The following is a 72089-nucleotide window of genomic DNA, read 5'->3' as shown; positions in this document are numbered from 1 at the left end:
TATAGCTTGAAGTAATATAATGTTAATGTCAATAAAAACAAAACAGAACAAAAGCAAAATACACAGACTATTTCACTCCTAATCCCACCAACCGGGTATCAGTGGCTGATATTTACAAAAGCCTCAGTGTGTGTGCCAACATTGTCACAAATGCTTCATACTCCCATGACTCTTGTGGCAACTCTAGGAGCTGGATGTACTGGCCCCATTGCACAGGGGAGGGCGGACGGGAGCACAGAGAATGTAAATCACTCACCCAGGCCATCAGCTCTGGTGAACAGCAGAGCCTGGATTCCAATCCAAGCTACCTAGGGGCTGAAGTCTTGCATGTCCCCACAGGGCAAGGCACCACGTGGGCACGGCTGACACTTGGTATATTTCCTTCTATTTTCTTTCACTTTCTGGAAATTGTACCATACTTTATTACTTTTTCAAAGGCTATTTGAAAAATGAGTACTTGTTAGATATGGCTGTCTTCCCCTTCCCTTTTTTTTTTTTTTGTAATTTGTAATTTTGATATATAGTCATCCCTCTATACCCATGGGTTCCCTAATGAAGGATTCAACCAACCACGGATTGAGAACATTTGGGGGAAAAAAAGTCCAGAAAGTTCCAAAAGCAAAACTTGAATTTTCCACGTGCCCAGCAACTACTTATATGGCATTTACATTGTATTAGGTATGATAGGTAACCTAGAAATGACAGCATATAGGAGGATGTGAGAATGGTGTTATATGCAAATACTGTGCCATTTTCTACAAGGAACTTGAACATTTGTGGATTTCGGTACCTACAGTGGTGGGGAGGGCAGGGGGTGATACTGGGACCAATCCCCTGTGAATACCAAGGGACAACTGCGACTTCAAACTTACAGAAGGGTTGAAAGACTAGTATAAAACACTCTAAATCAACCAGTTGTTTACCACATATTTTCTCATTTTCTCTCTTCACATAATTATTTACATGTATGCATGCATTTTTCTGAACAATCTGACATTAAATTGGAGACATCATGGTCTTTAACCCCTAAATGCCTCAGTATGCATTTCCTAAAAACAAAGACATGTCCATTCATAACCACAGTACAAAGAGCAAACTCAGGACATTTAACACTGTAGCAATGCTAGCATCTGATTTATGGTCTATATTTAAACTTATCAATCAGCTGTGTGTGTGTCTATGTGTGTAATTTTTTTCCCCAGTCCAGGATCTAAACCAGGATCCTGTATTGCAAGTAGCAGTCCTGTCACTTTAGCCTCCTTTAAACTGGAATACAGTCTCAATCTTTGTCTTTTTTCTTTTCTTTTAAATGAAGTATATTTGATTTACAATATTGTGTTACTTTTAGATGTACAACATAGCGAGTCAATATTTTTGCAGGTCTATGCCATTACAGGTTATTTCAAGATAATGGGCATGATTCCCTGTGCTGCACAGTATATTTTGGCTATTTTGAATAATGCTGCTAGGAATGTCTGTGTACAGATTTTATAAGGACACATTTTCCTTCCTCTGGGGCATACACATGAGAATGGAGTTGCTGGGTCACATGGTAACTCTACATCTAGTCATTTGAGGGACTGGGAGAGTCCCTCCGTGGCTGTTCCACTTTATCTCCCCACCAGCAGTGCAGGAGGATTCCTTTCAAAACACTTCTACAAACAGAAACATCCCCAGAGATGGGCATCACTACTCTCATCTTCCCAACAAAGACTGAGGGGCAGAAAGGGGAAGTGACTTCTCAGAAGACACCCTGCCACAAGAACTGGGCTCCAATCCTGGGACTGCCCTCCTTCCTTCAGGAAACCTGGCTTTCAGGCCAAAACAGTAGGTCTTTGAGAGGTGATGGGGTAATGGGCAGAGAAAAGGAATCTGCAGATACCAAGCCTCACAACGGAGATGGAAGTTTCTGGTTTTAGGAATGGAAATATCAAAGTCACTTTTGTTTTTGTTTTATTAGGTGATAGCCAGAGCCAGGTTCTGACTAATTAATGATGATCAAAGTGCTCTGGTAAGATGGAGTGCTCTGCAAACACCAGCCATGAATTATTCACAACTGGGTCTTCTTAGCTGGAGGGGAGGAGGCTGCCAAGGAGTAGAAAAAACCAAGGTCCTCACTTCCCCCTCAGCTTGCATGAGCCTGAGCCCTCCTACAGGACTCAGTTTCTCAGTCTAGAAAATGGGTCTAGATATGAGCTCTCATTCCTTTACATTCCTAGGCCAGGATTCGGCAACCTGAGTTCTGTTCCCATCGAGGCAGTACATACCAAGCTACCTCCACCAAACAATAATTAATAATACCACACAAAGTTCAGGGGTAGACAAACATTTTCTATTAAGACCAGGTTTTTATTAGGTCCTTGGGCTAATTAAACACTTGGGCTTTGCAGGTCTGTCACAGCACTCAACCCTGCCTTTGGAATGCAAAGGCACCACAGACAATATATAAATGAATGAAACCAGCTGTCCTATGAAATTTTCTTTGTGGACACTGAAATTTGACTTCTGTACAATTTTCATGTTATAAAATATTCTTCTTCTTTTTATTTCTCCCTACTATTTAAGAATATAAAAACCATTCCTAGCTCTTGGACTATATAATAACAGGTGTTGCCTCAAAATGTTAAACATAATTGCTGTTTAACTCAACAATTCTACTCCTAAGTATATACCGAAAATAAATGAAAATGTAAGGGACTTCTCTGGCAGTCCAGTGGCTAAGACTCCACGCTTCCACTGCAGGGGATGCAGGTTCGATCCCTGGTCAGGGAACTAAGATCCCATATGCTACGTGGCCAAAAAAACAAAGTAGAAGAAAAACACAAATGTCCATCAACTGATGAATGGATAAACAAAATGTGGAATATCCAGTGAAATATTGTTCAACCATAAAAAGGCCCAAAGTTTTATATACACATGTTACAATATGGATTAGCCCTGAAAACAGTCAGGCTTTCAAGAAAGCCAAGGCTCGGAGAAAGAACGGACAAGGACACAGGTAACCAGTGGTGAGGTGTGAGCAGAACCAGGTCTTTGAAATCCCTGTCCAGTGCTTGCTGCAGCAGATTTTCCCAGAGTTACATTCAGAAACCAGTATGCCACTCCTCAAAGCCCCAGGGGAGAAGAGATCTAGGGAGGGGACGCCTCTCTAGACCTGTCCCTCCCTCCTATGCCTCCGCATCACCCTGCCTGTTCCTCATGCCACCTTCCTCCTCTCTGCCCCTGGGCTCCTCCCAGTCCTTTTCTCTCCTTTCCTTCCCAGAACCACTAAGCAAGGCTGTCCCTCCCTACTTCTTACTCAGGGTGCTGGGAAGGGGGCCAGTGGGAAAACTACAGGGAAGCTTCTCCAGAAATCCAGCCCATGTGACGCATCTGGAAAAGGGCTCCATAAGGGTGAGGAACAAGTCCAGGTCACACAGCAGATACAGAACATTTGAGTTCCTTGATATTTTTGAAAATGGAGAGAGAGGGTTTGGGGCAAGGATAGGGTTTGCCATGAGCCAAGCTCCATCCCATTCCTGATTTTTTTCCACACAACACATACCCCCATAACTTCCCCCCACCCCTGCCCTGCTTCACACTTTCAAAGGCACTAACTACTACAAGACGGGCTTTTAAAAATATTAAAATACCAAGTGTAGAAAAAACCCAGCACCTGGATTCAAATCCTGGCTTCTTCACTCACCATATGTGTGGCCTCTGGCAGCTCATTTCGTATCTCTGACCTCATTTCTTTACCTATAATATGGGAATGATAACAGTACCGATTCAAAGAGTTGTGTGACAAGTAAATGAGGCTATAAAAAGCATTAAAAACAAGTGCATGGCCCTAGCAAGCACTTAATACATCATTGCATTTTCCCAGTGATTTCCTTCATACATTGTTTTCCCTACAAAAATGAAATCATTCTGTATTCACTATTTTATAATGGATCTATAGAATATCTTTCTTTTTCCTTTTTTTGGCCTCACCATGCATGGCTTTTGGGGATCTCAGTTTTCTGAACAGGGATCGAACCCAGGCCTTTAGCAGTGAAAGGAGAGTCCTAATCACTAGACCACCAGGGAATTACCTAGAACATCTTTCTTAAGATAGCATATGCATATGTGGTATTCCATTTCCTGAAGTGGGATCCTTAGTATGATCTTTGTTTTTCCATGACCAAACATGTTCTTCCTTGTCTTTGACCAATTACTGCTTCAGGGTAAATTCCTAGGGGATTGGCTGAGTCAAAGGGTGTGCAGGTGTTTTAGGCTTTTGGCCTGTAATTGTCAAACTGCTCCTAAGAAAAGTTCACAACTAGTTTCACTTCCACCAACTTGGAAAAGAAGGCTCCATGCTCTCCAAGGCCTTGTCTCCTCTTACCATTTAGAAACATTATTTCTAACTTGACCCAAGAGAAGTGCTATCTGCTGCCATATTTTGATCTGCAGCCCCAACTCTTCCTAATGGAACTCAATTCTGGCATCTGCTTAACCTTATGATTCTCTGGATGGCTCTGGGCTGGTCATCAACTTCTCTGAACCCAGAAGTCTCAGCTATAATTCACAAATAAGTCCTTAATTTCTCTCTCACACTCTTTTTTTTTTTTTCCTACACTAGGTCTTACTTGCAGCATGTAGGTCCTCAGTTGCGGCATTATGGACCTAGTTCCCTGACCAGGGGTCGAACCCAGGCCCCTGCTGAGTTTTAACCACTGGATCACCAGGGAAGTCCCCTAAGTTTCCTACATAGCATATGTAAAAACTCAACCCCAAGTCACATTCCAATTATTTGAAACATGGCTGTAGCAGAAACAAGGATGGCATCTCAGGACACCTCTGTAGTTAACTGTGGTGCACATGGGGAAACTGAGGCCTGGGATGCGGAAGTTTTCCCAATAAGGAAAAATCAGAAATATCTTATAGAAAATGGGTGAAAACATGACTAGGCAATTTAGAGAGGAAATCTAAATGTGTGCTACTAGACAAAGAGATGTTCGAACTCATTAGTTATCAGGAAAATGCAAGCCAAACAAAGAGAAACCAAGTCACAGAGTAGCAAACATTAGGAAGTTGGATAAAACCAAGTGTTGCTAGGGTATAGGGAAATGGGGCTTTATACACCACTGCAGAAGCAGACTAAGACCGTGAAACTCAGCAATTCCACTTCTGGACAAATATCCCAGGGACCTTCCCACCAGCCAAGGATGTTCACTGCAGTTGCCGTCTGTGGAAGCTAAATAGTGTAGAGTTAGTGGCTCAGTCATGTCCAACTCTTTGCAACCCCATGGGCTGTGGCCCATCAAGCTTCTCTGTCCATGGACTTCTCCAGGCAAGAATACTGGAATGGGTTGCCATTCCTTTCTCCAGATGATTTTCCCAACCCAGGGGTCAAATCTGGGTTTCTGCACTGCAGGCAGATTCTTTACTGTCTGAGCCACCAGGGAAGGAGATAAATGCCCCTCACTGGGAGCAGATATGCAAAATAAGATAAAGGCATCTTATAGAATAATTATGCAGCAATTCAAAACAATGAAATAGACTTTGACTCAACAAACAAAGGCCTGTGGGCCAAATGTGACACGTCACCTGCTTTTGTACAACTTCACTCAAGCTGAGAATGATTTACATTTTTAAATGGTGGAAGAAAAAATAATATGTTGTGACATATGAAAATGAGTAAACACATTATCTCCCTTGACTCCTGTGGGTCAAGAGTTTGGGAACGGCTTGACTGAGTGTTTCTGACTTGGGGTCTGTCACGAAGTTGAAGTTAAGATGTCGATGGGGCTATAATCATCTGAAGGTTTGCCTGGGGTGGGAGAATCACTCAAGATGGTTCACTTACATGCCTGGCAAGTTGGAACTGTTGGCAGGAGGCCTCAGTTCTTCTTAGACCACTCCACAGGGCTGCTTGAGTGTCCTCACAGCATGGCAGCCGGCTTCCCCTAGAGTTGGTAATCAAGGGCAGCAAAGAGGATACTTCGATGTCATCCATCCCCAAACCTTGGAATCTGCACACTGATATCCTTGCCAATAGCCTATTTGTTGAGTAGGGTATGCACTTGCATAAATTGCATACAATTGCAATACAACTGCACTGTATTCAGTGCAATTCAGCAAATATTCAGCTCTCTCCAGGGACTGCTCAAAGATATGAATACTGGGAGATCTCACTGGGGGCCATCTTGGAGGCTGGCTACCACAGTAAGAAACACAATGAGACCTACAGTAGATCCTTTTTAATTAAAAAATTAAATTCACAGTCACATAAGACAACACTACACACTTGACAAAGCTATGTACAAATTCAAAGGTATTTATCATAAACGGAATGGGGGAGGAGGGTAATGGGATTGGAGGGGAGGGATGACAAGAAACGAATGAAAGAGTGAATTAATAAAACCAGAGAAAAGCCTTTCACAAACCAAGAATGGGCTAGGAACTGAGATGATTAATTCAATTCTCTTTATTCAAGCCCCCATCCTACTCCATACTGCTCCCACAAAGGGAAGAGAGATGAAGAAAACAGTTTCCTTGATTTCTCAGATCACAAGAACCCAGCCTCCCTCATTAAGCTCCCCTTTCTCTGCCTGACACACATTATTCAATTCATGGTTGTCCTGCAGGGTCTCCAGAGTTCCAGTTCCTGGTTAAATAGAGAAGATTTTTGCCTGCAGGAAGGGGTGTGGGGACCAGCAGAACAAGCCTGGGAAGAAAAGCCCTAGCTATTACCCAAATAGTGGTGCTGGTACATTGCTCACCCTTCTTGCCAGGGTTCTTCCTTCTCTGGAGACAAAGGGCTTTCAGAGTGCAGAGGTCTGCAAATGCCCTGAGGTCCAGCATGTGGGTGGTGGGAGAATCGAAACTCTCATTTCTTTGAAAATATATCTTGTGGCTCTAGGCCTTGTGACTTATTTCTTTTAATCTTTGTAAGCTCACTACGCAAGAATTGTTAAGATACGCGAGAAGTTACATTGTTTTTAACTGTTTTACCTTCCTGTGATGTCACTCATTCATTCATTCATTCATCCAGCAAATACTTAGGGAGAACCTACTATGTGCCAGTACTAGCCATACAGCAGTGAACAAAGCAGGCAAAGGCCCTGTCCTCATAAGGGGGTGGGGGAGTAGTAGGAACAGATATGAGACAGTATACAAACAAAAAATACAGTACATAAACTAAAATCAGTTAAAGAGACAAAAAGTCACTGTGTTATTAGGGAATTCTTGTATTTGAACTGAGACCTGAAGGGTAATAAGGAGTTAGCCCAGTGAAGAGATGTTTTGGAGAAAAAACAGCAGGTGTGAAGGCCCTGAGGTAGGAATAAACTTGTGTTGGAAGTGATAAGGAAGGAAGGCAGGACTCATATCAGAGAGGTTATGGTAGTTCTTTGTCTAAAGAACTTGGGCTTTATTCTGAGAGGGTCAGATACAACTGACTCCACCATAATTAGCTACATGACCTTGGCCAAATTACTTCACTCCTCTGAGCTTAGTTTACCTATCTATAAAGTGGGTAATATTCAGTTAGCCAAAAAAGTTCCTTTGGTTTTAAAGTAAAAATAAAAGACATTTTCCATTTTCACCAATAACTTTATTGAATGTATTCACCATTTTGTTCTACTACCTTCTGCCATTTTTCAGGCAACTTCATAATCCCATCTTCCCAAAACTTTTTGTCTTTTTGAGCAAAGAACTGGTCCAGGTGCCTTCTACAGTCTTCCAAGGAATTGAAACTTTTTCCATTAAGAGAATTTTGTAAAGAACGAAATAAATGAAAATCCGAAGGTGCAATGTCTGGTGAATACGGCGGATGAATCAGAACTTCCCAGCCAAGCTCTAACAGTTTTTGCCTGGTCATCAAAGAAACATGTGGCCTCGAATTATCCTGATGGAAGATTATGCGCTCTGTGTTGACTAATTCTGGACGCTTTTCATCTAGTGCTGCTTTCAGTTGGTCTAACTGGGAGCAGTACTTGTTGGAATTAATCGTTTGGTTTTCTGGAAGGAGCTCATAATAAAGGACTCCCTTCCAATCCCACCATATACACAACATCACCTTCTTTGGATGAAGACTGGCCTTTGGTGTAGTTGGTGGTAGTTCATTTTGCTTGCCCCACGATCCCTTCTGTTCCACATTATTGTACAGTATCCACTTTTCATCGCCCGTCACAATTTGTTTTAAAAATGGAACGTTTTCATTACGTTTAAGTAGAGAATCACACGTGGAAATACGGTCAAGAAGGTTTTTTTCACTTAAGGTACGTGGGACCCAAACACCAAAGCGATTAACATAACCAAGCTGGTGCAGATGGTTTTCAACACTTGATTTAGACACTTTGAGTATGTCAGCTATCTCCCTTGTGGTATAACGTTGATTGTTCTCAATTAATGTCTCGATTTGACTGCTGTCAACTTCAACTGGTCTACCCAACCGTGGGGCATGGTCCAGCGAGAAATCTCCAGCACGAAACTTCGCAAACCACTTTTGACACGTTCGATCAGTCACAGCACCTTCTCCATACACTGTACAAATCTTCTTTTGTGTTTCAGTTGCGTTTTTTCCCTTCTTGAAATAATAAAGCATAATATGTGGGAAATGTTGCTTTTTTTCTTCCATCTTCAGTATTAAAATGGCTACACAAAAATTCACCAATTTTGGTAAGTTTTTTTTTTAATGCACGCTAATATGACAGCTATCGCAATACAATCTAACAAAATAGTTTCCAATGAAGTTAAAGACAACTAAGCACTACTAGATCAATCTTGCAGAAAAAACCAAATGAACTTTTTGGCCACCACATCTTAAGATTCCCATGATGGAGGGAATTAATTACTGGTATTTGCAGAAGGCAATGGCACCCCACTCCAGTACTCTTGCCTGGAGAATCCCACGGACGGGGGAGCCTGGTGGGCTGCCGTCTATGGGGTCTCACAGAGTCGAACACAACTGACGCGACTTAGCAGCAGCAGCAGCAGCAGACAAGGGGTAGAAAAAATAGCTTCAGTCGATCTGAGTTTCTCCAGTTTTCTCCATCTTCTGCTACTCTGCGACCCCACCTACCCTTCCTCCACTTACTGCCCTGAGCACCAAAGGCCCTTCTTTCATAGCTCTGCTTGAGGTCTCCCTCTATACTGGATTTCCCTCCCACCAGCCCCAATCTTTTTCCACCCTCTCCCCTGAGACCCTCCTCCTCTCGCTTGAATTTGAGCTACAAACACTTCCTATTTCTAGCCCCTCCCACTTTCTGGGACACCTCTATCGACATCTCCTCTCTTTCCCATCCCTCCTCCAAACCACGCTCCCCCCGACCCCATACACACTTTTCTCGGACCTCTCACCAAGCTGTTTAACCCTTTCTCCTATCTTCCAAAGAAACTACTCTTTAAACTGCCTCCCTCCACCCCTCCACCAGTCCCGAAACAGTCTTTGCAAACTGTTCATTCCTCCAAAGTTTACTCGTGAAACGTTATTCCTTTACCATCCTCATCTTCCAAATCGTTCCCTATTTCCCCCAATTCTTAAGTACTTCGCTCCTCAGGACCCGACTCCACCCCACTCTTCTCCGGTCTCTCACTCCACCCACAAAAGAAGCTGGATCACGCTCCAGACAGTCTCTTCCTTCCAGTCACCCTCCCAACTGCCTTTCCCAGCAGCCTCTCCCTCCACCACTTAAAACGTCCCCTCGAAGGAGCCTCACAGTCCTACCCTCCGCTAAGTCCCCTCTCTGATGTTCCCGCTATTTCCTGAGTTCCAGGTCTCCCCGACTCTCGCAAGCATCACGCGCTGGGCTCCCTCCCCACCCAGGGAAGAGCCCCTTCCCGCACATACCTCGAGGTTCCGGCCCGCGCCGCCCCCTTCTCCGTCCTCCGCCCGCGCTTGGCCACTCTCTCCCGGTTTCTCCTGCTCCGTCCCGTTCGCCCCCTTCCATTTCTCTGCCTTCCGACTCAAAGCCACTCATTTCCTACTCCACAAAGGGGGGGCCTCCCTACCCCAGGGGTCCCTCCGGGGCGCCCCTACTTCTGCGCACTTCCAGCCTTGCGCGAGCACTTCCGGGGCAAAGCACGCGAGGGCGTGCACGTGGGGCCGCGGCGCAGAGGATAGCGCCTAGTGTCAAATCCACCAGCTGTAGAGCTAGGGAAGGGGCGTGGGGAACTGGGATGTGCCGGGGATGGGGAGTGATGGTGTGTGGAGTTCGAGCGGATGCAACTTGCAGTGGGGATAGTGGTTGACAGATGCGGGACCAGTCGCGTCAGAAGCTCTGGGTTCTCGCTGCCCCATGAGTCCCACCGTCACTACCGTAGTTGAGTCTGTGATCTGCAAACTTGGCATGCAATAGAGATAGAGATGTTTGCCAAAATGCAGGTTCCAAGCCCCCAGCCCCAAAAGATTGAAATTCTGGAACCATGGAATAGGACCTAGAATCCTGCGTTTTTTTTTTAAATCATTTTTTGACATTTTGATGCAGAAGTCTGCGAAACTGACTTTGAGACTCAAAAGACTGTCAACATTTCTTGTTTCCTTAGACTGGTCATAGTATTTATTCTCTTCTTCACCAAACCCATCCCTACCCCTCAGAAGTCTCACACACAAAAGGAGACCTTAGTTCTGCCTAGAATACAACTGGTCAGCTCCATGTGGGTCCACTCAAACGCGCACTTCCAGTTAGAGAATGAGGTTATATTCAGTCTTCTGCTCCAAGATCGTTTTAGATTCTCGTCCTTCTTTTCCTAGACCACTTCCTTCAAGCAGTTGGCAGGACTGCTAGAAGTCTGGGTGATGCTCTATGTCTTGATATTTTAAATATTTTTTGCTGAATTTTGATAGAACCTGTGTGTGCCATGAAAGCAACATTAGTTGCATATTTAGAAATAAATGTCCGTTGGACTTCCCTGACTGTCCAGTGGTTAACGCTCTTTTCCCTTAATGCAGGGGGCCAAGGTTCCATCCCTGGTCAGGGAACTAGATTTCACATGCCACAACTAAGGGTTTGCATGGATCTAAATAACCCAAAACTAGCTCTCAGAGCCCGGAGAAGGCAATGGCACCCCACTCTAGTACTCTTGCCTGGAAAATCCCATGGACGGAGGAGCCTGGAAGGCTGTAGTCCATGGGGTCACTGAGGGTCGGATACGACTGAGCGACTTCACTTTCACTTTTCACTTTCATGCATTGGAGAAGGAAATGGCAACCCACTCCAGTGTTCTTGCCTGGAAAACCCCAGGGACCGGGGAGCCTGGTGGGCTGCCGTCTATGGGGTCGCACAGAGCCGGACACGACTGAAGTGACTTAGCAGCAGCAGCAGTTCTCAGGGCCTCTTTCCGCAAGGGATGCACCTGAGGGGAGGCGATCTGGAGTACCTGGCGATAGGGTAGATCAGCGTCAGCGATGTTAAGACACATCCAGGCATCCCTGCAACAAGCTCGCCTGGTGCAAGTTCTGCAGCCTCCAGGGCACCCTCTGCGATGTGACACCGCCCTCTGGTGGCCACAAGCATGCTTGCGGCGTCCGGGAAGGGAGACGGACGGGACCCTGCAGCACTAGCTCTCATTGGGACCCGCTTTGGGAGAGTTCCCCACAAGGGCCGCGTCCCCGCAATCCCGACTTGTTCACCGGGGGACCAAACATTTTAAAGAACACCAACTACGAGCCGGCACAGGGCAAAGCGCGTTACAGATATTAACTCAATCCTCACATAAATCCTAACAGGTAGCCTCATTTAAGAGTTTGCTACAGGTCACTCAGAGAGCAAGTCTTGACTGTTTTTGCTACTGCTAAGTCGCTTCAGTCGTGTCCAACTCTGCGTGACCCCATAGATGGCCTCCCACCAAGCTCCCCCGTCCCTGGGATTCTCCAGGCAAGAACACTGGAGTGGGTTGCCATTTCCTTCTCCAATGCATGAAAGTGAAAAGTGAAAGGGAGGTAGCTCAGTCGTGTCCGACTCTTAGCGACCCCATGGACTGCAGCCTACCAGGCTCCTCCATCCATGGGGTTTTCCAGGCAAGAGTACCGGAGTGGGGTGCCATTGACTGTTTTTAGTTGTATAAAATATATTTGTGTCTCCATTTCTGAAAGATTTTGCTATATACAGAGTTCTAGGTTGACAGATTCTTTAAGCACAATGAAAATTTCATTCCCCATTCATAGGGGTTCCACAGACGCTATTGAGAAGTCAGAAGTTGTTTTCTTTTCTTTTTTCCTCTAATGGCTTATTTACCTTTTACATACTACTTTTTCACCATGATGTATCTGTCATGGACTTACTTTTAGTTATCCTCTTTGAATTTCATTTGGTTTCCGGAATCTGTACCTTAGTACGTCTTTCATATACCTTTTTCTGTATTTTTCTTCTGGGAATCTGATTAAATCTATGTTGATCTTTCTACCCAACAGCTTAAGGTGTTTGTCTTCTGTACTTCTCTATGCACTAGTTTTTGATTATCACCTATATTACTTTTAGTTATCCTCTTTGAATTTCACTGGGTTTCCTGAATCTGTACCTTGGTATGTTTTACACATACCTTTTTCCATATTTTCCTTCTGGGAATCTGATTAAACCTATTTTGATCTTTCTACCCAACAGCTTAAGGTGGTTGTCTTCTGTGCGTCTCTGTGCACTAGTTTCTGAACAATTTATTCTCACCTATATTTCAGTTCATTAATTCTTCTTTTATATTTAATTTTCTGTCAAACATATAGCTGTTGGAGTTTTTTTCTTTTTTTAATTAGCTTTTTTAAAAAAAATTCCATTTGGTTATTTTCCCAAACCTGCTATGTCAATTTTTTAAGGTTTGCCTTCATAGATGTTTTCAACATCTCTTTAAAAATACTAAGAAAAAATCAAGAAGTGCAATCTTATACCCTGTTAATCCCAATACCTGATGTGTTTGTGTCTGTATTTGTTGTCTATTATTTCTGCATGTTCTCTTTCACCATTTATTTCCTTGAGTGTCTGATTATCTTTGAGAATGTGCTGGATGTTATTTAAAAAAGAAGGGTGTGTGTGAATACTTTAATGTCTGAGACGATAACGTCTTTCTCTAAAGGATCATTTTCATTTGCTTTTATCAGGCAACTGAGCGCACCACTAGGTCAGTTATAGTGTTTGAAGGCTGAGGATCTCTACACCTCCAAGACAAGCTGTATTTGGGAGTCTTGAGGGTGTCTTCATTTGGGGTCCCAGTTCAAATGTGGGACTCCCACATGGTGTTCATTCCCTTTTGAGAGAGTGCGGAGGGGGCAAGAGCTTGGGCACAGGAGCTGCTCCTCCTGTGGCCTCCCAGCTTTCAACATATTTACACTTGTATCTCTTATACTGTGGGACTCCCAGCTTTCAACATATTTACACTTGTATCTCTTATACCTCAAGTCCACCAACCTTACAGCTGGGTTTCAAAGGTGTCTCTTTCCACCAGCAAATGCCTTCAGGCAAAAGTAGCTTTGAGCATTGGGATTATGATTTAGTCTCTTGCTTCTCCTAGAGTTTGATCCTTAATTCTTTACTCTCCTCTTAGCTCTTTGGAAAGCTTTTTTTTTCCAACGTTTTATTCAGCTGAAGTTATTTTCCATGGAAGAGTCGGCCCTAATTAAGTAGACTACCATTACCATTAGTAACCCTTCAGTCAACGCTAGGTTACTCTCCCTCCGGCCTACCTGCACAGGACCCTTCCTGTCCCGAGGAAGGGAGCTGACTGGAAGAGAGAAGAGGAGATGGTGTTTCTGGTTTTATGGCTCTGTTTCAAAGTAGAAAATCACAGTTCTTCAGGAAAAGCCACATTTTTTCCAGAAAGTGGAGATAATACCTTAAATTTCTCCACTTACTTAGACTACCTCCTGTCATAGGGTAAGGGAGTTAAGAGAAGGCGAGGTTCGGGAAAAGAAGTAGACCCGCACTTTACAGGAACAGATCATCTGTAATGAGGCAAGAAGGGGCAACAGTATTAGTGAGCTGCTGCACTAACCCAAGAAAAGTGTAAGTATATATATACATACATATGGAAATCTACTGTCTTAAGGGGGCCAGCTCTTCTCCAAGGTAGTTCAGATTAGTTATCTCTTAAAGGGCTGGGGCAATGAATTCTGGAGATCGGCCAGAGGCTGGGCCTGGCTGGGAGTTGGGCGTAATCAACCTTAAGGTCCATTTTTTTTCTTCGGGTGAGAGAGTTCTTTGTTTTGCATAGAATGGTGGGGAGGCTCCAGAGGGGAGTTTTAACTCCAGGCTATTTTGAGCGGTGTAACTTTCCTTCAGTATGATTCAACGTCTCTCAAATTATCCAGATCAGGTGACAGAGATGGCAGTTGCCGGCCAATGGGCAGAGCGCGGGAAAACAGGACAAGGTCCCGGACTTGGGTGTTCTAGGATAGCCATGGGACACGGGTGGTTGGTGGAGGCCACAGGTGGAGGGTAGCCTGGCTCTGGGCAAATATCATGCGCGCGCCCAAGCTCTTGCCCCCTCCACACTTTCTCAAAAGGGAATGAACACCAGATGCGGTGCAAACGTCCCCGCGCAGTTTGAAACTGGTGTCAGGCCGGGGTCAGACCCACGTTTCTCTCGTAAAGAGCGCCCCCGTCGGCGGCGGAATACGTCAAACCGGAAGCAGAAGTGCTCCACCGCCAAGGCTTTCGGGAAATGTAGTCTCCAGCCGCGCGACGAGTCCCGGGCCGCTCCGTCCACACGCGTGTGCCCGAATTCCGTGAACTACACTCCCAACCCAGAGCTGGTAAAATGTTCCGGGGTGGAAATGGGCTTCCTTTCTTTCTTCTGGCCTCGCGGCATGCGCGATTTTAGTTCCCCAACCAACACCAATGGAACCCGTGCCCCCTGCAGTGGCTTCCTCACAGGGAGATGCGCGCTGGTTTGGGGGCTGCGTGCAGCTTCATCCCAGCCCACTGTATTCATTCATAGAGGAGTGGTCTACTTCAGTCCTCACCTCCAACCCCTCTCCAGGTGGGTCACACGCGAGTTTGGTGAGGTAGCCCCTGGGACACAGTCCAATGGCTCCTGCCCACCGTCTAACTTCTTTCCTTGGGTGAGCTCATGCACAAGATAAACACATGTCCCGGTGTGCCAGCGCAATCCCAGCTTCCCATCTAGTTAGCTCCCCCTTGAGAATGAGCTCAATGGTCCTGGTTTAGTGGATCAATAACGAGTGAACACGCACTATATACAGTCACCCTACCCAAGATCCACTGAAATCCTGGTGGTGTAAACGCTGACGGCAAAGAAGTAGGAGACAGCGGGCTTGTCTGACCCCGACACTCAGTTTTGAACTCCGCCTACGAACAACACAAAGGCGGACCCTCAGAGGGCTTCACACTCAGTGGGTAGAGTTTACTCCAGCAGCACACCCCTCGCTTCAGAAATCTCCAGACTGTTGCAGGCACCTATCGGTGTTAGATTACTCCCCACCGCCTTACCACCAAATACACACATGAGTGCATGGCGAGCTCTCCTAAGAACTCGGGGTAGTAGCCGCGTAGTGGGCCTGTGGTTTAGCTGGGTATAAAGACATAAGCTCCAGCGATTTCAGATGCCCCTAATATCTCTTGGTGCCTGATATACCTAGCGCCATGCATGGGGAGTGATAGAGGCCTTACCCTATGGCCAGAGGTACCATCTCCTCTGGATACGACTCTCTTCCGTGGTTACAGGTCAGTGGGGCCCTAAGAGTGAGAGGCTGTTAATTTCCCACCTCCTAATGAATCCTGTGGGGAGCATATGCCCAGTTCTTGTGGTGCCCTTTAGAATGTAGGGGAACATGACATTTTTCATCTTTCAAACTTTAGCAGCAATTCTAAGCTAACAGAAAAATCCACGCCAAAACCCTGTGACAACTCTTAACTTTTGAAAATGAATATTAAAATTTGAGAACTGGTAACTGCTAGTTTCTTAATGCACTTTTGTTTTAGTAAAACAAAAACCCCATTAATCATTACAGCTAATACTTATCTGGTCATACCAGAATAAAATACCATCTATGTTGGCTTTCATCTATGTTATCAGGTCCAAATTTCTTGGCTCCTTTATCCATTAAAATGTTTACCAAAAAAAAAAAAAGTTTTTCCAAAATTATAGGGCTTTCACTAAAATTTGCTAGCAAAAATTACCTCTTTCCTTCCGCCAGCACCTGCCAATAATCATTTATGCTGCTTATCTATAGGAAGCCCTCTGCTCCCCTGTCCTCCCCTTCTTTTTAATTATTCCCTCAAATGGCATTTCTAGAGAGTAGAACTCCTCTACTTGATTTTGACAGTAACGAGACATCCCTTTCTTGGGCCTGGATCAACTTCCCATCCTTGGAAACATGATTGCCCATTATTCCTTTTCCTAAATCCTTCAGGCATGCTGAATAGGTCAGCATAGGTTCATGATACCAAGGGGGAACCAAGCTTGATTCCCCACCCAGCTTGGCTGTGTGTGAGGAGGGACCAGATTAAGAGCAGGGAGACAAACTAACTGTAAAAGAGTTTAAAATTCAGAGACACATATACAACAAATATGCATCACCTTCTTTTAACAAATATTTTTGAGTTTTATTAAAAAAAACTGTAAAAGTTTGTCTGTCTTTATCCTTTACCATCCCTTTCCCCTCTAGCTCCAGAGGAAACCACCACTCTAAAGCTGGTATTTTAATACTTCCCTACATTTACTTCACAAGTTGATTTTTAAGAAGGTGATATGGACCTTTAATAAGTTTTATCACATTGTGTATAATCCCTCTGTAACTTTATTTTCAATTGTTTTTGATGTTAGCCTTGTTAGTACACATACATGCAGTCCAACCATTCAGTAAACATTTGCATTATCCTATACTGTGGAAAGGGCACTGAGCAAGATATGTAAGTTGCTGTTCTCAACCATCAAGCTGTTCACCTATTTTTGTACTTTAAGAATGTTATGTTTCAATAAAATTTACGAACACATACCCCCCCCCCCCAAAAAAAATAGAAGGGCATATAATAAGGAAGTAAAATGTTTACTATGTCAGGTGGTGGTAGTTATTGTAGAGGAAATGAAGCTGGGAAGGGAGATAGAAGTGTGCCATGAAGGGGGACTGCTTTTTTACTATTATTATTTTTGGCCACACCGCACAGCTTGTGATATCTTAGTTTCCCTGAGCAGGGATTCAACCTGTACCTTCAGCAATAAAAACAGAGAGTCCTAACCACTGGACTGCCAGGGAATTCTCATGAATTGCTATTTTGGTGCAATAGTCAAGAAAGGGTTCACTGAACAAATATCTGCTGGAGGTGAGGAACCAAACCAAGTGATATCTAGGGGAAGAGGATTCCAGAAAGAGTGAAAGCAACAAGATATGGCCATCCTCATAGATCCTGCAAGTTAGCAAACAGAACTTAATGAACCTTGGATGTGGGATGTGAAAGAAAGGAATCAAAAATGGTTACCCAGTTTAGGGCTTGAGCAACTGGGGTTACCTTTTCTCAGATGGGAGGTTTGAGGGAGGAACTTGATAAAAGATGAGACTGGGATGGGGAGATCATGAGTTAGTTCATCTTTGGACATATTAAATTTTGGATGTCTGTTAGAAATCCAAGTGGAAATGTCAAATAGGCAGTTGGTTATGAGTATGGAATCCTGGAATGGAGATAAAATTTTCAAGTGGGTATCTAAAGCCTTCAGTCTGGATGAGAGCCCCAGTGAGGGGGACTGTAGAAAAAGAAAAGAGGTCCAAAGACGGAGCCCTGTAAGTCCTATATCAAGAGCAAGGGAAGATACGGAACTTCCCTTATACTGCCAACAAAGTACGAGTTCTCATTTTCCCCCTGCCAGACTTCAAACTTTTTGCCAGCCTAATGAATATGAAATATCATCTCACTGATTTCTTTTGCAGTATTCTGATTTCAAGATAGAACATCTTTTCATTTTGAAAAGCCAATCTTCTCTGAGTATCAACACATCTCCACTGTACTGTTAACAAGACTACATTAAGTACCTATTGTGTCCCTGGCACTGATAAGCAAGGGAACAAAAAAAGTTAGCCAAATGATGTGGACTCTGCCTTCCTCGAACTCACCATCTACTTCGGGGTGGGGAGAAAAACCAAATCAATCAAAAGTGCAAATCATGGTAAAGTGAAGGACATCAACATAATCTATTAGAAATTAAAAGGAGACCAATTTAGCTGGCAGTCATTAAAACCTTCCCTGATGTGACATCTGCATTTTTAACAAAAAGGAATTAACTAGTTCAGTATCTATCAAGGCCCACTGTAGCTATATCTGAGCACCAGCATCAGTATACCTAATAACAGAAGAATTGTTTTCTTACCCACGCTTGCACAGAGAAATGCAAGAGGCTTTGTAGGACATAATGCCTGTCCTGGGGCCTTTCCCCACAAATACCCAGGCAGCAGGAGTGGAAGATTGGTTTTTTTCCTGTTTCTCTTTGGTAATTTTGGGACAATTATTCCTGCACTATTATATCTAGTTCACTCTTATATGAACCTCACACCATCTGGTTATACTTACCTATACATGCAGACACAGTAACCCCATTCTAGATATTTATCTCACTATGGGTATTTTAAGAAAAAAAATTCCATGGAAATAAAAAGGCAAGGGTGCTTCAAAAAGTATAAATATTCCATGTCATTATTATAAAACCAATGCCCCAAACTATCCAAATATTACTGCAATAGTAGTGGATTTCTTAAGGGGATCATGACACTATGTAGCAACATGAAAACATTTATAAGAAGGTTTTTTATTTAAGTATGATACAAGATTTTATCTACAGTACAGGCAAATACAAATAACTGATATATTAAGGGGTGAAGGTTGTGGGTGAATTGGGGGGACTTAATTTACTGAAATAGTCAAGAAAAACCTTCCAAGGTCCTTCATTTTGTTTCCACTTGGGTCTCCAGTTTAAACTATCACCATATCCCTTCTTCCATTCACCCTCAAAAGCCTGTTATATGCAGCTCCTTGAACATAACATGGCTCTGAAGACATGATGAAGATTAGAGGTTAAGAGCTGTGCCTTTGCAGCCAGGCAGTTCTGGGTTCCAAGTCTGGTATCTCTCTGGGTTTTTCTCCCCATTAGAAAATAAAGATATAATACATACACTATTTCTTCAATGTAAGAAACAGAAATATAACAAAAGGGGAATCATTCCACTGGTCGTGGGAAGCCCACTGAATCCCAGGAAGAGCTTCAGAAATTGAATCCAGTCCAGGGACTTAAGGAATGAGAAATGAGAATACCATCATGTTGCCTCATCCTCTGCAACAACAGCAGACCTGCCCTCTCTGGTAAGGAATCAGGTTCCAAGCAACTTTAGACCTTCACCTTACCAGCCTAGCAACCTCAAATCAAAGTATCCTTGCTAAAGTCTGTTTTGAAAAAATTCTGTTCAAAGACTCTAATTGGCTCAACAGTCCCTGAAATTATCTTTGAGCTCCTGGATGTCCTGACTTGTGTTCTTGTGGTCAGTACAGTAGGGGTTGTTACAAAAGGAAGAGGGGGGCAAAAGCTGGGCAAAGACAAGATACCACAAGACCTATTAGGGGAGCTGTAAGGATTAAATGAAATGATGACTGTAAAGTATTTAGCAGTGTCTTTCAAGAAGTAAGCATTCAGTAAATGCTATTATTAACTCACCTGGCTGTGATGAGTTTAGCAGTTAATCCCTCTTCCTTTGATGCACCACTCTTTAATCTTAGCCAAGTTCTGAAAATGGAAAAAGACAAACTGACTCCCATTCAACTAAGAAGGCTATTTATTGAAATAATACAATGACGTTCCAAGGATGTAATTCATATTGCCTAGAAAGCTCAGTGTTTGTAAATGCATGGTGTGTGGTTGCTGGGACAATCCTCCATTCATGCATACATCCTGGGCTCCCCCTGCCAATGACTATGTGCTGAGATTCAGGGACTGGTTGGATCTAGGCCAGACTCCACACACAAACCAGTGGTCTCCTTTAGGTATCCTGGAACCAAGTCTTTATAAACTTCTGTAACAGTTATGTTGCACTCAACTGGTTACAATTCATGCCATTCTTGCAAACAGTCCACTATGGGGATCCCCAATCAAAAGCAAAAAGAGTTTCTGATAGGCTTCCAGATAAGAAGCCAATCAGTGGAGGAGGTTCTGAGTAGAATTACTGACAACACAGGCACGGTCTTGGCATTGTGTGTGCATGAAGGACTAAGTGGTGAACATCACAGAAAAGGTATTTTTGAACAGTTAAAAAGTCTTGGGAGGACAGATCTGCTACAGAATAACCCATCCTGCTTCACCTGTGATAAATGCACTGGGCTAGACATCCCACATTTCTGACCCCACACACATTTTTCCTGCAGAGGATTATGAAGAATGTTTCGGAGCTGCATCACATTGTCCAGGATGAGACAAAAAGGATAGCTCCTGCTACCTGGCATGCAGAGAAGCCAGTAAGAAAGGATTACTATCAACACCAACCCTTATCACTCCTCCCCATGATTCATCATTAGGATGGAAAAATCTGCTTATCCTGGGGGCAGGGGCAGAGGCTTTCATGAAAGGTGTCAATTTTCACAGTTGCTCCCAAGTTTATCTGCACTACAGGTGCCAGTGAATGAACAAAGATTCTGGAAATTCCTTTAGAACAGCCCATGGGAGACTTTAAAGGATATTAATGACTAGAGTGGGCTCCTGAAGCTTACCTTATGCTTTACTGACGGAAAAGCACCATAGAGCCAAAAATGTTAATTTTTTAATGGTGAAAATTTCCTTGGCACATAAAATGACCCGCTATATGCTGATTCCCTTAACTGATTTAAAGGCAAATTTTATGGCAAGAGATAACTGGATTCATACTTTAGAGTAAAATTAAATTGGAGGATTTTTTTTTTTCCCTCTGTAGTTCTGTGTTGTCTTCCCATTGATCAAATCAATATAGGAAGCTTGGTGCAGTGCTTTCCCATGGGAGGATCATGAAAAGCACAGCAGGAAGACTTAATAAATTCTATGAAACTGACCATATGTTTCCTGAAATATGATACTTGGGAAAAGGAAAGAAGTCATTAGTACTTCTGCTATTTACAACTTTGGTTGTAAGCTTCCAACAAGCTGCTTTAAATGACAAATTTGCATATGTCTTGCTGCCTCTTATATTCAACTCCTGAGTGCTTGTTAAATATTTGTGCATCTATTTTAAAACTTATTTTAAAGCCCTGAATTCCAAAATATCTTTTCAGTGGCAAGACCATGGGGCCAAAGATCCAGAAGACCTGCATTTTCCACCCAGCTTTCCTGTTATAAACTGTATCAGGCTTGCAAACCACTTCACATCTTTGGCTTTCAGTTTCATCTGTACAAGGAAGAGGCTGGACCAGCTGATTTAATTCTTTGAATGGTGAATTCCTGGAGGTGACACTGGTTTCCATGGTAAATTTAATGTAAGAGCTGCAGTTGAATTCATTTGTCAAGCAATTTAAAAATGAGTTTTGGTCATCACTGTGGGAGTTTTATTTATTAAAAAAGGCTGTAAACACTGAGAGTTACAAATCAAATTGTTGAAAGTTGGCGATTCCCTGCATACATATATTCAAAACTTTACAAAGTCCAATATATAGGCATGTCATTTCTAACAGGTTATATAAGACGTCTGTAGTTGTTTTCACATGTATGTAATCAGATCTGAGAATGTGGCTTTTATTTAAAAAAAAAAAAACACTGTTAGTACAGAGATTTCTCAACATACAATGCGCACAAGCATACACACCTGCAGGCATGTGTGCATGCACACACACACAATTCATTATATCCTCAAGCTTCCTCTCCTGTAAGAATCTTCTGATACTGAATATTTTAACTAAAGCTTTCTTCATATTTCTTAATGTCACGGGTCCTAGAGTTTATTTCGTGTATGAATTCTCATATGTTTAGTAAGAGCTGAGCTTCGACTGAAGTTTTTCCCACATTCCTTACAAGCATAGGGTTTTTCTCCAGTATGGATCCTCTGATGATCATGCAGATTGGTTTTCTTTCGGAAAGCTCGCCCACATTCATTACATTCATAGGGTTTTTCTCCGGTATGAGTTCTCTCATGCTGAATGAGGGATGAACTCTGACTGAAGGCTTTCCCACAATCGATACATTCATAGGGTTTCTCTCCAGTGTGGGTTCTCTCATGTTGAGTCAGTGATGAGCGTCGACTGAAAGCTTCTCCACATTCATTACATTCATAGGGTTTTTCCCCAGTATGAATTCTGTGATGCTCTATGAAACTCGTACTCCTTTTGAAAGCTTTTCCACATACATTACATTGATAGGGTTTCTCACCAGGATGAGAAATAGGTTGTTGACTGAAGGCCTGCTCACAATCATAGGGGTTCTTGTCTCCAGTGTGGATCCTCTGATGGTCAGAGAAGTCTGCAATGTGACTGAAGTCTTCCCCACAGGCATTGCAATGATAGGACTTCACTTCAGTGACATTGCTTTCATCTTGAGTAAGAGATGAGCTGTGCTTGAAATCTATGCTGTAGTTATTGCTTTGGTAAGGTTTGCCTCTCTTATGAATCCTCATGTGTTTGTAAAGGGATGGGCTCTGACCAAAAGCTCTCCCACATATGCTACATTCGAAAGGTTTCTCTCCTGTATGTGTCCTCTCGTGTTGGACAAGAGAAGAACATCGACTAAAAGCTTTCCCACATTCCTTACACTGGAAGGGTTTCTCTCCACTATGTGTAACCTCATGCTGAGTGAGGGATGTGCCGTGCCTAAACGACCTCCCACACAAATTACATCGATAAGGTTTTTCTCCTGTGTGAATTCTCTGGTGCTGAACAAGAGAGGAGCTGCGCTGGAAGGCTTTCCCACAAAGACTACACTGATAGGGTTTCTCTCCAGTATGAGCATTCTCATGCTGACCTAGGGAGGAGCTATGCCTGAAGGCCTTCCCACACACATTACATTCAAAGGGTTTCTCTCCAGTGTGAATTCTCTGATGCTCAGTAAGTTGTGTCTTCCAGAGGAAGGTTTTCCCACAGTCAGTACATTCATGGTGCTTCTTTCCAGGATAAATTCCCTGATCTGTACCATTGGGGAAAGCTCCATCTCCTTTATGAGTTTTCTCATGTTTAGTCAGAGATGATCTGTGAATAAATGCTTTTCTACATTTATTGCACTTATAAGGTTTCTTTTTTGTAAGGATATTATTCTGATTAAGCAAGTCTGAATTATGTTCCAAATTGCTCCCAAGGGTATCACATTCACTAGACCCTGGAGGAATGTTCAGTTGTGTAATCAGGTCTGTGTTCAATCTACAGTTTTCACCAAATGTATTTTGCTCACAAGTTTCCTCTGGTGTGATTATTTTCTTCTGGGTGGATGAATCTGGCCCCAGATGTCTCTTCCAGTTTTCCTTATGTCTTTCTAACTGGCCACTAAGGTCCCAAGTATCTTCTCCCGTGGTATGTGAGAGCTCATCTGTGCTAAGGAATACTTTAGATATACTCTGCTGCAGATGTGAAGATTTGGCTTCAGGCCTGGTCTTCCAGTCTGAAAGAAACCCAAAGTGCAAACATCCCCTATTCCCTTCTGTTAAAACAAACTGCTACAGTAGGAATGAAAAGACAGCAATTATATATCATTTTGTTTTGAAATTAGTCCAATAACTTCAAAAGAAGACTCTGAATGGAGAAAGGAAGAGTGGAGAGAGATGACAGAGCTATCATTGCAGAGCTATCATGAAGGATAAGTCCATAATGAGAAAACCCACATAAGGGAGTAAGGGAACCAGTTAGCATGAGAGAGTTAGGCACAGATACAAACAGAACAGGATCATAGTCTTTCATGCAGAATCCTATCTGATATTCATGCTTCTTTGTCCATTTTACAAACTGCCATGGAATCTATCTTCCTAATACATTCATTTCATAATTTCTTTAAAGTCATTTCTGAGGCTTCAGATCTTCAAACCTTGCTGAGAAAATCTGTAGCCAGTGAATTAACTGAAATGATTCTTTGACATAACTGGAGATAGAGGGCTATAGTTCCCAAGCAGATAAAAAAGTAATATTTCAAGAGGCAAATCATCCTTGCCCTTACAACTAGAGCTGTGGTTTTAGTCTATTTGAGTTCTGATTGTCCATTAATCACCTCTCTTAACCAAAAACAATTTATTTTAATCTGCCTAAAAAATTGACCTTTAAACCTTTGTTTAACCTCTGAATACTAACAGCAGAAAATTAATTACTGTCTAGTTTTTAAGAATGGTAATCTTTTAAAAACTAAGGGGAGGGAGTTTTCTGGAATGCTGGAGATGTTCCATATCAATAGAAGTTTGGGTTAGACAGGAGAATGCAGTTGTCAAAGTCAAATAGATGGTGCTTATAAGAGGTGTAAATTTCACTGTAATGTTTTTTTAATAAAAAAAAGAACTATGAACAAATATTGAACTTCAGTCAACTATATACATGCTGAAGTATACAGGGGTGAAATGTACTCATGTCTGCAACTCACTAGGAAATGCATCAAAAGACAGACAGATTAATAGATGGATAAAGAGATATGTGATAAAGCAAATATAATAGGTTACTATATAACATAACAACAGGTCAACAATTATAGCATCATGGTGGTAGTATACGGTGTTCACTGTATAATCTTTTCAGCTTCTCAAATGTTTGAAAATTTTCATATAAACATTAAAAGGGGGAAAAAACCCCAGTAACTAAAGAACCCTAAATTCCCAAATTCCTTACCCTGGAACAAAACTCAATTCTAAATTCCTGAAGACAGAGAATACTTTGTATTCCTTTTAGAATATTTCTCAGTGGGACATTCAAGAAATGTTTGGCGAAATTAATGAATGAGAAAGTTCTTTCCCCAGCAAAATTCCATAACAATCAATAATTTTCTGACTGCCTTCTATATGCTCTGCAACACAGAGGGAAGATATTTAGAAACATAATAAATAGACACTCCAGGAGGTTAAAAATCCAAGAATAAAAACAAGACAATCTTTTGATGACTTAAAAAAAAACCCAACAGATGGCATGTAGTAAATTTGATTTTGTGTGGTAGAGATGATATAAATGGTATTTGTGACAAGGGAAGAAACAAGTATATTAGCATATATTAGGATTTATGAATTAGAGAGACCTTGACTTTATAGATGGCTTTGGACAGAGAGAAACTATTATCTAATGAGGGAAATTGTATACTTCTTACAGAGAACATCAGAAAGTATGTAGGGGTGAAATGTACTCAGGTCTGTAACTTCAAAAAGAAATTCAGCCTAGCTGGAGCTCTCTTTGGCAGGAACAGAAAGATATTACTGGAAGGTATGATGGGGACCTTTAAATCAAGGGAGTTTCTCCTTCCTATAATGAGGTAAAAGGTTCTTTCAGAGAATGGTAGTTTATGAGATAAAGCATTAAAATCCAACATGGTCCATGACGTGATGAATAAACAAAATGTGATATATCCATACAATGCAATATTACTCAGCAATACAAAGGAATGAAGTTCTGATACATGCTACAACATGAATGAACCTTAAGCTAAGTGAAAGAAGCCAATCACAAAGGGCTACATATTATGATTCCATTTATAGAAAATATCCAGAATACGCAAATCCATAGAGACAAAAAGTAGCTTAATGGTTGCCAGGAGCTGGGGGGAACAGGAGTAGAAAGTGACTGCTAATGGGTATAAGATTTCTTTTTAGAGATATTGAATATGTTCTGCTTAACTAGATAGTGGTGATGGCTGCACAACTCTGTATTTATCCCAAAACCACCATTGAAATGTACACTTTTAAAGGGAGAATTTTATGGTATTTTAATTATACCTCAATTAAACTATGATTTTAAAAACCCAATATGGATTACAAAAAGATAAGATAGAGTGAGCAATTTCAACCAGGAATTATAGTAATCCAAATCTGAGGTGTGGTTTAAGATGTCACCAGTCCAATTTAAAAGGCAGGAAAATCTAAGATGCTTCTCAAAGGAGGAAAATAACTTGGATTGAAAGAAAAAGACTAGACTGACTGTGGTTTCTGGCCTGAGGGACTGGCAATCTGATAATTCCTAATGGGCAAGAGGAGAAATGGGTAATAGGTAAGGTAGCAAAATGGGCTGACTGGGGATGCAAGATGATTAACTTAGACTTTACATCTTTAATAAGAACTCTGTGGGACTTGCATTGGAGGCATCCTGTGGGAAGGGAAGAGAAAAAAGAAAAGTAACCAGGGTTACTAAGTAAGGACAATTCTGAATCTATAGCACAGAATAAAGACCTGTGATTACCAGAAGGCAGGCACCCTTTTATAGGGAAGAAACTCCAGTACTTTGGCCACCTCGTGAGAAGACTTGACTCACTGGAAAGGACTCTGATGCTGGGAGGGATTGGGGGCAGGAGGAGAAGGGGACGACCGAGGATGAGATGGCTGGATGGCATCACGGACTCGATGGGTGTGAATCTGAGTGAACTCCAGGAGATGGTGATGAACAGGGAGGCCTGGCGTGCTGCGATTCATGGGGTCGCAAAGAGTCGGACATGACTGAGCGACTGAACTGAACTGAATATAGAATGGGCTTCCCAGGTAGCTCAGCTGGTAAAGAATCAACTTGCAATGCAGGAGACACCGGTTTGATTCTTGGGTCTGGAGAGTTCCCCTGGAGAAGGGATAAGTTTACACACTCCAGTATTCTTGGACTTCCCTGGTGGCTCAGACAGTAAAGAATCTGCCATGCAATGCGGGAGACCTGGGTTCGATCCCTGGGTTGGGACGATGCCCTGGAGGAGGGCATGGCAACCCATTCCAGTATTCTTGCCTGGAGAATCCCCATGAACAGAGGAGCCTGGCAGGCTATAGTCCATGGGTTAGGAAAGAGTCAGACATGACTGAGCAACTAAGCACAATATAGAAAGAACGGAGAGGAAGCCAGAAGGCAGGCTCCTAATCCTAAAGACAGATTCACTAGGAGGGAAAGGCAAGAAAAGCCAAAGACCTAAAGCCAAGAAGCACTGAACAAGTGAGGAAGTCAGGAGAGGATACTCTAGGAACTTTGGAGGGTGGAAATGAATCAGATGGGCAGGAGTGCAAGACAAGAGGAAGATAGCATCGCTCCCCAGACAGGTGGAACAGGAGTGCAGTCAGGCAAAGAACTCTGGAGGGAGGGAGAATCAAGGTTATGGTTATTCCCTACAAGTCTGGGGCATCGACAGTGAAAGCAGCAAGACGAAACAAAGAGGAGACATGGGAGTTCAATTAATGTCTGAATGAGTAAGAAGAGAGATCTCCAAACAGTGCAGGGAGACTGAGGATACTAGAGGAGAAAATGATCCAGAAGTAGGGTTATAAGACAGGGAGAGATGGCATTCTAAGACAAAGGGCTACTTTCAAAAAGGAAAAAGGGGTACCTTTTCCTCTGAGACCTATCAACAGCAACACACCATACTGGAGAAGGGAGACACACAAAGGTATCATCCAGGAGACGGTGCAGCTCTTCTATGGATGGAGGAGCTCCCAAGGCAGCAAAGTGAAGGTGCTTCCCTCTCCCTCAGCTGTGCCACATTCTGCACTGATTCTTGGATTCTCCCTCATTTACCTGGACAGACAGGTCTTTGGATTTCTCCCTCTGCTATCCACGGTTCTTCTCCTTGCTCCAATTTGAAGATCACCTCTGGCTTGGAAACTTGATATCCTGCTCAAAGGTAAACACGTAAGATTTGGTTGTTTATGCAAGTTGACAAAAGAACCCTCTACAAGTCAGAACTAGGACTTCTCCTCAGCAACTCTGAAGCGAAAAAAATGGTGCAACTTGAGGAGTCATGCAATCAAATGGCCTATTTCTGGTTCCTATTTACCTAAAAAGCAGGCTCAGAAACCCATAAAGCTGGGTCTCAACAAGATGAACAAACTCTAACCCTGAACACTCTGCTCACAGCCACCCAAACTGTGAGCCCCACAACCTGAGCTTCTGAGAAAGGGAAGATCTGCCAATACATAGAAAAGAAGATGTGGTCCTTACCAAGAAAAACCAAGTGGCTATAGTTCTCCAGCATCACATCCCTGTATAAGCGCCTCTGAGCAGCATCCACGTGGTGCCATTCTTCCTGGGTGAAGTTCACAGCTACATCCTTAAATGTCAGTGATTCCTGTAGGAACACATTCTTGCTCAAGTAGGGATCAATCCCACAAATGTTCCCAGGGCAATACTGGGAACCTACTATAGGGTCCATGAGAAAAGGTGATCACGTTTGATATCCTGAGGGGGCAAAGTGGGTTAAATACAGTAGTTGTTACATAATTTTATAGAGAATCTAATATGGCATGCAGGAAAGTCATGAGGGGCAATATATTCCACAATCCTGTACACCTACTTAGCTTTCTTCTTGTTCCCTTCAAAGCCAAATCTGTCTATATTATCACCAATTCCTCACTGCCCATACAGTGTCTTTGTTACAAAACCCAAATACAGCAGGGAGTAAAAAGTGACTGCATCTCTTCACCCCCATTGTCAATCCCACTAAACTCCCTACAAGTAACTACTATGAACAGTTTGGTGTATATACTAAGCTGTCCCTTTCCATGTTTCCTTCACCCCCTCCTCTCCCCCACACAGTCTTACTATCATTTATATTGTTCTACATCCTGCATTTTACATTTAGCTATGCATCTTGGAAGTCTTCCCTTAGTGCTTTGTATACTTTCACCTCATTACTTTCAGTTGCTTCACAGCACTCCAGAGTACATTTGGAGTACCATCACACACCCATCACCTAAAACTCACAGCACTCCACCGTGCTAAGAATAAGATTCAAGCTTGCCCATCCCTCACTGGGCTCTGGCCCTGCTGACCTTGCTAACCCCTGAACACATTAAGCTTCTTCCCACCCTGAGTGCTGGATTGCCACATGGCTGACAATCAGTCACTAGTCCTTTAGGTCTCACATCCAGAATTGCCACCTGAGAAAAGGTGTCTCAGCATCTCCTTCTAATTTACCACATATCACATCACCATGCTTAATCTTCCTCCGAGCACAGACAAGTATCTCTCACTGTCCAAATTCCTGCCACCTGAACTTTAACTCAGGAACCAAACAGATGCAGATTTAAAAGGATGCTTGTACTTCTAGTAATTATCTGGAATTTCTTATTAGCTTTTCTGTCTCCCTGACTGCATACTCTGTGAGAATAGGGACTTTACTATCTTATCCACAGTTATATCCCCTCAAGTGCCTAAAGTGATACCCAGCACATAGTGGATGCTGAAAAAAATACTTGGTGAATGAACAAATGGACCAATTCCTTTTGGATATTTGTATTAACTCCAATATTTTGCTATTACAAGCATCACTGCAATACACCCTTTGGGCAAATACGCTAGAATTTCTGTAGGCTGGCTAGCTAGAATTAGAATTGCCAGATCAGAGAAATTTTGCAAGCTATACTCGCCTTCAGTCACTCCTTCCTTACCCCTCACTGAAACCAGGCTGGCTAAGGACTCCCATGCCTCTGAATAGTCAAGTTCTGTTGTTCATGTGTTGATTTCTGTCTTGCCTCACCAAGCCTTGTTAAGACACCTGTCATCATGCTCAACATGAAATACGTCCTATCATATCTCTGCTCAACAGTGCAGCTGTGTCTCCACAAGAACAGTGAAGGGCTGAAAATGTGGTAGATTTTTCTGATAGAGGTCAGGAATCTGACTGTGCCAGGTAAGATGATGCTAGATTAAAAAAAGAAAAGAAAGACACTAGATATGTATTAGGTGCCTGGCTTTACCATATGCACTGTGGTAGAATAAAAATGCAAATGAAAATCACTGCAGTCCTTGAATAGGTTTCAGTTTACTTTAAAATGTGTTATTTATTAAAGCGTGGTATGAGACAATACACAGTAAAGTGAGGTGCTACCAATGTTCTGGGCACAGGAGAGAAACTTTAAGGAAGCTTATGTACTGGGCCTTAAGGGGTAAGTACTAGTAGGAGGGGAGAAGACAGAATGGGAATCCAGTCCTGGGATTGACCAATGAGAGAAGGGAGGCTGGTCTTGGGCTGCAGATGACCAGCGGGGAAAAGGTTTGGACCAAAGCAGACATTTTAAGTTAGGTTGTGAGAACTGACACCTTTCCATTCCTACTCTGTCCTCTAAACATATAGCCCTTGTGGTTTAGGAACAGAGTTGCCAACCTACCTGTATTCCTTTGCTTAACTGGTTCCCTATGTTTAACACATGGACTCTTGCCTTTATTCTGCTTCCCCAAATAGGCTGAATGAATGGTAAAGTATTTGCTGACCAGTAAACACATGTCTAGCTCATGCAACTCATCACTTCTTGCCGTGGTTGGACAGCTAACCTGTTCTACTACTCATGATCTGACCAATTCTTTCCTATGTACTATCAGAGTCACTTCTCTAAAACACACATTTGATCATACATACAAACCCTTCATTTCTTCCCACTTTTCCCAATACTTACTGCCCTCACTCAGCACACACCACCATCATCTCTTACCTGGATCACTGCTACAATCTCCTACCTTGTCCCTCCTTTTCCACTCACACCCCACCCCTCCCAAGTCTGTTTTCCATATAACAACTATACTCATCTTCTTAAAACCTTTCAGAGCAGGTCATTCCTTTGCTTAAAAGCCTCTGATGGCATCCCAATCCACCCCAAGTAAAAGTCAAAGTCTCTACAGTAGCTACACAGTCCTTCACAATGCCTTCATCCTAAACCTCACCTCCAACCTACTGCTCTTACCTTCACTCACCCCACCTTCCTAACAACAACTGGAACACAACGCACATGCTTCCACCTTCAGGGCTTTGCTTTGCCTGTTCCTTGACTTGGAAGTCTCTTCCTGCAGATATGCACATGGCTCCCCACTCACTTTCTTCAGCTTTTTGTTCAAATGTCACTTCACCAGAGCAACCTTCCTTGACCACATCATATAAAATAGCACCCCCCAACCCTCAACTGTCATTCTCTGTTCTTTTCCCTTTTCATAGTCCTTATACCTGATATGTGACATTTTCATTTGTTTACAGGCTGCATCCCACAGCAGAATATAAATTCCAGGCGAGTAGGAATATTACCTATTTTCTCTATAGCTAATAAATATTTAATAAGCTTTCCTTGAGATTAAAAATTAGACTCCTTATTGTGAACTCCTGAGCCCTTCCTAATCTGCTACTGCTAAGTCACTTCAGTGGTGTCCGACTCTGTGTGACCCCATAGACGGCAGCCCACCAGGCTCCGCAGTCCCTGGGATTCTCCAGGCAAGAACACTGGAGTGGGTTGCCATTTCCTTCTCCAGTGCATGGAAGTGAAAAGTGAAAGTGAAGTCGCTCAGTCGTGTCCGACCCTCAGCGACCCCATGGACTGCAGCCCACCAGGCTCCTCCGCCCATGGGTCCTCACCTAATCCCACAGCCTCAGCTCTGGCTTCTCTTCCCCTTGTACACCATGGTTCAGTGTGGAGAACATTTATACCTACCTCCTTGACACAAAACGATCTCTTTCTCTTCGACAAGTTCTGCTTCAAAAGGCTGGTCTTCCCTCCTCTGCCGAACACTCTCATCAAGACTCAATCAAGTTCTCCCCTCAGGGCTCTATTCCTACCTACAGGTCTGGGCTAAGTCCACCCCCAACACAGCTCCCTCCCTGGGTTTCTCTTCAGCACAGCTCCTAAGACTACGTAAATTATGGTGACTGTTACCTATTGTTCAGTCAGTGGTCTTCTAGGGGGTCAAGTTCCTTGTCTTAGGAACCTTCAAATCTTCAGAGGCCAGAACCATTTTGGGACATAAGGACAGTCAAGAGTTTGCAAGATTAAATAGGTAAAAAGAGCCTTGGTGTGAGTTAGCCACTATGAATTAGATCACCTTTAGGGCATTCCAATGCAAGTCACACCTCAGACTGTAATGATCCAGTGATGTCTTACAAACACTGCTTATCCTTCTTCCAGATATAACTGAACTCATAATCAATACCTTTTAAAAATTGACAAGGAGTATTAAATATTTCCCTCCCTCATGCTGACATAGAGGACCTTGGCCAAAAGATGGAGCCCAAAGCAAAGAACTGGAAACAGTACATGCTAAGTTGAGAAGGCCCAATGTCATGGGCCCCTAAAAGGCTCCACAGCTAATAAATGTGTAGTTTCCTTAGGCAAATCACACACATCTCCTGGAGATCCAATTTTCTCATCTATGACACAGACTCCCTGAAGAAATAAGAGTTTTACCAGTGAAAGGGTGAAAGAGTATATCCAGAAAGGACATTTGCAACTGTAAAGCGACATGTTCCTCCAACTATACCCTATACCAACCCTGTGGGAGAACTCCCCTAAAGCTAATACTCAGGAAACTTTGTAGTTTTAAGACTTTGCAAAGCTGAAAACCAGAGTCTGGCAGCTAATGAGTAAAAATAATGTTAGTTATTTGTTATATATTTTAAAATATTATATACTATACGTAATCTTTATCATATTTAATATAAAATGTATTTAGTTATGTATATTATATACAATTGGCTACCTAAGGCCCTAACACTCTAGATCTATGCTGTCTAATACAGTATCCACTAGCCACATGTGAATACTGAATACTTGTAATGTGGCTAGCCCAAATTAGGACATGCAGTTAAGTGTGAAACAATGGATTTCAAAGACTTAGTACAAAAAAAAAGTAAAACATGTCATTAACAATTTTAAAACGTTGATTCATGTAGAAATGGTAAAATTTTGGCTATATTAAATAGTATACATTACTAAAATTAACCTCACCCGTTTTTCTTTTTTTTTTTTTTTTAATATTGTGACTACTAGAAAATTTTAAATTATCCATGTAGCTTGTATTATGTTTGTTTTGGATAACACTGTTCCCAAATTGTTCTAGATCTCCACCTCAGGTCATTCTCTCTAGGTGACTGAATCATCTTTCTAATTTTGCATCCTGCCATACATCCCATGCTTTCCACAAGTGGACTCTTTGCCCTGACTATATTATTATTCTTTCACGTTTCCTTGCCTTTGCACATCCTGTTCTGACCGTTGTTTATTTTCTTCCCTCAGCTCTAGACAAAAAATTCTGACTCATCCTTCTAGAACTAGTTCAACAGTCTCTTCCTTTCTGAAGCTTTTCCAGATCCTGCATCCTCCCCCTGCCACCTCTGGTATTTGGTCTCTATCTCTATTTCAGAACTGTAGCTATATTTTCATGTTTTTCTCCCTCAACAACTTCTCAGACTACTTTTCACTTCAGTATTTTCAAAACTATGTATGTTGGAATTTTCCAGAATCACATGGGCAAATTAGAAAAATTGGCCAAGTGTGAAGGGCCCTACCAGGCAACATTTAAAAGCCTCTCATGTGATACATCACAAAAAAGCAACAATTAACATTTATTGAGCATTCACCACAGCTCACACACCCTCTCACTAAATTTTCTCACTGCCAGCCACAGGAAGCAGGCACCTTCCCTTGACTGGTTCTGAAGGGCGACTCTGGCTAAGAATACCACCTGGCATAGAGCAGGCATTCCAAAAATGTCTGCTGAGTAAATGAATAGGGTCTGGGTAATTCTTACCAAAGGAAAATGAGGAGTTATTTTGAGGATTAAAAAATACAAAAATTAGCAAATTCTGATCTTGAATTATAAAAAGCAGGGGTAAATGGCAAAATGATGGCATTAATAGCTAAATCTAAAAGCTGGCTCCTCTGAAATACTGGCCAAACAGAAAAATCTCTGACAAATCTAGTGAAAGAAGAAATAAAAATAAATAAAATTTAAAATAAGGGGATACAAATGTCTATTGCTCAGGCATATACAAACTAAGGAAGATTTTTAGCAAGAAGACCCACCAGCAGGATTTTCTGATGTCCAGGTGGACAAAGAAAGATATCTTGGTTTTGGTGATATATATAGGACAGGAGCCTGCCAGCAGAATTTTTTTTGAATAATCCTGAGGCAGACTAATTTTGAGTGGCCTGTTCTGAAATGATGGATCAAAGGGGCAATGCAGGTTGCCTTGAATGCGACTACTAGGTATAGTGAAAATGAGTATGGAACACAGTTTCTGCAGTACCAGTGTTTAACAGTTTGGCCAAATGCCATCCGGCTGTGAAGTGATTTCTATCACCCAACTTTACTTTTGCAGATAATTAACAGGTTTCATATGTGATACAATGTTTTGGTTTTTTTTTGAAAAGCAGAATACTTACATACAAACATATACACTAGATGGAGCTTTAAAAACACAAATAGAGTCTACCATGGGGTAAGATATAGTAGTTTGCAGCAGACCAGAACAACAACAAAAGCATTCACAAAAAGCATCTAGTTAAATACAACCTATTGGTGTAGAAACAGAGAAGGCTAGAATGTTAAAATTCAGGAGAGAAGTAAATCACAGAAAGGATATGGGAAAATATAGTTGTTTTTCCTGGGGGCACTCGCTGATTTTGGCTACAGGAAGGAACCTAAATATTGAGCTTTTCTCAGGCAGAGGGCTGTAGCTTGCAGGGGTCACAGATGGGGGTTAAGGGAGATCAGAAACCAGGGAATGGCAGAACTTTGGCAGTCAAGGCTAGAGTGAAAATTTTTTAAACATAAGTGGCTTCAAACACAGCCAGTTTCTTGAAATTTTTGGAATACTGACACAGGGCAGGAACTTGAAAAATCTAAGTTGAAAAACACAGTATTGGGGGGAAAAAAATGAACAGAATTCACGAACTGCCAGTAGTACAGACTCTTGGAGAACACAGCATGCTATCAATAAAAGCACAAGGTCATCCCAGAGGTAGATTGTATCTTATCAAAACTGCAAATAATCCATGACTCATATTTAAAAATCTACCTAGAAGGAAAACTCAGGAACAGATGTCTTCACTCACTGTAGTTAATTCTAAATTTTTAAAAAAGAAAGAATACCAAACCTTTATAAACTTTACAAGAGAAAGGAAGGTAGAACATTTCCTGTTCATTTTATGAGGCCAGTACAACCTCAACACCAAACCCTTTAAGACACTTCAGTAAACTAAAGTTATAGATCACTATCTTATGAATTTAGATGCAAAATCCTAAAATCAAAAAAAAAAAATTCCAGCCATATCAATGGACAATATACCTTGACTAGACTAAATGATGTTTATTAGAGGAATCAAAGGATGGATTTAATATTTAAAATTCAACTGACTTAGCCTTCTACTCCTCTTTATCTCAGATTCTCCTTTCTCCCTTGCATTTTGTACATTTCTCTTTTGCCTTCCCTTCTTAGAGTTGAAGAGTCAGAACAGCCCTGCCTTGGGAGAAGAGAAAGGTGGTGTGGCAATGTACCCACCTGCATCAAGAGTGCTGAGGGCAGGTGGAAGAAATGGTTAGCATGGCTGAGATACCAGCAACACTGAGCAGATAAGTAAATGTACTGAGGATGTTTGGAGCCTGGATTCTTACTGCTGGAAAAAATTATCTAATAAAACTGAAAGGAGAGAAGCTAGGAAAACCACCTGGAATACTGGACTGGAATGTAACTCAAAATTTTAAATACACAGAAATAATTATATTTAAAAAAAATAAGGGGATAAACCAATAAAACATCCAACAGTGTGTTATGAAATGTGAAAGATCTTAGTGAAGTGGGTAATTTTAAAATCCTAGGCCACCAATGTTGACAGAAAAAAGGAGAGACAGTAATTGAGGAAGAAATAGAGAAAATCATCCTTGCTATAAAAAGCCTGGATCCAAATATTTTATAGGTAAATTATTTCAAAAGACAGAACTGAAAAGCAATCAAAACGTTTCTACAAATTACTGTGAGCACGCCACCAAAACCTGCCAAAGATCTACCTCTTGCTCTGAGGGTTGCTTTACTTAAGAACACAGATGTAATTAAAAAAAAATTGTTTTAATCATCTATTGTAACCAATAGGATTTTATCCCAGTATTAATAGTAGAAATGTTAGGAGCAATTTAAATGTTCTATGAGAAATGGTTAATTTTGGCATATCATACTAAGCAACATAAAACAGCCTTAAAAATGATTTTAAAAATGAAAGATTCCCTCAAAAATTATACTTAATGTTTAAAGGAAGTGTTTAAGGGAAAAACATGCATAGGGAGAAAAGAAGGAAATTCATGAGAATAAATAAAGAAGCACTAAAAGAATTTTCTACTAAAAAGTCTGTATTAAATATATGTTCACATACTTTGATAAAATGTATTTTAATAAAGGTACTAGAAGTCACAGAAGAATCAGGAAAAAAAATTGTATGTTTGAAATATGTCTTAGAGGAATAGGTTTTGACATACTAACACTGTCATAAAAACAAATTTCTTAAAACTGTTCAGTGAAAGTCACACTGTTTCATGCAGTTACTTTATCAAAAAATGAGCATCACCACAACTGGAAAAATTACATTTTTGCTATGTGAGAAGAAGAAAATGCAGAAAGTATAAAATGACTTCTTAGGGTTAAGTGATTATTAATGTTCGTTCCCGTAACACCCACTTAAAGCATGTGTACTCTGGAGCAAAGGATGAAAGAAGTCAGGTGGCCCTGCTTCACAAAAGCAGGAAGCCCCGTACAGAGATAGATGGGTAAGCACATCACTCCATGACCTAAGAGAGCACTGTAACAAATACGCATAGTGCACAGGAGAGCCACTTGATCTTACCCAGGGGAAGCAGGGTCTGGATTGAAGCTTAAAGACCGGCACAGTCAGCTCAGGAAGAGGTTAAGAAAGGGGGGCCTCCACACAGAGGGAGTGGCTTGGTTTCCCTGGAGCATCGTGTCTGAGTTGCAGGGACCTGAGACAGCTTTTGCTGGGTCTGTTCATCCTGATGACTGAGCCACAGAGCTCTTGGGATCTAAAGTCAATAGACACCAGGCCCTGGTCCCTTTGCATTGCCTCGCCTTCAAGATACAACACCAAGAAACCTGGTCTCCACAAGCAGCTTTTGCTTATAAAACCTTCCTCATTTCTTACTTTTCTGGTGGCTTCAACTTTAAGAATGGTAAACAGCTTTTCAAAATCCTAACTAAAAACACAGTACACATATAATGGAAAAAAAAAAAAGAATGCATAGTGTTTATACAGCTATGGTTACTAACAAGCTATACATAGATCCCCAAGATTTGGGGGTATCTCACCTGACCCATCTCTGCTCCCACTGCCCTCCCACCATAGGGCGACTTCAATTGTTTGTTAGCCAAGACCTGGGAGAAGGTCTTACCCGCAGGAGCCCCAACTTTCAGACTCTTGCTCCTGCATATCATTCACAGCAATCTTTAACTGTACAGTTCACTGCTTAAAAACATGGGCTCAAACTACAAGTCTCCTCGCAGCTCCCTGAACACACCAGACACACATCCCACTGTTTCTCCTAACCAGAGCACTCTGCCCCAGACCTGAATGTTAACTCCCACGCTTCCTTCCATTCATTCATTCATACAGTCATTGAGCAAATAGTTAATGAACCCCTATGATATGTTAGGACACTTCTAGGCAATTGGGAAACATTAGTAAACAAAAAGCAGAGACCATTACAAATTTTGTTCACTAATGTATCCCAACCACCTAGAAAAGTGTCTTGGGCTTCCCTCATGGCTCAGCTAGTCAAGAATCCACCTGCAATGCGGGAGACCTGGGTTTGATCCCTGGGTTGGGAAGATCTCCTAGAGAAGGGAAAGGCTACTCACTACAGTATTCTGGCCTGGAGAATTCTATGGTCTGTATAGTCCATGGGGTTGCAAAGAGTAGGACAAGACTGAGCGACTTTCACTTCACTTCTTCAGAAAAGTGTCTTAACACAACATAGGGATTCAGTGACTATCCGCTGAATGAATGAATGGATTACCAAGGCCAAAAAGAAAAAAGCCCAAACTCCCTTGTATTCTCATCTTCCCACACCCACTGTCACACAGGACAACGGTTTCAGGTGTAGGCCCCTCATCTTCTTGCCTCCCAACCCGTGTGCCCAGATGCTCAGTTACGTCAGACTCTTCGCGACCCCATGAACTGTAGCCTGCCAGGCTCACCTGTCCACAGGATTCTACAGGCAAGAACACACTGGAGTGGGCTGCCATTTCCTTCTGCAGGGATCTTCTCAACGCAGGGATAAAACCCACATCTCCTGTATTGGCAGGTGGATTTTTTTACTACTGAGCCACCTGGGAAGCTCCTCAACCCCTGACCACAGTCAGTCAGCTCTACTCCCACTCCCTTCATTTTCACTTGCTTTGACCCTGCTCCTACTCAAACGTACAATCTTCACTGACTCTTCCCACAGGCACCCTTCCTCCCCCTTCTGCACTTACAGCAGGCTCTGGATCTCTGCAGCAACACTTGACACCACCTTTCTAGTGCTATACTTCTAAATAAGGCTGTCTTTCCCTACTAAATTAACTTCCTGAATAAGTAGTCACATGACTCACTATTCAACTTTTGTACCCCTAACAGAAGCAGAAGATACTAAGAAGAGGTGACAAACATACACAGAAGAGCTGTACAAAAAAGATCTTCATGACCAAGATAATCACGATGGTGTGATCACTCACCTAGAGCCAGACATCCTGGAATGTAAAGTCAAGTAGGCCTTAGGAAGCATTACTACGAACAAAGCTAGTGGAGGTGATAGAATTCCAGTTGAGCTATTTCAAATCCTGAAAGATGATGCTGTGAAAGTGCTACACTCAATATGCCAGCATATTTGGAAAACTCAGCAGTGGCCACAGGACTGGAAAAGGTCCGTTTTCATTCCAATCCCAAAGAAAGGCAATGCCAAAGAATGCTCAAACTGCTGCACAATTGCACTCATCTCACACGCTAGTAAAGTAATGCTCAAAATTCTCCAAGCCAGGCTTCAGCAATACATGAACCGTGAACTTCCAGATGTTCAAGCTGGTTTTAGAAAAGGCAGAGGAACCAGAGATCAAATTGCCAACATCTGCTGGATCATCAAAAAAGCAAGAGAGTTCCAGAAAAACATTTATTTCTGCTTTATTGACTATGCCAAAGCCTTTGACTGTGTGGACCATAACAAACTCTGGAAAATTCTTCAAGAGATGGGAATACCAGACCACCTGACCTGCCTCTTGAGAAACCTATATGCAGGTCAGGAAGCAACAGTTAGAACTGGACATGGAATGACAGACTGGTTCCAAATAGGAAAAGGAGTACGTCAAGGCTGTATGTTGTCACCCTGCTTATTTAACTTCTATGCAGAGTACATCATGAGAAATGCTGGGCTGGAAGAATCACAAGCTGGTATCAAGATTGCCGGGAGAAATATCAATAACCTCAGATATACAGATGATACCACCCTTATGGCAGAAAGTGAAGAGGAACTAAAAAGCCTCTTGATGAGAGTGAAAGTGGAGAGTGAAAAAGTTGGCTTAAAGCTCAACATTCAGAAAACGAAGATCATGGCATCTGGTCCCAACACTTCATGGCAAATAGATGGGGAAACAGTGGAAACAGTGTCAGGCTTTATTTCTGGGAGCTCCAAAATCACTGCAGATGGTGATTGCAGCCATGAAATTAAAAGACGCTTACTCCTTGGAAGGAGGGTTATGACCAACCTAGACAGCATATTCAAAAGCAGAGATATTACTTTGCCAACAAAGGTCCGTCTAGTCAAGGCTATGGTTTTTCCAGTAGTCATGTATGGACGTGAGAGTTGGACTGTGAGGAAAGCTGAGGGCCGAAGAATTGATGCTTTTGAACTGTGGTGTTGGAGAAGACTCTTGAGAGTCCCTTGGACTGCAAGGAGATCCAACCAGTCCATTCTGAGGGAGATCAGTCCTGGGTGTTCTTTGGAAGAAATGATGCTAAAACTGAAACTCCAGTACTTTGGCCACCTCATGCAAAGAGTTGACTCACTGGAAAAGACTCTGATGCTGGGAGGGATTGGGGGCAGGAGGGGAAGGGGACGACAGAGGATGAGATGGCTGGATGGCATCACCGACTCGATGGACCTGAGTTTGAGTGAACTCCAGGAGTTGGTGATGGACAGGTGGGCCTGGCTTGCTGCGATTCATGGGGTTGCAAAGAGTTGGACACGACTGAGCGACTGAACTGAACTGAAGGGCCATGCTCACAGAAAGAGAACCACTGACAGAGGGAAATTTCTGCCTAAAAAGCCCCATTTGTAGGGCGAGTGTTCTGTCATGCCCTGTCCTCCATCCAGTCATCAAACTGCAGCCTGAGGAAGGTAACCCAAGTGAACACTGTCAGGCCATTCTAGGAGAATACAGCTGAACCAGAGTGCTTTAGGGAACACAGGCTTAAAAGTGAAGTTTAAAGAGGTCCCTAAGTTCACTGCTCAGAACACAGATCCATTTTCACCATCAAAACGTAATCCTACCCCCAACATAGAAATGATCATCACCTCCATGACGTGTTAAGTATGTTAAGTCATCTGAATTCTCACAAGCTGCTGAGGAAACACTTTATATGGAAAGGTGGTGATGACAGTGATTTCCATGACAGTGATTTCCTCTGGCTCTCCTCAAACCAAGTAACAGTTTTGTTCTAGTTTTGTTACTTGTCTTACTCCTGAAGGCTCACTCATTAAAATGAAAACATATAACAAGAAGTAAAATAATATAAAGGCATGATATACTGTGTTTCAGTTCAGTTCAGTAGCTCAGTCCTGTCCGACTCTTTGCGACCCCATGAATTATGGAGGCTGAAAAGTCCATAGCCTGCTATCTAATTTACTGTAAACTGCTTTTAAAGAACATCAGTAATTTTTATCTGATTCGACTGTCTCCTGCCCTAGCAACTAGAATTTGTGACTTTTTTCCCCCTTAACTGTAAGGAGAGTGTGGATTAAAACACCAACTGAACCTTGTTATATTTTCACGGATAGACTCTACGTAATTCAATGGGTAAGCTCAGAGTTAGGATGCTTCTAGAAAGTGCCTCCTCTCTCACAAGAATAAATAGGTTCACAAATCAGCATCATATTAATTAAGTTGAAGACTGGATATCTTGGGACGTGCATTACTATACCTGTTAAAGCAAAAAAGAACATGAAAAGCTACGGGACAATCTTCCTTTGTTGTTTCCCTCCTTGCCTGGGAAGAGACCATCTCCAGCCTCTTCCTAAGCAAGTCCAGACCAGGCTTCTCTGGCCCCTGGGTCAGAAGCTGGGGCTCCTCTCTCCTTCACTCACAGTCACTTTCTCCTCTACAGTTTTCCATCCTGTCACCCCACCCTCCAGATTCCTAATCGAAAGAGTTCAAGGAATTGGCTTGGCACTCGGGAGTCAACACTGGCACTCCCCAACACGTCCACTCTCAACTCCTCCCACAAGACCACCCCTCGCTGGTCCCCTCCTTCCCACAATGCAGGCCCCCTTCGAAGAAGCCCGCTCCGCCCTGCTCTGGACACTCTGGTTTCGCAAGGCTAGGAGGCTCCGAGGGGGCGAAAGAGCCGGGAAGCGGATTCGCTCCAGTAGGGAACAATGACCGCTCCAAATACACCCCGGGGTAGCGACGGGCTGCTCACCTGGTGCCTGGCCGTCGGAGGCCTCGGGGCCATCCCTGTGTCGCCGGGCAGGGCTCCCAGGGACAGGGTCTGGGGAGAGAGAAGAGGGCCCACTCAGCCGGCTGTGACCACCGAGCCCACCGCGGCCCGCCCGCCTCCGCCGCCCCCCACCCCAGCCACTTCTCCAGAGCAGAGAGGTGGGGAAGCGCGCGGGCCCCGCCTGGGCCTGCCTCCCAAATCTGAAAGACTCTTCGCGGCCAGACACCCTCCTCCGGCCACGCCCAGTCTCACCCGCGGGACCGTGGGCGCGGTGGCGCGCACGCACGCCAAGCCCGTGGGAGGAGCCACGCCAAGCCCGTGGGAGGAGCCGCCCCGACCCGCGCACTCGGAATCACCGCGTGCTGGGGCTCCCGACTTCGCGGCCTCGGGCCCACACGGGGCTCCGGCCGGCTCCTCCCGCCCCCGCTGCAGGCCTAGTTCTCGGCAATTCTGAAGCGCTCGGGGCGGCCCAAAGTGGCCTTAGCCGTACCGCGGCTGGACAATGGCCCCAGCGGCCCGGTAGAGCGGCAGGTGCGCCTGCGCACGCGGAGCCGGGCTCCCTCCACCCCCGGCCGTGGCGGGCGCGCGACTACACTTCCCAGAGGCGCCCGCGCCTGGGTCCCACCGAAGCTGCCGGGGAGGACGCGCGTTTTCCCCGAGGCGCCCTGGTGGGGACTGCTGTCAGGGCCCAACGGGCCAGAGAGTGGAGCCTGAGTACTCCTGCATCCGAGTAACAATCACCGAGCGTCTTCTCTGTGCCAGGGGCGTGTTGCTTGTGGCAGGATACTGCGATAAATCGGGCAGGAAAGATCCTGCTTTTGGAAAGCGAGCGTACTACACTCCTGTGGACTAGGCAGTAAAACGTAAATATATCAACAAGACAATTTCACTTACTGACTTCAGCCATAGCAATGAGACAGTGAAGGGCACGGGGCAACATCGTCTCTTCTATGCCGTTTTCACTCGTGGGTCAGTGCTGAAGGCTTGGACACGGACACCCCAGACCACATATACTACGACTAAAATACCTGATGAAATAGTTGGTACTAGAGAAAGAACAGAAAGCCTTCAGATGAATCCCCTGGTAGCCTCCTGAACCGTATTAAAAAAACAAACTGTACTGTGGTTCTTGTGGTTTAGTCGCTAGTCCTGTCCGACTGTTGCCATCCCATAGACTGCAGCCCACAGGCTCCTCTGTCCATGGGATTTTCCAGGCAAGAAGAATACTGGAGTGGATGGTCATTTCCTTCTCCAGGGGATCTTCCAGACCCAGGGATCCAACCGGGGTCTCCTACGTTGAAGGTGGATCCATTACTTGACTGAGCCACCAGGGAATTACAATGTTCAATCAGTTCAGTCGCTCAGTCCTCTCCATCTCTTCAGGACTCCATGGACTGCAGCACGCCAGGCTTCCCTGTCCATCAACAACTCCTGGAGCCTACTCGAATTCATGTCCATTGAGTTGGTGATGCCATCCAGCCATCTCATCCTCTGTGGTCCCCTTCGCCTCCTGCCTTCAATCTTTCCCAGCATCAGGGTCTTTTCAAATGAGTGAGTTCTTCACATCAGGTGGCCAAAGTATTGGCGTTTCAGCTTCAGCATCAGTCCTTCCAATGAATATTCAGGACTGATTTCCTTTAGGATGGACTGGTTGGATCTCCTTTCAGTCCAAGGGACTCTCAAGAGTCTTCCCCAGCACCACAGTTTGAAAGCATCAGTTCTTTGGTGCTCGGCCTTCTTTATGGTTCAACTCTCACATCTGTACATGACTACTGGAAAAACCATAGTTTCAACTGTATGGACCTTTGTTGGCAGTGATGTCTCTGCTCTTTTAATACGCTAAGTTTGTCATAGCTTTTCTTCCAAGGAGCAAGCATCTTTTAATTTCATGGCTGCAGTCAGCATCTGCAGATTTTGGAGCCCAAAAAAATAGTCTCACTATTTCCACTGTTTCCCTATCTATTTGCCATGAAGTGATGGGACCAGATGCCATGATCTTAGTTTTCTGAATGTGGAGTTTCAAGGCAACTTTTTTACTCTCCACTTTCACTTTCATCAAGAGACTCTTTAGTTCTTTTTCCCTTTCTGCCATAAGGGTGGTGTCATCTGCATATCTGAAGTTATTGACATTTCTCCCGGCAATCTTGATTCCAGCTTGTTCTTCATCTGGCCCAGCGTTTCTCATGATGTACTCTGCATAGAAGTTAAATAAGCGGGGTGACAACATACAGCCTTGACGTACTCCTTTTCCTATTTGGAACCAGTCTGTCATTCCATGTCCAGTTCTAACTGTTGCTTCCTGACCTGCATACAGATTTCTCAGGAGGTAGGTCAGGTGGTCTGGTATTCCTATCTCTTGAAGAATTTTCCAGAGTTTGTTATGGTCCACACAGTCAAAGGCTTTGGCATAGTCAATAAAGCAGAAGCAGATGTTTTTCTGGAACTCTCTTGCTTTTTCGATGATCCAGCAGATGTTGGCAATTTGATCTCTGGTTCCTCTGCCTTTTTAAAATCCAGGTTGAACATCTAGAAGTTCATGGTTCATGTACTATTGAAGCCTGGCTTGGAGAATTTTGAGCATTACTTTACTAGCACATAAGATGCGTGCAATCATGTGGTAGTCTGAGCATTCTTTGGCATTGCCTTTCTTTGGGATTGGAATGAAAATGGACCTTTTCCAGCCCTGTGGCCACTGCTGAGTTTTCCAAATATGCTGGCATATTGAGTGTAGCACTTTCACAGCATCATCTTTCAGGATTTGAAATAACTGGAATTCTATCACCTCCACTAGCTTTGTTCGTAGTGATGCTTCCTAAGGCCCACTTGACTTCTCATTCCAAGATGTCTGGCTCCAGGTGAGTGATCATACTATTGTGGTTATCTGGGTCGTGAAGATCTTTTTTGTACAGCTCTTCTGTGTATGTTTGCCACCTCTTCTTAATATCTTCTGGTTCTGTTAGGTCCATAGCATGTCTGTCCTTTATTGTGCTCATCTTTGCCTGAAATATTCCCTTGGTATCTCTGATTTTCTTGAAAAGATCTCTAGACTTTCCCATTCTATCGTTTTCCTCTCTTTCTTTGCACTGATCGCTGAGGAAGGCTTTCTTATTTCTCCTTGCTATTCTTTGGAACTCTTTCAAAGGAGTTCAAACTCTTTGAAAGGAGTTCTTTGGAACTCTTTCAAAGGAAAGGTATATCTTTCCTTTTCTCCTTTGTCTTTCACTTCTCTTCTATTCACACCTATTTGTAAGGCTTCCTCAGACAACCATTTTGCCTTTTTGCATTTCTTTTCCTTGGGGATGGTCTTGATTCCTGACTCCTGTACAATGTCATGAACCTCTGTCCATAGTTCTTCAGGTACTTTGTCTATCAGATCTAATCCCTTGAATCTATTTGTCACTTCCAGTGTATAATCGTAAGGGATTTGATTTAGGTCATACCTGAATGGTCTAGTGGTTTTCCCTACTTTCTTCAATTTAAGCCTGAATTTGGCAATAAGGAGTTCATGATCTGAGCCACAGTCAGCTCCTGGTCTTGTTTTTGTTGACGGTATAGAACTTCTCTGTCTTTGGCTGCAAAGAATATAATCAATCTGATTTCAGTGTTGACCATCTGGTGATGTCCATGTGTAGAGTCTTCTCTTGTGTTGTTGAAAGAGGGTGTTTGCTCTGACCAGTGCATTCTCTTGGCAAAACTCTATTAGCCTTTGCCCTGCTTCATTCTGTACTCCAAGGCCAAATTTGCCTGTTACTCCAGGTATTTCTTGATTTCCTACTTTTGTGTTCCAGTCCCCTATAATGAAAAGGACATGTTTTTTGGGTGTTAGTTCTAAAAAGTCTTGTAGGTCTTCATAGAACTGTTCAACTTCAGCTTCTTCAGCATTACTGGTTGGGGCACAGACTTGGATTACTGTGATATTGAATGGTTTGCCTTGGAAATGAACAGAGATAATTCTGTCGTTTTTGAGATTGCATCCAAGTACTGCATTTTGGACTCTTTTGTGGAACTTGATGGCTACTCCATTTCTTCTATGGGATTCTTGCCCACAGTAGTAGATATAATGGTTATCTGAGCTGAATTCACCCATTCCAGTCCATTTTAGTTCGCTGATTCTTAGAATGTTGATGTTCACTCTTGCCATCTCCTGTTTGACCACTTCCAATTTGCCTTGATTCATGGACCTAACATTCCAGGTTCCTACGCAGTATTGCTCTTTACAGCATCAGACTTTATTTCCATCACCAGTCAGATCCACAACTGGGTGTCGTTTTGTTTTGGCTCTGTCTCTTCATTCTTTCTGGAGTTATTTCTCCACTGATCTCCATCCAGTAGCATATTGGGTACCTACCGACCTGGGGAGTTTATCTTTCAGTGTCCTATCTTTTTGCCTTTTCATGCTGTTCACGGGGTTCTCAAGGCAAGAGTACTGAAGTGGCTTGCCATTCCCTTCTCCAGGGGACCACCTTTTGTCAGACCTCTCCACCACGACCCGGCTGTCTTGGGTGGCCCTACATGCGTGGCTCATAGTTTCACTGCTGTTGTCCATGTGATCAGATTACAATGTTATTTGATTACTTATGATAGTTCAGTTGGTAAAGAATCTGCCTGCAATGCAGGAGACCCCAGTTTGACTCCTGGGTCAGGAAGATCCGCTGGGGAAGGGATAGGCTACCCACTCCAGTATTCTTGGTCTTCCCTTGTATGGTTCAGCTGGTAAAGAATCCACCTGCAATGTGGGAAACCTGGATTCAATCCCTGGGTTAGGAAGATCCACTGGAGAAGGGAAAGGCTACCCATTCCAGTACTCTGGCCTAAAGAATTCCACAGACTGTATAGTCCATGGGGTCATAAAGAGTTGGACACGACTGAGCGACTTTCACTTCATTTCTTGATTCCTTAGTATCAATAGCTTCGTATACCATTGCTTACTATCCCCATTTTGTACTTGGGGAAATATATAAATGATGGAAAATTTCGACACAAAGAATTAGGTTTACATAATTATGTTTTGTTGGGAAGATCCTCTGAAGAAGGAAATGGCAACCCACTCCAGTATTCTTGCCTGGAGAACGCCATGAACAGAGGAGCCTGGCAGACTACAGTCCATGGGGTTGCAAGAGTTGGACATGTCTTAGCAACTAAACCATCAATTATGTTTTATATATCACAAATAATCTAAAAACTTACTAGACTTAGACTTGACTTTTTGACATTAGACAATCACACATTCATGTGGTAGAAAATAATTGCAAGTAAATGTTCCTTACGTGCTTTATCAAGAGGATGGATATTAAAAAAAAAAAAAAAACGCTTTCCACCACTGCTGCAGGAATATAATGCTCTGGAACAAAGCAAGCATCATTCAGAAATATGAGTGGTCTAAGGAGGCTGCTGTGAGGCAGGGACTCAGTAGACTGAGACTTAAGGAGGCAAGTGCAGGGACATGAGAGAGAAAAGAATTTCAGGCTGAAGGAACTGAGGGTGCCCAAGTCCCACGGTGGAAACAAACTTGATGGGTTTTCGAAACTGATACCTAATGGAGCTGTAGCAGAGTGAAGGGGAGGGAGAGTGACACAGAGGTAAGACAGTTAGGCTGGGGTTTGATGAAGCAAAGTTTTAGAGGCTATGATAAGGAGTGTGGATTTTACTTTATATGTGATGGGAACCACTGAATTAGCAGCAGTGGAGTCACTTACTGCTATGAGGGGATAAGAGAAATATTTCCTGTTGTTCCAGAATTGGTAACCAGGACTCAGAGCTGAGATTAAATTCTTCTGCATTGAAAAGAGAGACAAGGGACTTTTCTGTTGGTCCAGTCGTTAAGAATCTACCTGCCAATCCCAGGTCCTTCCCAGACCTGGTTCGATCCCTGGTCCGGGAAAATTCCACATGCCACGGAGCAACTAAGCCCATCCGCCACGACTACTGGGTACCCTGGAGCCCGTGCTCTGCAACAAGAGAAGCCATCGTAAGGAACGTGAGCACCTCAACTAGAGAGTAGCCTCCCCTGCGGCAACTAGACAAAGCTCTTGCACAACAACGAAGACTCAGCACAGCCAAAAATTAATTAAAATAAATAAAAATAAATAAAAAAGAGAGGGACACATGGCGTTTTTCACAGAACTAAAAAAAATTATTCTAAAATGTGTATGGGAACATTAAAAACCCCGAATAGCCAAAACAATTTTGAGAAAAGAAGAACAAAGTCGGAGGTATCACACTTCCTGATGTCAAGCTATCTGATGAAGCTGCAGTGATCTAAACGGTACTGGCACAAAAGCAGACACATACATCAAGGGAACAGAATAGAGAGCCCAGAAATGAAGCTACACTTATATGGGCAATTAATCTATGACAAAGAAGATGAGAATATACAATGAGGGGGAAAAAAGATAGTCTCTTTGATAAGCAGTGTTGGGAAAACTGGACAACTACATACAAAAGAATCAAACTGATACTCTCTCACACTGTGCCCCAAAATACATTCAAATGGATTAAAGGCTCACATGTAAAACCTGAAATCATAAAACTTCCAGAAGAAAACATAGGCAGTACTCTCTTTGACAGAGGTCTTAGTAATATATTTTTTGATATGTCTATCCAGGCAAGGGAAACAAAAGCAAAAATAAGCTAATGGGGCTACATCAAACAAAAAGCTTTTCCCAGCAAAGGAAATATCAATAAAATAAAAAGACCACCCACTAATGAAACAGGACACCTACTAACAAAACAGGAAAAAAAAAATCTACTGAATAGAAGATACTTGTAAATGATATATCCAATAAGGGATTAATATCCAAAATACTCAGAGAACTCGTACAACTCAACATAAAAAAACCAAACAACCAAATTTTAAAAATGGGCAGAAGATCTGGACAGACGTTTTTCCGAAGAAGACATACAGACATATGAAAAGATGCTCAACATCACTCATTATCAAGGAAGTGAAAACAAAACCACAGTAAGATATCACCGCACACCTGTCAGAATGATTATTATAAAGAAGACAACAAATAAAAAATGTTAGTGAGGATACTGAGAAAAGGGAACCCTCATGCACTGTTGGTGGGAATGTAAAGTGCTACAGCCACTATGAAAAACAGTTGGAGATTTTTCAAAATATTAAAAATAGAACTACCATGAGCCAATAATTTCACTCCTGGGTATTTATCCAAGGAAAACAAAAACCACATAATTACAAAAGATATATGTACCCCTATGTTCACTGCAGCATTATTTAAATAGCCAAGTGCCCGTCAACCCATGATGGGCAACCCAAGTGCCCATCAACACACGAATGGATAAAGAAGATATGGTATATACACAATAGAATATTAGCCACAAAAAAGAATGAAATCTTACCATTTTTGACAACGTGGATGGACCAAGAGGGCACTATGCAAGGTGAAATGTGTCACAGAAAGACACATACTGCTTGATTTCACTTGTATGTGGAATCTGAAAAACAAAACAAATGAAACATTAAAACAGAAACAGAGTTACAGATACAGAGAACAAACAGGTGGAGAAATAGATGAGGAAGATTAAGAGGTGCAAACTTCCAGTCCTGAAATGAGCCACTGGTATAAAATTACAGTGTGGCAAATATAGTCAGTGACAAAGTAGTGATGTACTGTAACTAGGTGATCATTTGATGTGTAGAGAAAAAACAATCACTATGCTGTGTAACAGAACTAACAGTGTTGCAGGTCAATTATACTTTAAAACCAAATAAACACACACACAAAGTCATAGAAAAAAAAGATCATATTTGTACTTACCAGAGGCAGAGGGTAAGGGGGAGAGGAAACTGGATAAAGGCAGTCAGGAGATATAAATGTCCAGTTATAAATAAGTACTAGAGATGTAATGTACAGCATGAGCCATATCATTAACACTGCTCTGTGTTATACATGATGGCTTTCCATGGTGGCTCAAGGGAAAAGAATCCGCCTGACAATGTAGGACACTCAGGAGAAACAGGTTTGATCTCTGGGTTGGGAAGATCGCTTATAAGAGTAAAAAGCAACCCGCTCCAGTAATGGCTGGGAAATCCCTTGGACAGAGGAGCCTGGCAGGCTACATACAGTCCATGGAGTTGCAAAGACACGATTTAAGAGATTGAGCACACCCACGTGAGGAGACGAAAGGGAGAATTCTTTAGAAGAGCAAACCCGCCACCTAGTGGGAAATATGAGGTTCTACACCTTCAGCCAGAAGAATGTAAGAAAGAAAACACTGAGAGCCCCCAGAAGGGGAGGGTTTATAAACTACCCCAAGGCCTCCCCAAAGCAAGGGAAAGGGGAATTAGAGATCAGGATGACGGAGTGCAAGGAGAGCAGGCTGAATTTTCTTTTTTTTTTTTTATCAAAAGATATTTAGAAGTTTGTTTTGAATTTTTATCAAAAATACAAAGGTAATAACAAGTTTCATTATGATTTTCCAAATGCTTGAAATATTTATTACCATTCTTTTGTTCTTTAAGAACACTTGAAATTGGCAGTAATTTAAAATCTGTATAGAAAAAAGTTACACGAATGTCAGGGATTTTGTATCTGGCCATCATGTTGTCACTGTGCTTTCCAGATGCACCTTTAGGAGTTGATAAAAGAAACCATTGATTTAACAAGCAGTAGTGAACACGATTTCAGTCCTTAAACCCAGATAACATCCGTGGGACTGGCTGTTTTGTACATGAAAAAGCTCAGTTTACACCACAAGTCCCCCAGGACACTGAGAGAGATTACTCACTAAAGCAGCCACCCCAGCAAGGCATGCCGCTGCTGCTGCTGCTGCTGCTGCTAAGTCGCTTCAGTCGTGTCTGACTCTGTGCGACCCCACAGACAGCAGCCCACCAGGCTCCCCCATCCCTGGGATTCTCCAGGCAAGAACACTGCAGTGGGTTGCCATTTCCTTCTCCATGAATTTTCATGATTCGTGTAGTAAGTGGATGCAGTGGAAAAACGACTGGGCTTCATTCCCCGGGGGCGGTGGGGCACGGGTGCAGCTCACAGCAGTTAAGAGGCTGTGGAATTAATTGATTATGAGAAGAAGCTGAGGAGCTAGAAGAGGCCGAAGCAGAGTCGGAGCTCGCAAGCCTAGTATTAGCGGGTTTCCTCTAAAGAACTCACGAACACACGTCCATTTTATCGATGAACTATTTTTTAAATCTTTTAAAAGGCTCTGGGGAATTACAAAATGGGTAAGGGACACACAGAGCCAAAATGAAGCAAAACTAACTCAGAGTGGTAGACAGACCACGGAAAACTAGTTTTCACCTGGAAGTCATTTGCCAGACGAGGCAATCCTGAAGTTTGTTTCATGGTCCCGTAAGTACTGAGGCCAGGTGATGAAACTCAAACCCCATCCAAGGATGAGTATCTAACAGAAGACACACAAACACACCCCAATTCAAACTGGGACCCCAAGGGTGAACACCCTCCTGGTGGAGGCTTAAGGTAAATTGCCTGTTTCAAATCTTGGCAATGAGTGAAAGAAGTGGAAAATATCTCCCCAGAGAATTTGTAACAACAAGAGGGCACCTATGTGGATTTGCAACCTGAATTCACAGTCCCTGGGTGCTCTAAAAAACTGCAAGCTAGGGGCTTCCCTGGTGGTGTAGGTGGTTAAGAATCTGCCTGCCAACGTGGAGGACACAGGTTCGATCCCTGCTCTGGGAAGATCTCCGACATGCCACACAGCGACCAAGCCTGTGTGCCAGAGCCCGTGAGCCACAGCGACGGAAGCCTAGGAGCCCAGAGCCTGTACTCTGCAACAGGAGAAGGCAATGCACTGAGAAGCCCGAGCACTGCTACAAAGGGTAGCCTCTACTTACCCTGACCAGAGAAAGCCCGTGTGCAGCAACAAAGACCAATCACAGCCACAAAAACCCTCGCAAGCTAAAAACCTTAGTTTCTGTTGGTCCCAGGTTAATGGAGCATCTGGCGGAAGTAAGCACAAGTCCTGCCTGGAGGAAACTACGTTCCCAAGAAATAGAAGCTCAGTCTTGAATCACAAAATACATATAGGAAACAAGGAACAAAGAATGACAGACGGTAGGAAAAAACTGTATAGTCAGATTTATAACAATGTCAAATAGAGGGAGTTTTCAAACACAGAATTAACAATAATATGTCTAATATGTTTCAAAAATAATTTTAATAAATTCAAGTACGGGTTGAGTGTATGAATAGAGATCAAGATTTTTATAATCTTATAAAACAGAACTGAATAAGATCCAAGTAGAACTCTTATAAATGAAAAACCATAGTAGGTTACGGGCTTCCTTGATAGCTCAATTGATAAAAAATCTGCAATGCAAGAGACCCCGGTTCAATTCTTGGGTCGAAAAGATCCGCTGGAGAAGGGAAAGGCTACCCACCCCAATATTCTTGGGCTTCCCTTGTGGCTCAGCTGGTAAAGAACCTGCCTGCAATGCAAGAGACCTGGGTTCGATCCCCTGGAGAAGGGAAAGGCTATCCACTCCAGTATTCTGGCCTGGAGAATTCCATGGACTGTATAGTCCATGGGGTCGCAAAGAGGTGGACACGACTGAGTGACTTGCACTTCACTTTCGTGTAGGTTACATTTAAAACTTCACACACAGAGTTAACAGCACATTAGGCATAGCTGGAGAGAAAACCAGTGAGCAGAATCTAGACCTCAGGAAATTATTCACAAAAGGACAAAGAGAAGGATAAGATGAAAAAAGCAGAGAGCTATAATATATCTGATCTGAGTTTCACCAGTGGCTCAGCAGCAAAGAATCTGCCAACAATGTAGGAGAACCAGGTTTGATCTCTAGGTCAGGAAGATCCCCTGGAGGAGGGCATGGCTATCCACTCCAGTATTCTTGCCTGGAGAATCCCATGGAGAGAGTAGGCTGGGAGGCTACAGTCCAAAGGCAGACAAAGAATTGGACATGACAAGTGACTGAGAATGCATAATGTATTTAACTGGGTTCCAAAAGAATAAAAGAAAGTAATGGGTCTGAGTAATATTTGAAAAGATGAAGGCTCAGAATTTTCAGAACCGATGAAAGCTACAAACTTACAGATTCTGGAATACCAACATCCCGAGCCAGATGAATAAAAAGATACTTACACTGAGACACATCTTAGTGAAATAAAAAAAAAAACCCAAAATCTTAAAAGTAGTGAGAGAAAAGACAGGTGATCTTTGAAAGAATCAGATGTCACTCATCACAATCTCTAGGGATCAGAAGGGATCTCTGAGAGGCAGGAGAGAGACTTGAGCTGGGATGGAACTGGGTGTGCTCAGCCTTCGGCGCTCAATGGCAGTAGGATAGCAAAATGGTGCAAAGATGTGTTTATTCATTTTTTAACCTAAGATTTAAAAGTCTTCAAATGTCCATTTCAAGGATTATTTATAAAACCTGAGAAGGGACCAGTTGGAGATTTTGGAGGGCAAAGCCCCTTGATTCGCATCGCTCTGGTGGCTGGCTTGGATTTCTGCATAGACAGATTCACAGACTGACGCACACACCCAGGAGGAATCTCTGATTCCTCCTCATGTTCTGAAATCCCACCCCAAACCCAAGTTACCCCTAACCATTCTCCCAAACCACTTCACCCAAGGTCTGGGTGGTAACTAGTGCCTGTCAGCTGACTGCTGCTCCGGATATCCCATAGGGCTCTGAGCCCTGGGGAGGAAGCCAAACCCACTGAGGAATAGGGGGATGGTCTGCGGGGAGTCCAAGAGCACCCTTGAGTAGCTCTAGATGGTGGCCCCTGGGTCCCAGGCACAGTCCCCTTCCTTCTGCTGGAGGTCTGCACTCTGGACGGGAGGGTAGGGGCACCTTGCAGGGAAAGTGAGGCCGTACCCCATCCGGCTCTGCTGCTGGAGGTCAGGGGACAGTTACAGACTGGCCACAAAGCACAGACATCTGAGTGGCCAGTTTCCTCGAACAGGTTCATACCTGCAGGTAGACTTCCACACCAGCTTGCAGTTACAAGCCCCCCAGCCAATCAAGAGTCACTTTCTTCTCTGCATCCTCCTGTCTCCATGGCAACTACCTCAGCATCTGCTGCAGACTCGCAGTTCTCCTGCTGAAAAGACCTTCCTGCAGGTCCCGTCCAGGTTCCCTGCACAGGGATTGGGCTAGGAAGATTATTGGGGGGGGGGGAACTCGAAGAGTGCTAGTGGTACCCTAAAGCCTCTTCACACCCTGAAACCTGGTGGGAAGGGTGTTGTGGAGCAGAAGATGCTAGATTCAGTGGGACTCTGTCTCAGCCAGGACAGAGGTAATGTGCTTTCTACGTCACCTGCTCTTTTACTGCCCACATAGATTTGACCGTTAACTCTTCACTCAGTCTACCAAGAGTCTAGGTTTCTGGCTGGGGCCTCCCCTATAACATAAGCATATTCAAGTTCCAGTCATTTTGAAACATTCATTAAAATGTCCCACTCTCCGGTTTCCACGAGAGGATAAGGGTCCCGGCAAAAGTAGCTAGCCCAAATCCAACCCTGTTAAGTCAGAAAACCAGGGAACTCAGGTCTCCTGACTACCTTCCGTGTGCACACTTGAGCCAGAAAGACCAGACGGGGGCCCTGACTCGGGGCTGTGTATCTTCAGCCCTCCACTGCAAGATCTTTGGCTGAGCTTTCAGTCGGACTCGGGGAAGCGAGTCTCAGCACCCGGGTCCTCTACTGCAGATAAGACCAAGCACTTGCGTCAGTCAGTCTGCGGCTTCCAGAGCATCTTCGGCGGAGCGTGGGCTCGAGCGCCACCTGCCTACCACTGTGCATTTATTGCTGTAAAGATATCCACAGAGCGATAACGCAGCTATTGGAAGCTTCTGCCTGGCTAGGTGCCTCACATTCACTACAGCAACTGAACTTAACAACCTATGAAATAGATATTCTCATCCTGGTTTTACAGGTTCAGAGAATTTAAGAAACGTGTCAAGGCCACTTGGCTACCAAGTGTCAGATCCAGGATTCATCCTATCTCAGGCATGCTCTTGAAAAGTGAAATGTTAGTTGCTCAGTCATGTCCGACTCTTTGCAACCCCATGAACTGTAGTCCACCAGGCTCCTCTGTCCATGGAATTCTCCAGGCAAGAATACTGTTGTGGGTAGTAGCTATTCTCTTCTCCAGGGGATCTTCCCAACCCAGGGATCAAACCTGGGTCTCTCACATTGCAGGCAGATTCTTTACCGTCTGAGCCACCAGGAAACCCTGTGCATATATTCTCCCATGTTACAATTGAGTCCCTGGTGATCCTGTTCTGAGGGCCCTCCAATGGGGTCTTCTGCCTGCCTCTGACCCTATAGGCTCAGCACAGTTTCTCCCCCAGAGCTCTGATGCCCCTCTGTGGATCACCACCCACTAGTCATCAGACCAGAGTCTGGCTGGCACTGAGACTCACCTGATGGTCACTGTGCACGCAGGCCACCACACCTGTACCTTAAACTGTACCACCGAATTTTTTCCCTATTGCCCATAGATTCAGGGGCTAAGTTTTCATTCACTACTAGGTTAACCCATTTAATATGTTGTAATGGATATCTTTTTTTCCCTTTCTGCTCAACATCCCTTCTGTTCTATCTCAGTAGCACCCCCCCCCCCTTTCTTGAAGGAATTTCTTCTCCCTCCTCTATGAAGGGATGGGTGATGGGGGGTGGGGGTGGGAGAAGGGAATGGGAAAGGGGGATGCGAGAGAAAACATAGGAGTGAAAGACCATCTGAATGAGTCCTGCACTAGCTGGATCTGTGTGTGCAGCTGTTGCCCAGCTGGTCCATAGTTTGATCACATGCACCAATAACTTCCTTTGTTCTATGCCAGTTTAAAATGACTTCTCCATCTCTTGCCCCTAGAGTCCTAGATACTACATTACATGAACCACCTCTGAACTTGAAATATGCAAAACAGATCAAAGCCACTCACTAGTCCTGTACCCAGTTAACTGGGCTGAGTCCATGAAATGAAGGCTTTGCTTAATTATAGACGGCAGTGGATTTTGAAATCAGCCAAGCCAGCTTCTTCATTTTATAAAAGCAATAGAAGCCCAGACAAGGACAGACACTAACTGAAGAGGAAGAAAATGGTATAGGAAGGAAAAGATGCATGTGATCAGCTAAAGGAGATTCTTCAGTTACACTGTAGCATTGTATGTATGCATACACAGAAGTATATTTAAGCGTGGGGTTTAAAACATTCTAAACTAAAACACGGACAATAAAAAATGACACGTTGCCGTGTTGGTCTTCCTCTTCAGCTCCATTTACAGGACTGCTGTTGTGTGGTCTCCTGCACGTGTCTTTCCCTCTCTGGGTTTCTATTTCATCTTTAAAAGGAAGGCTCTGGTTTGGCTGAGCCAAAACCAATTTTATATTTCTTCCACAACTGCTGTGCCTGGCTCAACCAGGAATAGTATGACCTGAGTGGAGGTGAGGAAACAGGAAAGTGAAAGTCACCTGAGCCCTTCCTCCCTGCCTTTGCCTGGAGGCTGATGGCCACAGATGCGGGAGCTTGGGCGTTCTCTGCACCTCCCTGCCAGAGTAGGGATAAAGCAGCAGTGGGCTCTGCGGTTACCATGGCAACTGATGGCTGGCTTATCTTCTGTTTCCCTCTAGTGGACATCCAGGATACCTACAGCTCTGTCATTTTTCCCTTGGGCGGCCTGTTCCGCAGGCGGCTGTCCAGGGAGGAGGCTCTCCTACAGGCCCTGTTCTGCTACGCCGTTCTGAGCCCTGGCTTCAGTGGGCCCGGTACCCATCCCACCAGTTCAACCATTCCAGCTTTTCTCCTAACCACTCACCCCTTCCAGCCAGAGTCCTGGGGTCTTAAGGGCTCTTACCCAGGGCACTTCCAGAATTCCCCTAGAAAGTGCAAAGTCCAATGTGACGTGAAATAAAACTCTCTTCCTTTGGCCAGACCCCACCTCTCACCCCAACAACCCTTAATTAGAACTGCAGCTTCTGGAGCCACTTTTCCAGATGGACCTTGTCTTCCTTAGGATGGGGTCCCATAGACACAAGGGCCTGGCCAGGGTCCAGGAAGGGACCAGTGTGCTGTAGTCATTACCAGAGCTGTGTATGGCAGCCTCAGTTGGGAAACAGACAAGCCTACAGACAAACTAATCCAACATGGGACTTGGCGGCAGTGGCGGAGTGGGGGGTGCAGATTTCCCTGGTGGTCCAGTGGCTAAGACTCTGAGCTCCCAAAGCAGGGGGCTGGGGTTCGATATCACATGCTGCAACTAAGAGTTGGCATGCCACAGCTAAAGATCCTACATGCAACTAAGACCCAGAGCAGCCAAATAAATGCTGCTTTAAAAGTATATGCATGAATCTTTTAAAAATGTGACTGGGGATGGGCAGTGACAAGGCTGGTGGTGCAGCGTACACTGGGAGCAGGCGTGGGGAAGGGGGACTCTCCCCAGCCTGAGCCAGAAAGAAAAGCTTCTTGGTGGATGTGATGTCTGAGTTGAAGCTCCAAGGATGAACAGGCATGTGGGCTAGGGTAGAGATATGAAGGACAGTTATTGGTGGACTGGGAGGTCTTTGGAGTCTGCCTTCCTGAGGCTGCTGTTCCTCATCGGGGTCCATGGATCCTATGCTTGTCCTTTTCCTCTTCTCACCCTGCTCCCTCTCCCTGGGCAGTCTCCTCCAGCCCCAGGATTATAACCAGCATCCCTTTGCTATCTACCTCATCACATGCAATCCCTTCTACCTGGACTGCCCTTGACTTACATGCCTCGCTGGGGAACCCATCACTCAAGACCCACCTTGATATTCTCTCCTTTTTGTGCCTTTTCAAAACCAATCTTTCAATCATACATCCATTCGACAAACTGCTATTGAGCACCAAGCATTAGGTCCAGAATGGGTCCCTACATTGTAACTGTTCACCTGTCTCTCCCCAGCTGGCCAGGATCTCGGGGGTGAAGGCAGGCAGGATTATGTCTTTTGTTTTCCTAAACCTCAGCTTTCAAGATTCATTCCCTGTATGAATGGCTGGCTGGCTGAATGAATTTAGGTATAGCATCTCCTTGTAAAACCACAAGAAACACCCCAGTTACCAGAGCTGGAACCCTCTGACTCCCAGTTCTGTCTCCTGACACTGTCCCCAAAGAATGTGGCCATATGTTATTAAACTGAAGTGAATTAAAATTTGCTTGAAATAACCACAGACTCCCCCGCTCCCCTGAGCCTGCAGTGACCATATTACATCTCTTCCAGGCACAGAAGTTTGACATTTCATTGCAAAGTCATTTTCTTCTCATTTCCTTATGTTGCTAAAATATTCTATTTCTCTTCGCTTCCCCTTTGTGTTCCCATTACTCACATTTAGTTAAATTTATCTGCTGCCATTTAATCATCTGAGATAGGCTTGCTGGTGGGGACATTCTTAGGGCACTGCCTAGTGCCAGACCATCTGTCTCCTCTGGGGCCACTCTGAAAACAGGACCCAGATCCCTGCCCCAGGGCTTCTAGGCTGACCCTCAGACCTCCAGTTTGTCCCCAAGGCAACTCTGACTTGAGTCCCCTCTCGCTCCCATACCTATAGCCTTCCTCACCCTAGCTTTCTCCTCTTCTGCTTCCTGGGGTCTGGTTTTCATTCTGCCTCTAAGCCTGGCATCTTCTAAAGCCCCTTTGGTCACCCTGAGCAAGGGGCCTCATTACTGTTCTCTCATTGGGTTTCCTGAGTAAATCTTTAATGGTACAAGGTACCCAACAAGGCAGCCAGTGTGGGGGGTGTTTGGTGCCTGCTTGGGAGTCAGCCATATCCACCATGTTTCTGTGGCTGCTGGACACCTTTCTTCTCACCTGCCCACCTACCCACATCACGTAAGTGTGGGGAGTATTCTTTTCCCTGGAGACAGTTGGCAAAGACCAGGAAGGCAACTTTGGCTTGGAGTGGAATTCCAGTTTCCCTTCTCAGTAACTGTCACTTAGGGAGCTGGGGTTGCCCTTGGGACTGAGGGCTTAGAACTGCTCAGGACAGGGGTGGTCAAGGCCCATGGCCACAGAGCCCCTGCCTGGGCCCTGGCAGGGGGCAGGACCAGGAGCCCAGGATGGCTGCCATTTCCTGGGCATTTGCAGTGTGCTGGTTGCTATGGGCGCATCTGGAGAGCTGGGGCCATGGATCTCCTCTTCCCAGGGGGATAGTGAAGGATGCTCGCTCCCCACCTCAAGCTTGGGGAAAGGGGCTTCTGGGAGACCACTGCAGAAAGCTCAAGACATGTTCTTTGGAGCCTCAGGGACACAGTGAACTGGGGCGACTCATGACAGAAAAATTCTGATGGAAGGAGACAGGCTGGCCAGATGGCTTCGCGGTGCAGCTAGGAGAGTAGTCATGTCGGGATCTGCCTGCCCGCCCAGAGATCAGGAGGGCAGAGGATGAACGAACATTTGCAGAGGATGAGAGGTGGCCGCTGACCGGAGAGAGCCAGCATGGGGCTGTCTCACGGCCTGATCAGAAAGCCTCCGGGAAGAACAAAAAGACATCAGCCAAGGGGTGAATAAGGGGTCAGAAGGCGATTTAGCTTAGATTTCACCCAGGGGCTAGGGAAAAGGTAGCTTCATAAGTACGTTTAAAGGACAAAGGGAGACAAAGATAAATTGTTTTATAGTTAGTTCTGTTTTATGAGTCATATCTGTAGGGCTACACATAAATTACTTTTTCCTTAATGAAATGTACGTCATTCTTGTGTCAATTCAAAACATCTTCATCTTTCTAGAACAAGATCATATTTCCAGTCTTTACTCATCTATATTTTCTATGGTCTCCGGTTGCCCTGAGGTTAAAAACATCTATTATCTTTATTATATCTGAAATAGTTTATGCCCTAGAACTCTTATTTCAATTTTCACAACAACCCTGGAAGGGAGGGGCTCATGTTAGCCCTGTTCTGTTTTCGAGGGTCAGAAATTCAGAACGGGGCTAAAGGGTACACAGCAGTGAGTGGCAGAGGCGAAGTTTAATTGGAAAAGTCAGGCCTGTATTGGGGTGAGGTTGCAGGCAATGGTAGTGCAACAGGGGACGAGGGGCAGCCCTCCCCCGAGCTCCATCCCCACCCTCATTATATATATATATATGCATATACATATTTATTTGGCTGGGTCGGGTCTTAATTGTGGCACATGGGAACTTCGTTGTGACATGTGGGCTTAGTTGCCTCGAGGCACGTGGGATCTTAGCTTCCTGACCAAGGATCGAACCCTCATCCCCTGCATTGCCAGGCAGATTCTTAGCCACTGCAGCACGAGGGAAGTCACCCCACTTCCATCTTAAGTATGCACAGCTGTTGTTGAGATGCCCTCTGAGGATGTTCTGGGCAGGGCTTCCTGACAAACACCTATAGGACAGGGGCCCCGGCTGCTCAGGACTTTCACAAGAGTGCGTGAACCACTCTGTCCCCTGGAGACCACCCCACGAAGGAGCCAGGAGGTCTCCTTAGCTGATAGCCGCTCTCACACTACTGGATCAAATGGGATGGCTAGAATCAGTGAGCCCAGAGTCATGCTTGTGTGAGTTCAGGTTTTAGGGGGAGTAGGACCCAGAGCTGGGAGATGGGTGAGCAGCCCCAGGTCCACACCGGGAGATGCTGCCTGTGACTGACAGTTCTGGGAGGCTTGGAGGGCTCCCACGTTTGGTTCCAGCCCAGGATCTCCCTGGATCCCTGCAGGGACACTCCCTCTTGTAACTTTAGCTATTGATGGTTCTATTCTCACATCAATAACCCCCCAAGTAAGAAACTAAAAAACTGGCTTTCAGAAAAAACTTACAATTCCCTGCCTTCACTGACCCACACCAGATTCCTCCTTTCTTAATGCCACTTATTCATCAGCACTGTGTCTCTGAGAATGCTATGTGGTCCCAAGAAGGCCACTAGCCCTGCCTTGGTCCCCTAGCCTCTTTTCTGCCACTTTGTTTCCCTGGACTAGATGGAGAAAAATGGGAAGACTGGTCTAACACCTAGCCCTTTGTCCAGCATGTGGCTGTTGCTTGCAGGAGGTCCCATTGGTTTTTCTCAGCCCAATCTCACCTGCCTGGTAGGTCAGAGGGGATGTCTGCCAGAGGCTCAGATGCAGCTGGCATCAGACTGGTTCTGAGGCGGGGCAGGAGGCGGGGGGCGGGGCGGGGGGGCGCGGGGGAAGATGCGGGGTTGGGGGGAAGGTGCAGGGCAGGGGTATCTTGCCTTTCACTCTTTCCTGGGACTTCACAAGCGATTTAAAGTGACTGTGGTGGAGGCCACACTGCGGATATTTGGCAGGTGCTATTTTCAATCAGAAGCTCCTCTCTCATTTTTTCTAGTGAGGGGGTTTCAGCAGGTGTTGAAGAGTCTGAGGCAATAGAGGGTGAGCTGCAGTAAGCAGCGTGTCTGGCATCTAATTTGATTTGACTGTTTTCCTGGCCATGCGAACCTGGAGCCAGGAATAAAAAGCACAGGCTGCGGGGGTGACAGCTCCCTGCCTCGTGTCTCTGGCTCCCTCCAGCCCGAGGGCTCGCTCTGTAGCTACAGGGCCATGCGAAGGGAGCACAGCCAAAGACTCCTGCTAGGCATACACAGCCTGGGAGATTGTTTTTGATTATGTTTGAAAAGCCCCAGAAAAATCTCTTCCCCAAACTTTCTGCAATTATGCAAGGAGGTGATTTATGAAGCATGGGTCAGACTGGGCCAGCTCTCCTGGTTGGCTAAAATTGGCCTAAAAAATAATGTGTGGTTGTCAGATCCTAAATTAAATGATTCAAATACTACTGCGGCTGATTAAAGGACTTTATTCAATTTCCTCTTGACCACATGCTCTTCTGTGAGGGCAAGAGAGATACCGTTTCTGGAAGAATTGCAATGTTCAGAGACCGTTGATCTAATGTAATGGATGATGCTTATTAAATATGGTTCCTCCTCCCTTCTTTGATGAAAGGTGAGACTAAAGAGGGAGGAGGAAATGACTTCTGTTTGTTTTACTATGAACGACCCTCCCTCTGCCAGGCATCTGGTTAGGAACCTCCAGAGTGAACCAAGGCTGGGTGGCTGAGGAATTTTTAAGGATCCTTAAGAGACATCTAGGCAATAATAACAAAGGTCAACAAATGAAACTCAAGCATGAGTAAACAAATTAAAACAGTGAATGCATCTGGGACGCTAGCAGACAGTCTTTAGTGGTACCTGCCGCAGGACTCTAAAGAGCACCCAGAGACTGGCAGGAGAGACAGCCTTGTGCTGGTCCGTCCGTGTCCTCCCTTCTTGGCCCCGCTGACTGGACCAGGAGAGGACTGTGACCCAAAACAACCCATCCAGAGACACACAGCACGCTGTGGCAGACAGCAGGTGAGCGAGCTTGGGAGCATGACGGCGGAAGTCCAGCACTGAGGCGGTGAGCGGCTGGTGCAGACACGGAGAGGAGGAAAGGCAGAGTCAGGAGTTGGGGTCGGCAGTATGTTCAGATGTGAGAAAGCATCTATCCGGAAGCGGAAGCTAGGAGACGGGAAAGGAAGCTCAGAGTGAAGGAGAAACCAAGGATCTGCTGGTCAGGAGAGAGAAGAGAGAAAGCAGGCTCAGAGACTGTGTGAGCCTGAGAGAGACAAGGAGAAGCCCGCTGGCCCCGGAGCGGCCCTTCCCCCTGGCTGCCCTCTGTTCCAGGCTCTGGCCCAGTTTATGCTCGTCTTGAAAACCCCTTGGTAAGGTGGCCTAAGCAGGACTCTAAAGAGCCCAGGGGGACACAAGAATCAACAGAAGTTTTCAGCACTGAACAACAGGGCAGTTCACCATATGAAACACAGGCAATTTATAGAGAGTGAGTCATCTAATCTCAAAGGGATGTGATGAGGCGAAACCAGCAGGGAAAGGAATGGCCTTTCGGCCGCGGCAAGGAGAGTGGCAGGCACTGGGCAAGAACTGGGTTCGCCTCCTCCGGGGCCACCCCTGACCCTCCTCTGGGCTTCTGTCTCTGGAGGAAAATAGGCCATGCAGACAACAGTCATGTCCTGGCCCTTCTACACCAGGGCAACAGTCAGGGACCTCACTGAAGGGAAGTTCACTTGTGAATCCCAGGTGCTGCCTAGATCTGGAGAGGCAGAGAGACCATGGAGGCCTGGGCACCCATGACCCCGTGGGGCCCATCAAGAGGTGCTCCCTGTGCGGGCCGCTCCCTCAGAATCTGGGGTTTGGGTTGGATGGTCCCCTGGTCATCAAACCTCTCTCATCGCATTTCACAGGGCTGACTTTTGCTGCCATCCCAGCTGAGAAGGGCAGAATCTGGGTTAGTTATCTCCACCCAAATATTCGTGGGGGCTTCGCTTCTACTTCCCCAAATCACACCCTCCTCTGCTGAGACACATGGGGTCAGCTGTCACATGGGACTGGTTGCAGAGAAGTGAGCAAATGCCCAGGGCATATTCCTCACTTAATGGTTAGCAGGCAAGGGGGAACTGGTGATGGACCAGGGAGGCGGGACAGGAGCCCACCACCTCCTGTCCATGCAGACAGCGCCTTCAGCACTACCCTCAGGGACTTGACCAACGCTCCTCCCACTGACATCCACCAGGCTCCCTCCTTCTCTTTCTTTAGGTCTCAGCTCAAGTGTCACCTTCTCAAAGAGGTTCAGTTGACGCCTGATTTAAACAGGCCCCCTCCTCCCTACCCTGCTTTTTCTCCCCATGTCCTACCCCACGTGCCACAGAATACGATTTCATGTTCACTGTCTGTCTCTTCCCACTGGAGTGTAAGCTTAGAGTTTTGTATGTTTTGGCATCTATTCCCCTGCATCTGAAATAGGGCCTGGCTCACAATAGGCATCCAATAAATACTTGTAGAATAAATTAATTTACCAAATAGTTTTAATTTACACTTTACTTTTTAGCCAGAGTGTATGTTTTTCATATGCTGAGAAACAATCTGGTGCCGTGAGAAAGGTCCTGGTGCCAGGCTGCACGGTTAGATACTGGCCCTGCCACTTACTTTATAACCTTGAGCAAGTCACTTTGCCTCCTGTGCCTCAGTTTACTCATCTGTGGGATGGGAATACTCCCTAGTAACGCTTTTGAGATTTAAAGGAGTTGATGCATATAAGGGCTTGCAACAGATGCTGCCTATGTAAACATCACCTTAATGTTTTATTGGGCGTTTGTGTTTCATTTCAAATGTCTTTGTTCCTGTCCTTTGACCACATTTATGGGGGTACTTTTTCTAACTGATGGGCAGGCTCTTTAAGCCAGGGCCCTCCTGGGTGTGTGCTGCACATTCAGGCCTCGCACCGCCTCCAGAGGGCGCCCGGGTCCCACTGGCACTGGGACACAGAACTCCAGATGGAGCTAAGACCTGTGGGTTCGTCCCCCTCGTCTCCACCCTCTTCCCGCTCTCCGACCCAGGGACAGGGAGCTGGCGAGGGGTCCAGCGTGGATGGCTGGATGCATCGTCTGGGGAGCACAGCCTCCCAGATCGGCCCCCACTTTGGGTGATATCACCACCCACCACCCCCACTGCACCCCGCAGAAGCAAGCAGGGATGCCCAAGCGTCTCAGAGGACGACCCTGCAGGTTGCCCACAACTCAAGCAAAAGGAAGCCCTGGTTATTTTCCTTGGAAGAATTTGTACATTAACATGTCTTCATGGGCCTCTCACCATGATGGGAGAAACTTGGGACAGAAGTGGGAGTGGGATGGGGTCTGGGGAATGGGAGGGAACCGGGGTGGGGGGGGTGTTCCTGCCAGCCTGGCTAGTGGGGTCACCAGGCAGCGGCTCCCTGCCCAAGCAGGGGTCTTAGACAGCAGCGCCTGGAGCCAGGGAGGCAGATGAGGGGCTTCAGGGGCCCCAGAGGGAGGTGATGGGATAGACACAGGGTCCCAGCTGGGAACGAGGGGACATGAAATCCTCAGGGCTGCTGGCCAGAGACCCCCTGAGAGACACAGGGTGCGGGGCCAAGAGTGGGCGAGGTCCAGCGTGGCCCCAGCAGCCTGGAGGCTGCAGCACGCGGGGGGCGGGCGGGGGGGACGGGAGGGGGGGATCAGGGCAGCTTGTGACCTGAATGGGGGGAGGGGGCGATCACACCTCATAAAGGTTACCCAGGATGAAGACGGGTCTTTGAAGTGGGAAAGTGTGAGTCAGGGCCCAGAGTAAGCACTGGGAAGTGGAGGGAGAGCATGAAAGAGCCTCAGAGGTAGGTTTGGGGTTTTGTTTAAGGGCCCAGGAGCCATGGTCTTCAGGGGTGTTTGGGGAGGGGGGCTGGAGAATGAGCAACAACCCCCAGGGGTTGTGGGGAAGCTGTGGTGGGAGGGGGCAGGTTAACAAAGCAGGAGAAGGTCAGAGAGGCGAGCACGCTTCCACGGGATGGGGCCTGTGGTGGGAGGACAGCAGAGGGGAGCAGGTGAGAAGACAGGAGACTTCGCCGGCTGGGGGTGGGGCGGAGACTGGGCAGGCCCCAAAGCACCCCAGGGCCTCTGGATAGAGGCCACGACAACAGAGCCCTCGCCCGTGCCCCGACCGCCCTCCACTGCTGCTGCTTCTTCGCAGGACCCTTCTCCCACCAAGAACCCCCAGCACCGTGATGGGGTCCTTTGGAAGGAGGGAGCCTTGGGCTCTCAGCACACACCCGGGAGCTGCACATGTGAGAAAGCTCCCGGAAGCCTTTAGTGCTTTAAAGGGCCCCGGGCTTGGCGTGCTGGTCCCATTAGAGGGAACATTTTCTCACAATGGAGGCACAAGTAGGTTGTTTGATGGTAATTGCTTTTCTAACCCATAGAGAAAGTGCCTCACAAACCCACCGCAATTAACTGAAGTGGTCACAGTCCTCTTTCTTTTTTGATTTAGAGCTATTTAGAAATAGAAGCAGCTGACTTTGCTTCCAGGGTTTTTTTTTTTTCTTTTCCCTCAACTGAATTTTTATTTTTTTTCTTTTGAATCCCATTAAATAATCTAAGTGCTCCAGGAGGGAAGAATGAAAAGATGTTTGCGTTTCCAGCTCTGCAGCCAACCACTGTTCAGATAATACCCTCAGTGCGTAACCTGGGAGTTTAATATCATCAAATATTTATAATTATGTAAAAATAGCCCTAAGAAACATTCAGCTTACTCACAGCTAAGTAATTATCTGTATCCAACGTTCACAGACTCAGAGCTGCTTCTCAAAGTTCAGGGGCATTCCTCTGCCACCTGAGGCATTCTGAGTACGTGGAATCAGTGGGCAGATCCCTACAGGGGCAAGGAGATGGCTTGTGCAGGTCCCTCTCCCGGGCACACTGTGGCCCCCTCCCCTGATAGGTTTCAGATCCCTTTTCCTGGGTTGGGAAGATCCCCTGGAGAAGGGAACAGCTACCCACTCCAGTATTCTGGCCTGGAGAATTCCATGGAATGTATAGTCCATGGCGTAGCAGAGTCAGACCTGACTAAGAAACTTTCACTTTTCCTTCGTCAGAGCAAGAAAAGTCCCAACGTGCAGAGCAAATGGCACTCAGCCCCTCTGGTCATGAGGAAGAGTCACTGCATTGTACAAACACGCACAAAAGGAGGACTCAGTCATTCCCAAGAAATCCTTTAGTCCACCCAGGGATGAAGTCCCACACCAGGAGTATCCGCGGAGTCTCAGATGCCACCTGGAAAAGGATGCTCTGATTAGGTAAGCAGGGATAAGCACACTCTACTCCGTGGTCCTTTGGAGAGGCACAGTGCACAGCCTCTATTAATACATTTCCCCTTTCCTGTCGTCTCTCCTGCTGTTCTCTCTGCTCCACGCACATTTCCAGAAGAATATCAAGAAAACTATTTTCCCTGCATAATTACCCGCCTCCTCCCCACCCACCTACACACATCTTTCCTGCTTTGAAGTGGCAGCTGCTCTGATATCTTTAAGTGGACTGCACTCTGTATTTACCAGTCAGGTAGAGTTAAAGGGAGGGAGCCCCAGCCAGGCTGGAGGTTGAGGGACCTCAGCACCAGCCCTCCCCTCACCAGACCCGCTGCCCCTTGGTTCCTCTGTCTGATTAAGGGCACTTTCCCACCTCTCCTGGGCTGGAGGTGCAAGGCTACGGGTCCCTGAATGGGTCACCAACATCCTGAACCCAGGCAGCCCTAGTCCTGACCTTGCAACCACATTGGAACTTCCTGTTTAATGAGATCAGCTAGCATGCTCTCAGCTGGAGGTGACAGATAACCCAGCCCAAACTAACACAACAGAGTGGGGTGGTTCACGCAGCCTCAGAGTCCAGAGGTAGCCGATGTTCCAGCTGAGATGGGCAGTGTCTCCATCACCCCAGTCCTATCAGGCCTGCTTGCCTCTGGACCTCATCCCCAGCCTGGCCACACTCAAAACCGCAAATGGGACAAATTTGTTCCAAACCCATGCCCCCATGTCTGTGCTCTGGCCACTCAGAAGAGTCAGTAGGTCTTTCTCCAGATGATTAAGATAACATGTCTCAGGGGCCCTTCAAAAGTTCCCCTGGTCTGGTTGACCCAGCTTGGGTCTGAGGTCCACCTCTTAGCCAATCACTGGGGCCAGGTGGACAGATGTGCTGACTCATTTCACTCAATCAAGGCCCACCATGCAGCTGCGGGCGGGTGGGAAGTCCACAGGCTGCCGGGGGAAGGATGGGCATCCCAGTAAAATGTGGAAAAGGGTACCAAGGGAAGGGAGAATGGATGCCAGAGACCACAGTGGTGAATGTCCATTTCTCTGGGGAACTCACCTTATCTCTTTGAGAAGCAGAGGTGAACCTCTTTCTCTGTGCACCTCAATAATGAGATTTCCCAAGTAGGGTCCTTGCCTCTCTTGTGTCTCCGGTGCCTGGTGCTCTAACCAGTATGAGTGGGAGGAAGAGATCAAAGGGAGGGAGAAACAGGGAAGCCAACTCCCCGCTGGCTTGGTGTGGCTGGCTCTGGGCTCTGGGTGAGTTGATGGACTGTCAGCCGTGGGATCAATGGAGCTGGCTGGCTGGGGACCCACATGCCTTCTCCACAGGCCTCGCTTCTGAGGTGGCCAGGAGGAGGGAGAGCTTTCACCAACAGATCTGTGTGTGCCTGGCATGTAAATATTTCATGACCCAGGCTACAGGGGCAATTCAATAAAATTCTGGAAGCATCTGTGGAACATGTACTTAGGCCAGGTCCAGGAATGGGTAGTGCAGAGCTCAGAGCAAGTGGACAAGACACAGCAAGCCTGTACCTTGTGGGTGTGCAGCCTCACGGATGCAGGCCACAACAAAGCTGGCATAGAATCAGGGGCACTCCATCACCAGAGGTGGGAGGGGCCCCTCAGGACCCCCTCTGTGTCACCTGAGGTCTGTCTCTCTGCAGCCAGGAGGAGCCCCTAGGTGCCTTTGTATAGATGCTGGGTGTGCTGGACATTTTCCTTTTATAAACACACGGTTTGTGAGAGATCAATCCAAACCTGCATGTTTTCACCTTAGATGCTAAGGCTTGAAGGGCAGAGCGCCTCTCCAACTTTCCTTATGAGGAAGTTGGTACCTTGGACATAATGTTCAGCTTCCTTGAGAGCTCTTCTTAGTAAGAGGAATACATTTATTTCTTCAGGAAAATAATCTGTTGCTCTAAATTTTTGAAAACTGCCTTAATCTCTATGCCTAATTCCAGAGTGGATGTGTGTTCAATGTCAGGGGTCAGGAGACAGCCCAGGTCAGGTGTTGGGGCAGTGGCGAGAAGGGATCCTGCGGCCTTGCAAATCCAGCTCCCATTTTCCAAGAAACAGAAAGAGGAATAAAATGAATAAGCGGCACATGCCAGCATGTAACATAAGGGATACAGTAGGGACTTTGTTAGTAACCTTTCTGGCAGCTCTTTCCTGGAGTGACCACTTCACTGAGACCCCCGAGATCCCCCGGGTCTGGGAGTAGCTGGGTCACCTAAGAGGGGCACTCTTGGGGTTGGGATCCATGGTGTGTTCAGTGGGAGTCCATGTTGGTCACCCCCAACATGGGGGGGAGGGCACTGCTTCCTCCTCCCTGGCTATTCTGGTGCATTCACCAGACAAATGTGTCCATTCACCTTGCAGATAAATGTGTGTTGGGCATCGTCCATGTTTCAAGTTCTGTTCTAGATGCTGGGTCTGAAATGCTGGGCGACCTAATTCTCAGGACTGAAGAGGGTCTCCGTGTTCTCCCTGTTTTCTCAGCCCTAAAAAGGAGAAGGTGCGGCTGAGAACAGGTGCCAAGGAAATTTCCAATCCAGGCTTCTCCCTGGGCAGACTGTTCCTAGAATACACGTGGGCTTTTCTCACTGACATGTCGAGCAGGCAAGTGCATACCTATGCCATCCACGTTCAAGGCTGCCTTACCAGACACTGGGAGAGCACCCCTGAATAAATCTCACAAGCTTTAGTGGGAAGAATCCCCAGTGACTCTCAAGTTCTTCTCTCTTGTTTGATGGGTGAGCAAACTGAGGCCCAGGGAGGCTGGAGGTTTGCCCAGGAGCCCATTAAAGCAGGACGGGGACGGAGTGGTGAACCGAGTCCTGGACTCCTGATCCCCAGGGCAACATTTCTATCAGATGGATTAATCAGGAAAAAGCCCAGCAGTATCTGCTGAGAATGAGGGGACTCGGGTGAACTGCCTGCACTGGGTAACTGCTTTCTGGGCATTATGTCATTTTCTAGGGTGTCCAGCTGTCCTGGTTTGTCCACTACTGAGAGACTTCCCTGAAAGTGGGACTTCCAGTGTAAAAATGGAAAAGTCCCAGGAACCTCCCTGGTGGTCCAGTGGCTACCACTGTACTCCCAACGATGCAGGAGGTCTGGGTCAGACCCCACATGCCACAACCAAGAGTTTGCATGCTGCAAATGAGAGTTCACGTGCCGCAACTAAACATTCCACCTGCTGCAATGGAGATCAAAGATCCTGTGTGCTGCAATTAGGACCCGGCACGTCAAATAAATAGATAAAAATAAACAGTTAACAATAACGAGAAGTCCCAAATGGGACGAGTTAGTCACCCTACATTTAACCCTCTCAAAACCTTATGAAGGAACCACCACTGCCGCTTCCATTTTTTCTTTTTTTTAATTAATTTATTTTTTTATTGAAGGATTATTGCTTTACAGAATTTTGTTGTTTTCTGTCAGACCTCAACATGAGTCAGCCATAGGTTTACATATAATGCCATCCCTTTTGAACCTCCCTCCTCTCTCCCTCCCCATCCCATCCCTCTAGGTTGATACAGAGTTCCTGTTTGAGTTTTCTGAGCAGCAAATTCCCATTGGCTATCTATTTTACACATGGTAATGTAAGTTTCCATGTTACTCTTTCCATACATCTCACCCTCTCCTCCCCTCTCCCCATGTCCATAATGCCGCTTCCATTTTAAAGATAAGAAAACCAAGGTTCAGAGATAGCACATGACATGTTAAAGGTCTCACAGTCAGTAAATAAAAGCAGCAGCCTTGGAATCCAGAAAATTCAACTGCAGAGCCCACCAGCCTAATCACCAAGTCAAATCAGGGACCTTTCCTAAAGGAGGAGGAAACTTGCAAAGTTTGGCCTGTGAGCACATGTATTTGGGAGACTTTCTTTTCTGGAAGAAGAGTCTAAGGCACTGATCAGATGTTATAGGGGCTTAGGACCCCATAGAGGCTGAAGAGAAGGTCTGGCGGAGGCATCACAAAGATTCCTATGCCAAGTTCACTTCCCTTTTGCTCTGAAGACCAGAAAAGGACTCACGTGTAAGTTCAGGCCTCTCAGGGTTCATGTGCAACCACAGGAAAATACAGAAGATGTGGGCTGCACAGTTCTGGATGGGGCCTGAGGAGTTGTGAAACTGTCTTCCTTGGAAGTGTTTGCAGAGGGGAGCGGAGAAGGCAATGGCACCCCACTCCAGTACTCTTGCCTGGAATATCCCATGGACGGAGGAACCTGGTGGGCTGCAGTCCATGGGGTCACACAGAGTCGGACACGACTGAAGCAACTTAGCAGCAGCAGCAGCAGCAGAGGGGAGAGTCCCTGCTCAGTGGCTATGACTCAAGCTTGACCTCCACCCAGCTCTGGGGGCTCTGGGGATGCTAGCCCTCGGGTGCCCAATCTGGGGAGGCAGGAAGGAGCTCCCAGCTTTACCAGCTCAGCAAGTCTGCTTGCCACTTCCTGTCCTCCCTGCTTTGGTCAGGTCAGCAACTAGTAGGGGGCCTTAGGATTCCCCTGGGAAGGGCTTTTCTAGAATACACCATGTAAGCTAATATTGGTGCAGTGGGTATTTACAATTTGAAGTACTGTGCTAAGTGCTTTACGTGAAAGAACTCATTCATTCCTCACCACAGCCTTATGAGGTAGATACTATTATCATCCTCATTTTACAGGGTAAACTGAGGCTCAAAGCTGGTGATGGACTTGCTGAGGTCACTCAGCTGGTAAGAACTGGCCCTGCGTTGGAATCCAGGCAGTCTGATGCCAACCACCCCCCTACCAAATGCCTGGCTGTTTGCTTCTGCTGCCATTATGGTCTCTGTGGCTTGTTCCTCCCCTGCTGGGTGCACAGGGGCACTCTGAATGTCCCTCCCCACAGCTTGGTGCTTAACCTGTTTACAGACCCCTTGGGAGACACTATGGACATCAGCACAGTGACAGAGGTCAACACACCTGTGTCAAGGATGGAAAGTGAGAGGAGAGAGAATGAGGCTTCCTCACCCCGACCTGCGTGGCATTCCCCAGGATGAGCCCAGGGAAGACAGGAGTGAGGGGCCCACAGACACTCAGCCTGGCAGGGCAGCAGCGGGGCCTCACCTGCAGGATGAGAAGGAGAGCTCTGACCTGGAGAGGAAGGCTCTCATCCATGTAGGCACACCCCTGGTCCTTCTTCCCCACATTGGCTGGGGAGTTGTTTTCCCACCAGCATCCAAATAAGCATCCCATCAGCTGTGGCTCCTCCACAGCTCCACACACTCCCCTGAACTCCAGGCCTGTGAGCTGCCTCCGGATGTGAGCTGTCGCACAGAGCTCTGGACCCTGTTTACTGCACAAGGGTGGGTGGGTGGCCAAGGGGACCCACGGGGCTGAGGTCCAGCTGTGCTCTGCTCACCCAGCCATGTGCCCTGGCAGGAGGCCACCTTTGCCTGAAGGAAAGGACGCCCTTCCCTTCTCTGCACAAAGGCACCGTATGGGCTGGTGGAGGCCTTGCATTTATATCAGCCTCCTGATAGTTCCACTAGGTACCTGACAGGCCTCTCAAATGTTGCAGGATCAAGACTTGAGCCCTTTATGTCTGCCCCTTCAACCTGCTCCACTCTGGACTTCTTTTCAATGACTGGCAGCTCCATTCACCCAGTTACTCACCCAAAACACTGGACTCTTCTCCTCTTGTTGCCCCTCACATGCAAACCAGTGGCAATTCTATCAGCTGCACCTTCAAGCTGGCCAGCTCTCCTGTCCTCTGTAGCTCCGTCCAGGAGAAAGGCCACTGTCTTTGCCTAGACTGGTCTGTCATTTCACTGCCCCGCCTCAAACCCTCTGGGCGATTCCCCACATTCTTAGAATGCTAACATCCAAACCTCTCACAGTGGCTGACAGATGCCTAGAAAGTGTGCACTCCATACTCCCAAATCCTCAACAGAAGGGAGCTGGCCTGGGCTCATCATAAAGGGATCTTGCCCAATAGAGCTTTCTTGCAGGTGAGGGGCAGTGACAGAAAGAGGCTGGCG

The 72089-nt window shown here is 45.2% G+C and overlaps 1 protein-coding gene across 1 annotated transcript; it reads right to left on the bottom strand.

Moving 5' to 3' along the window:
* Nucleotides 1-21524: 21524 nt before the first annotated feature.
* Nucleotides 21525-41531, bottom strand: ZFP90 (ZFP90 zinc finger protein). Its single transcript, XM_052656242.1, has 4 exons — nt 41471-41531; nt 27981-28107; nt 27558-27653; nt 21525-23496 (listed from the first exon to the last, which is right to left on the bottom strand). The coding sequence occupies exons 1-4, from the start codon at nt 41501-41503 to the stop codon at nt 21845-21847; spliced, it is 1908 nt and encodes a 635-aa protein (XP_052512202.1). The 5' UTR covers nt 41504-41531; the 3' UTR covers nt 21525-21844.
* Between the last annotated feature and the right edge of the window lie 30558 nt (nt 41532-72089).

Source organism: Budorcas taxicolor, chromosome 18, assembly GCF_023091745.1.
Source record: "Budorcas taxicolor isolate Tak-1 chromosome 18, Takin1.1, whole genome shotgun sequence".
Lineage (NCBI taxonomy): Eukaryota > Metazoa > Chordata > Mammalia > Artiodactyla > Bovidae > Budorcas > Budorcas taxicolor.
The sequence above is the reverse complement of the archived record's forward strand: the minus strand, read 5'-3'. Positions and strand labels throughout refer to the sequence as shown.

Excerpts from the sequence above, each read along its gene's own strand:
- ZFP90 (XM_052656242.1), bottom strand. The coding sequence starts at position 41,503 with ATGGCCCCGAGGCCTCCGACGGCCAGGCACCAG. Across the intron at positions 28,108-41,470 it reads CTCCGACGGCCAGGCACCAG|GAATCACTGACATTTAAGGA; the intron begins GTGAGCAGCCCG and ends GTGTTCCTACAG. Across the intron at positions 27,654-27,980 it reads TAGCCACTTGGTTTTTCTTG|GATATCAAGTTTCCAAGCCA; the intron begins GTAAGGACCACA and ends ACCTTTGAGCAG.